General features: G+C 40.7%; 1 protein-coding gene and 1 long non-coding RNA gene across 2 annotated transcripts; one reads left to right on the forward strand and one right to left on the reverse strand.

The window, feature by feature from the left end:
* Positions 1 to 4,462: 4,462 nt before the first annotated feature.
* Positions 4,463 to 10,779, reverse strand: LOC112553451. Its single transcript, XR_003097053.1, has 3 exons — positions 9,787 to 10,779; positions 8,883 to 9,157; positions 4,463 to 5,396 (listed from the first exon to the last, which is right to left on the reverse strand). It is a non-coding gene; the product is annotated as an uncharacterized LOC112553451 (long non-coding RNA).
* A 14,669-nt stretch (positions 10,780 to 25,448) lies between these two features.
* LOC112576730 (retinoblastoma-like protein 2) lies at positions 25,449 to 52,528 on the forward strand. Its single transcript, XM_025259401.1, has 23 exons — positions 25,449 to 25,675; positions 25,834 to 25,967; positions 26,822 to 27,022; positions 27,457 to 27,521; positions 28,037 to 28,162; positions 28,522 to 28,682; positions 31,611 to 31,675; positions 32,277 to 32,451; positions 35,809 to 35,978; positions 36,275 to 36,356; positions 36,632 to 36,784; positions 36,974 to 37,056; positions 37,860 to 37,980; positions 40,761 to 40,856; positions 41,044 to 41,182; positions 41,509 to 41,774; positions 42,289 to 42,387; positions 42,822 to 43,073; positions 43,917 to 44,046; positions 44,511 to 44,668; positions 45,095 to 45,154; positions 45,352 to 45,513; positions 46,138 to 52,528. Exons 1-23 carry the CDS (start codon positions 25,538 to 25,540, stop codon positions 46,342 to 46,344), a joined length of 3,243 nt encoding a protein of 1,080 aa, XP_025115186.1. The 5' UTR covers positions 25,449 to 25,537; the 3' UTR covers positions 46,345 to 52,528.
* The last annotated feature ends 19,561 nt before the right edge of the window (positions 52,529 to 72,089 follow it).

Below are 72,089 nucleotides of genomic sequence, written 5' to 3' on the forward strand. Positions count from 1 at the left end.
TGGCCGAGTCAAATGGATTGATCACGCGGAACCCCGTGAAACACAATGAACCACAGGTGTCACGGGCCTGGGTAACAGAGAGCCAGTGTTTAGTACACAGTCGACTATGTAAATGAAGGTCTGTGGTGACATGTGGGCAACGGGGATGTGGTGGGGTGGTGGTGTAGCTGTTTGGGTGAGAAACATTTTTTTTTTCTAAGATGAATTGGGGACTGAATACCTCAGCACTTGTAATTTAAATGCACGTGTCCTGAGAAATATCTATTCATTTCTTTTCCTGCCTTCTCTGTTTTTTTCTGTCCTATTTGTTTGTTCTAGAAATCTTTTGCGGGGTGGTGCTTGTCTTTTTTCTGGAAGGTGTTAACATATAGGGTTACTGCATAGATTAGAATCTAGTATTAAGTTGGGCTAGGGTCTGTGTTCACGGAAACAAGACACACACACACACACAAAAACAAACAATTCTGTGGAATGAAAGTTTAGCACCTTTGTACATAAACAAAAACATTGTAGGGGACTGATTATTAGTCGTTAAAATTGAATGGCGATAGATAACAGAATTGTAAGCTTTTTTGTGGCTTTGGACTGCAGCTGGTAAAAAAAAAAGAAACTTTCTCCTTTACTTGGGAAGAATAATTTCCCCCGAGGATGTGCAGACATAGTGTTCGATGAACGTGAGGATATCGCCAACCGTCAGCTTCATCGACACGGAGAAATGATGGTCAGCGATAATTCCATTTGTGACACATGTCCAGGCCTGGGCTTTGTCAACTCTTCTTTATGTAATCCACCCTCGAACCCGTTCATTTCACGCTGTCTACCCTAGATGTTCTTGCGAACAAGGCCTTTACGACTCCCGAACATTCTCTTTTTTAGGTCATTAACTCTTCCCCGCTTCGTTACATGAGCTAAGAGTGAAAACTAGCGAACCGTGCAGACCAGATGAACACGAAGTTGGTTTTTTTATTTTTTGTTTTTGTAAACAGCTAGGCCCCTGGTTGTCGCCAAGAAGTCCAGCGATAATATCTAAAGTGTCTAGTTGAACATTCACGATTTTTCTGATCGCCGTGAACAAAAACATAAAGATGTCGGCGATTTCTTTTCCCTGGAGGAGTGAGGACCGTGGCAAGCTGTCGAGGCTTGGCGGGGTAAGTGGATCCTGCAGAGAAGAATGGAGCTTGTCAAGACAGCCTATGAATAAATCAAGATTAATACAACATGCTGTAAAGGTCTGGGATTAAAAGTGGATTGTATTTACACTGCGGCACTAGGCGATACACTTCCCTGACTGTATTCTTTTTTTCCAGAGTTATGTTACACCCAAGTGTTTGCAGACCTATGCAGATGAATGACTGTATGGAAGGACGGTGTGGGTGTGATTTGATACATTTGTTTGATGCACTTACAACACGCGCTTCTTTTAGAAAGCAGAAACCACGATCAACAGAAGGCTAGCTTCAAAAACACAGTTTTTGAAAGAAAAAAAAGAAACAGTTCTTTTCTCTTCAAAGAGGCAAGGACATCGCCGCAACATGTTCTTTCGTGTATTTCTATTTTAAAAATTTAATAGTAAGTCTGTAACTTTGTTCTAGCCTGGAAGCTTAGCTAGGGCAGCCCGGTGAAGGTTTGCTTGAACGAAAATATACTTAAAGGAAAAAGCAAGTCAAGGTGTTGGGGTTAAATGACGTCACGATAACGTTTTATTAACATGTCTCGAGCTCTCCCATTGGTTGAGGCCTTGATAACGTAGACGTACCCATGAACTATCCTGATGTCTATGTTGTTGACCGCTTTCTCTACATGGTGATGTCTGTAGACAAGTATCTCGGGAACAGAAGATAGTCATCCAGATTTAGGTAAGTAGTGTCTTGCACTCAGCTTTTTCCCAGCATGCCAAGTTGCACTGCACTACTTCTTGCAGTCAAGGTGAACGACTAACTACATCATTACTGTATATATTATCGAGCAAATGAAATTCTACTCTGCCAGCGGGATAACATAACTGATGAGAGACGACAAAGTGGAGGAAGTCATCATGATAATTGAGGGTGCTGTCGGTCTCTTCAAGAGAAAATGAACCCGACATTCTACATTACGATCATTTCCACTAGCGAATGTAGGCGCTAAGGGAAGCAGCCAGGTAAATCCGATGAGATCAGTTTAGAGCGGAGGTTGGCAAGCAGAGAAGAGAAATAGAAAGAAAAAGAGGTAAAAAAAATGCTGAAGATAGACAGAGGGGGAGGGAGGGAGAGGGGATAGAAAGACATCGTGGGGGAGGGATAGAGGGGGAAAAAAGAAAAGAAGTGTGGGGAGGGACAGAAAAATGCTTCGTTCCTGTTTGCAAATATCCTCCGTTGGCTGATGCTTGTTTCCTTGTTGTGTGGTTAGCTCGTTGGTAGTCTTTTGTGCACAGCACACCGGAAAATGCGCTCAATAAATTATCTTTTTTATTATTATTATTATTATGATACTGCGTCGAATGGAGAAAGGAGATGATAAAAATACCCCGTAGATGTGATTGGAAGTGGCAGGAGAGAGAGAAAGGAGAAAACATAGAAATAAATGCGTGAAGCGAGAGGTGGGGGAAGTGGAACTGAGAAAGGCACAAAGAACAAGCGAGAAAGCAAACCACGTGACACATTCATATCTCCTACTTTATACTGCCACCACCATTCTGAAGCTCATCCACTAAATCTTCAAAAGCCAGGCTGGCAGAATCATTGGAAGGGGGCAAGTGGGAGATGACAATTTTGTGGCGTCGCAAAATACTTTTCAGATGGACCCTTTTGTTGCCCAAAACATCCCAGTCCATCGACCACCTTCTGCTCCTTCAGTAACTTCTCCAGTCCACAGCATCTCAGCTGATCAGACCTACACTGCCAACAGATGTTGAAAGGAGTGCGGTCGGTCTTGGACAAAAAACATTACATGGTCTTTGGTCTCGGATTCATTTCATGCCAGGCATATTCGAGGGGTTAAACATTGACCTCAACTTCATGGGAAATATTCGTAGCGACTGTATCCTTTGCCTGCATCCGTGTATGATGGCGATTTAGACTTACAAAGGACTGAACTTCTCTCTCGTCTCGTTTGATGGGAGATTTAAAAATAATTTTTTTTTAAAATAAGACTGCGATTTGCTAATTTTTACTTCTGTTTCCTGTAGTCTAGGTGACATCTGTGACAGTCGCTATGAATTACCGAGAAACAATAATTTGAGGAAGCAAAAATAAAAGAAAAAACATCTTTGGTTAAAAAATCCAGTACCTTTCTAAGGGCAAACAAACATTATTCATTGGCTTTACAACAGAATCTGTGGATTGTTCTCGCAATGACGCGAGTTGACGACAGCTTTGAAGAAAATACAGACGCCAAGTGCTCGTTTATGAGGCTGTCATGATGTGTGCATTGCCCACAGCTTTGCCATACATTACTGCCGGCGAAATAAAAAGGTGAAAGGGTGGGTGGGTATATTTTGTGTTTGCCGAAACAATCAACCAATTTAGTCAGCTGCAGCAGGAGTGGAGCGCCATTGCCGGTGGACGAGAGATGACAGGAGGCTAGTTGTGTCGATGATTTATTATCGTTCGTCACCCTGCTCTTGCCTGGATTCAAGAGCCTCACGTGCGGTCTGACAACTGTGATTGTGGGACTGGCATCGTGGTGCAGCTGGCCACTCACTCCATGGTGGAAAACTTCGCAAAATCGGAAATAAGGGAAGAAAGAGAGTCTAAATGTTGGATGCTTGCTAAATGTACATCAGCTCTTTGTATGCATGCTCATGGTATCCACAGTCCACGCAGGCGTGTGTGTGTGTTTAAACTGTATTCTAGCATGTGAAGAGATTATGTACATGTGTGTGTCTGTGTGTGCGTGAGCGCTTGCGTGTGTGAGAGAGAGACTGTGTGTGCACCTGTGTGAGACACTGATACTGCGTTTGTCAACAGTTTTCCTCCTTATAAACAACAAAGCAAATCTTTTCCAAGCTTCCAGTGAAGTAACAGACAGCCGGTCGCCAGTGGAATCCATTTTGTCTGGAGTTATGGTCAGTGGAGGGAGAGATGCTGTCGCAGATAAACAGCAGTGTGGGTAGGAGAGCTACATGGGGTACTTTCATAAGGTCAGAGAAAAGGGGTTAATACAATTTTACTACACGGCCTTCCCCGACCCTCCCTCACCGTTCCTTCGCAGAGAGCTCAAATTTGATTACAGATCTTATCGCCGGGAAACATTTGCAAAAATGGTCTGGAGCTGGAATCTTCACCTCCCTGGTTATTGATTGTGACCTGGCACTAATAACAGTCTTATGATCTTCGTGATTGTCAGTGTGATTGTATTGTGTGTGTGTGTGTGTGCTTTTCCTGCATGTCTGTGAAAGAGAAAGGAGGGCAGAGAGAAGAAATCGCGAAAGAATATACTGGGAGAGAGAGAGAGAGGGAGGAAAGGAAAACATGCGGAAGGAATATCATTAGAACCCTCCTGTTCACATAGAACCAATAAGCAGTTTGGTGTCTAAAGGCTTGGAGTCAGAACTAAGTAAACATCCTACTCCCCTCCCCTAACAAAATTAATCATTCATTTATTGACTGTCCTTACTACTCTTTCTGAATCCTTATCTCTAACTCTATGACTTTGTTTCTATCTCTGTGTGTATCTGTTTGTCTCTGTGACTCTAGCTCTACTTCTATCTCCCTTTCTCTGTCTCTTTATCTTTGTGTCTAAAATCTCTTGTCACCTGTTGCTGTCAACACAAGCCCTTAACAGAGCTCAAAACATGATTGTACTCAAACCCTTGCCCACACCCTCCAGCAAAAACGAAAGGACTAACCCTCATCGGCATGAATTACAACATTAAAATCCTCATATTTATTACCTAGTTAAAGGTCATCCTCTAACTTTTTGTCAGGTCGTTTGGAGAGGTAGGTGATAGAGGCCCCACTTTTTGGAGGACTAGTACTTTTTTCTGGGGGGAGAGGTAGTGGCGAGGGCGGAATCTATCTCCTCCGGTATCTGTTCCTGAATTAACTCTCTTTTATCTCATACGGCGGCAAGTTACACGACCTGGCCCTATATCTTACTGTTTCTCTCCCCCTCCCACCACCCCAAACGTTTCATGCCAAAGAAAAACAAAATTCCGCCCCCCCACGAACTTTGTTATTGAAATCTGTTAGACTCGTCGCAGTCTGTCTGGCACAGACAGGAGCAACAGTGCAAGCTGTCAAACTTCTACTTTACCTCGCACAGTTGCATTTGTACAAGATGTAATTCAAGCTGTCCCTCCGCTTCCAGTCAACAAGAACCGTTTTATCTGGGTTGCATCAATATCAAATGTAGCCGCGAAACAAGTGTCAACAACACTTCGATCAACAGCTCAGGGAGGTCACCATGTAGCAGTTCTGGAACAAGAAAGGCATTAAGGAGATGATTGTAGCCGATGGATGGGTTGTGTGTGTGTCCGTGTGTGTGTTATGGGTGAGGTTGGTGAGTGGATGTCAGAAGTCAAGATTCAACCCACAAGAGAGATGTGCACCAGTTCCGCGTTTCACCATCTCCCACATAATTCAACAGCAAGTGAATCCTGTTCTTTTCTCTCTTATCCTATTTCCTTTATTTCTTTTTGTTATTATTACCTTTAATCGTTTTATTTCCTTTTTGCATTTTTTGTTTATTTTTTCAGGTTTTTTTCCGTTTTTATATCATTCTTTCCTCTTTTGTTTTTGTTTTCCTGTATACATTTTTTTACTTTCCATTTTGCATTTCTTCTTTGCTTCTCTCTATTTTTGTTTCGTTTTTGTCTTCTTTCCTTTTCCAACAATTGCAAGTTGAACGGTAACAGGGTACACACCCTCATTTAGTTGACACCCTGTTGAGGAGCGGTTACTATATACCTCCCAGTGTTTACAGCTGGAGTCGCGGTAAGTGCATTGATGCCGCTGCTTAGTCCAGGTACTGAAAACCTTGTGGCCAGACCCTCAATCAGCACCTTTGTGCCGGAGGATTAGGCCCCCGACACTAATTTGTGGCAGCTTTTTACTGTCTACCGGGGACACAATGGCGGGCGTTCACTGGCAGATCCCTGTTTACTATGGAGAAACAGGTCTTCACACGTGCTTTTTGCCCCCCACACAGTTTATTGTTGATGAATCAAGAGCGCACAAATTAGTTTTCTGAATCTTATTAGAGGGAGAATATAATATATATGTAGAGAGTGAGAGAGAGAGGCGAGGGGGTCGGGAGGCAGCAGTCTGAATGCTCGAAACAACAAACTTTGAAGTAAGTTCCTAAAGCTCCATACTCCATGTTTTTTCACAGCTGTCCTCTGCGATGTTGCTATCCACAAAAGTAAACCACGCACATATTTCCAGATCCTATAAACTTGGAGGTGTTTTTTTTTTTTACTTTTTATTTGACAACAAGGACACGTCTTAGGGACTCAACTCCTTTGACTGCCATGTTGCTTTGATTAGATTTTCACCTTTGTGTTTTGGTGGGTTTTTGTGTTGGAGGACTCAGTAACCGAATAAAACTACAGACAAACTAAGAACCCTTACAGTCAGAAGTTTTCATGTGTTACTGACTTCCTTCTAAAGGTTTTAATTGTTTATTATCACATTTCCGACGTCGATGACAAAAGATAACACTTTCGAGTTCCCAGAAATATTTTTCGAAGTTTTGTTACAGGTTAATGTAAATGCAAGTCTGGAAGCAAGAATATGTTTGAGATGTTATTAATGACCAGAAATGTTTTCGGTCAGGATTAATTAATTAATAATCATAAATGTTTATTATTATTTATGGAGCCCCTCACCCCACCAACAAGATGTCTCAAGTCGCACGAGATCGCTTATCAGTAGACATCAAATGTGTCTTACAAATTCATTCAACATCATTACAATAATAACTGTTCATTCAGTCTCTCTCTTTCTCTCACACTCACAGTGTAGGAAACCGGAGGCCCCGGAGAAAACCTCCGACGGTTGGCCTTGTAAATAATTATTACATTTAGAGATTCTTCATGCTACTGGATGACTAGCATCGGGGAGGTAGGTAGGTAGGATAGGCCCCACTGGCGCACCTTTGCTTCTCATCATGCCTTCCCTTACTGGTCTTAATTAAGGGTAGAAGAGAAAGTAGTTGGTGGAACCAAGATACGAACCGTTGACCCCGATTCTCACTGTCAAGCGTGTTAGCAAACGCGACAACAACCACACAGTGCAAATTCTTGATATAAATGACAGGAACTTGAAGGCGCGATACATATCAGAGTATTTCACTCGAGGCCAGGAAGCAGTTTGCACTGCCGTGACCTCAGTGAAGTTACAATGAACCCTACACATCGGCAGGTCAGGAAAGACGAAACGAACTTCTCGTCACGCATCATCAGCCCGTGAAGCTCGGCACGTTCTCTCACCGCGTGAACAGTCGATGTAACAATGCGACACAGAAGTCTCTCAACTTATTAACAACTGGTGTAGAATGTCAAGAGAAAAGTTCTCTAAATGCAATAACAATCAATAGTAAGCTTTAATAGAGAAATTCTCTAACATGTTGACAGTCAATGTAACAATACAACAGAGAAGTTTTCTGAACACATCAATAGAAAAATTCAATAAAAAAATTCTCTAAATATTTAAATATAAATGTAAAAATTAAAATATATCTCTAAACGCATCAACAATCAATGTAAAAGGCTTGACAGAACTTTTCTCAACGCATCAAGTGTCTGGAACGCAAAAAATGATACAGGCCAGTAAATAATCTCTAAGCTTGTGACAAAGTGAAAAAACCTGAGATGAAAGGCCACGTGTGGCAGACCAGGTTGCTTCCGATCGCTCCTCGCTGCAGGTGTTCTGGGTGTGCCACCCCAATCTCACGGACCTGTCGTGAGCCGATACCGCTAGTCGGGTAGCCAGCCGTCAAAACAGAAACCGCCAAGTCTACCCGACAAGAAAATGATGAATGGGAAAGTATTGGCAGGTGGGTTCCGGAGAGACAGATCTTGTCTTGGTCACGAACGGTCTTTGAAATGTAAACTTGTAAGTCTTTCAATCCTTCCAACCAGGATTATCAATTTTTTTGCCCGCAGTGTAAGTGCCGAGAAAAGGTTATAAAACATCCATCTTTTTCGAAAGCTGAAGGAAGAGTAGGAGTGGGGGAGGTGTTCGGGGTGTTGGGTGGAGGGTGGGAGTAGTGGCATGTTACTCTACGTGTGTGGGCATTACTCGCGTTCCTGGATGTAATTAGATAGTCACGATCAAAAGAGTCCAGACTGTAGCAGCTTCACCTAGCTCTGTCTCATGTTGTGAACACCTAGCTTTGTTTTAGAATAGGTAAACTGGGTGAACAAGTTTATGGGAGGAGAGGAGAAGAATTTTTCCGTGCACAGACGTAGCCAAGATTGGAACCGGCGATTTTCTGCTTCTGTAGTCGAGTGCGCTGACCACCAGGCTACGGCGCCTCCAACAGACGCTTTTGATGCACGTGACCATAAGAAACAGTCTGGCGCCCAAACTGCGTGACTCGGAGCGAAATCAGCTCGTGACAAAGTCCACTTGGCGGAAATTTGTGGGATTCAACCCCTTACCCCATGGGCAGCCCCGTGCCGCAACGGTTAGAGCCTTCAACCAATACAGCGAGGGTTGGCTGTCCTGGGTTCAACTCTCGTCTCGGGCACTCTGTTCTTTCTCTGCATGTGGCATCTGTTTACAGGGCTGGCTTGCCATGATATAGTCTTAGTTGCTGGCTCGGTGTAAAATACTTATTTCGTTCCCACCGCTTCCTTCTAACTTCCACCACGCTTCACACACAAAACATGTAATAATCTGATTCTCATATGACCGGTCACGAAATGACCACTTAGAATGGCCAGCTGGCCATGTTACCTGCCGACTTTTGTCTCGATCCCCATGTTCCCTCTCGCTCCCTTTTCTTGACACGTCTTCCCTCCAAGTCTCCATTCATCACCGGTAATTGTGTTTCGACCTCGCGAGTCCTCTCCACAGCAGCCAGCAACAATCTGGCAATCCTCAAAATGCCGTTACGTGCTGCTCGGGCTCGTCCTCAGACTCTCACATCCCTCGCTCGCCCTCCATTCTGATGTGTTTGCTGGCACGGGGACTGTTTGATGGCTGGGGAGTGTCTGCTCTCTCTGAAGATTCTGTTAGTTCGAAAAATAAGCAAGCATCGTCTTCATTCACAATGCAGATAAAACCATGAGTAAACACAAGTTGGCTGAGCTATAAACTCGATTAAAAAGGATGGTTGTTTAACATTGTGTCAGCAGCAAAGGCCATATCACGGCGAGTCAATGAAAGCAATATAAAGAAGGAGGAGGAGGAGGAGGACAAAGAATATCAATAAAATAAACAGCAATAACAAAGACAAACAAAAAGAAAGATATAACAAACAAGACAAAAAGTCCACACAAGACAAGATATAAACAAGAAAGATACAAGAAGAGAAATGAAAGAAAAAGATTAAGAAGGCATCCCACCAACAATAATAATAAAGAGAGAAAAAAAAATGAAATAACTAAAAGACAAGAATATGAACAAGAAAAAGACAGGTAAAAGAATATGGATACGAAAAAAACAAGAAAAAAATAAGAAGAGCAGAAACAAGTAAAAGACGGGGGAAAAATCAAGAATAACAAATATAATAAGAACAAGAAAAAACAAAAATATGAACAAAAACAAACAAACAAGAAAAAACCAAAATAAGAACAAGAAAAAGACAGGTAAAAGAATAAGAAGACAAGAAAAAAAAAATCCTGATCCTGGCACTGACCTACCAAACTGTTTGTCGGGGGAAGAAGATCCGCACTTGCAGCGGAAATAATTGATGCCTCTGGGCACGGAGTCGGCGAAGGTGCACGAAGTGGGTTTCACCTGAGACTTACCTACTGGCTCATGGTGTCTGGCTGGTGTGCTTGGCTGTTTGCGAATAAATCATGTTGCTGTCGACAGCGCTTGGGAAGCCTTGAGTTGGTTTTACACCTTCACCAGCATCCCTTCACTAACTTGGTCGCAACGCCGTCTGTGTGTGTGTGTGGATAGAGCTTTAACAACAAAATTCTTAGAGACAGATTAAATAATTATGGAAGGATAATAAAGAGGCAATATTTCCTAATGACCTGACCTGACTCACTCCAGAACCCGTTACTTTGCGTAGCGACAGAATCTTTTCGCAAGATTTTGCAATAACTAGGCTTGGGGATGGGAAGTGGGGAAAAGGGAGGGGAGGAAGATAACAGGTGGGAGGAGACCTGGGTTTTGAAATAGCACTAAAGGCTGGTAGGTGGTAGTAAAAATGTCAAAAACAAACTTATTTAACATTTTTTTTCCCTTTCGTCAGGCTTATATAAATCCTCCCTTTTTTCTTGACGATGTTTTACGGTGAAGGCCACGAAGATTTGACCTTTGACCCAACGAGGACGCGGCGCCAGTTGTTCTTACTCACCCTGTTGTCGAACGTACGCAGCAGACGTTAAAGGACAAGGCTTTGTGCTTAAATGAAAAAAAAATACCAAAGTTCTGAATCGTTTCTTTGAGGCTGTGAAATAATAGTTTACTATATAATCGCGTCTCAAAACAATTGGTCTGAAACTGAAACTTTTGGCTAGAAACGCAGGGTTCTGTCTGTCACCGGTTCAACTTACCATTTCACTTGCCTTACCTTTAAACTTTAAACTTAGAGACTCGTTTTCTCCACTTGTGACTGTCAGCGGAGGACCGTAACTCGGATGGCAGTGGAGCAAAGGGACATCACGTGACGGGATGAGAGAGGAGCGTGCATGTGATCACGAATATCCCTGGACTGCTGGCAGACGATTTTTTTTCCAGTTAACTGCTAAAACGAGGCATTAGACGACATAGCTTCCGGTTTATTTACATTTCAGATTAACTACTAAAACGAGGCGTGAGACAACATAGCTTCCGGTTTAGTCATATTTCTTTGTTTAGGCTCGCCGAGACTAGCAGCTGAGACCTTCGCAAGAGGCTAAGCGTTGGTCTTGGCAGACAGACAGCAGTCCTCCTATACACATCCATGGTGTGATGGCATTGTATTTCCTATCCTCAAACTCTTTCACATGGTCATTGTTCTGTTCTTCTATCTGTGTGTCAGCGCAAGTGTTAGTCCGGCTATAAACCTATAAAGATGGTTGCAACCGAGAGCTTAGTTCTCTTCACTAATTATGCATGTGTCTGCTCATCTATAGTTTTGTTTGTTGTTTTTTTTTTTTTTTCCTCCTCTAAATATCCGTACACTCAAGTGTTTGTTTGGCTGTTGGAACTTAATATGTATGCTGGTATTGTGTACAGCCCGAGACCTAAATGTACAGGTGTAGCTGACTGGATTTAGGCTACTTAGGTCTGTCGGAACCTTATTCCTTTAATGTAGAGTGACCAAAGGTGACATGTCGACTGTAGTCGCCACCCGGGACTGATGGCCAGCACGAACAGCTGTCTGCGCGTGGCAAGCGGTCAGTCACAAGACTATATTCAGCTCCGCGCGCACCAGACACACCCCCAAACAAGGGCTGGGGAGCCCGGAGATGCGTAGCAACGCCACAGATTTGCTGTCAAGGTCGACGATCTGGAAATTAAATACATTATTTACACAGCTGTGAGCCATAAACAAGATGGGCCGTTCTTCCTCGTAAAGCGTGTAGAACAGCTAATGAAGGGGGCGGAGTGACACTGAGGGGTCGGAGGGTGAGGGTGGAACAGAACAGGTGTGGGATGAGAGATGTAGAGAGAGGTCCCATCAGGTACGTACGGTAGGCAAAAATAATAAACCCAGCGAATGGGATGACATGGGGACATCCTCACTCTGGCCTCACCCAAAAGGTGAACATAACAACGGTGAACTGCTCTCGTCTTGTTGTCGGGAGTTCGGCACGCTTTCTGTTTGAGCTATCTGTAACTGTCCCTAGCTCTCTAGGGTTTTTTGTTGTTTGTTTGCAGGCCACCTGTAACCATCTGACAGTTTAGTTCACTTCACTGATTTCAAAAGACAAAGAAAACCTTTTTCTTTGGGAAAAAAACAAAATGTCTGAAATGTCAAGACACCGTGATGATCTCACCCCTCATCCCCTCTGTACCTATTGCATGGACTGTCTTTTGTTTGTTTACTACTCTAGCCACGATCATGCTAAATTCTTTACGAACTTTCAGTTTGTTCAGGCTAGGCAGTAAGTGATCAATAAAAGTGGTGGCTGTCGTCGCTGCGGGTGGAGGTGGGGTCTGAGTGACACGTCATTCGTAACAACTGCAGAGTGTGGCAGAGGAGGCAAACATGTAGACAACATACAGACATCGCGATGACACCCTGCAGCTGTAGACCTCTATATTCTATAGAATAGCCTGCAGCCACCTGCTGGTCATGCACCTGGTCTTATTTAGTTCTTGTTTACTTGTTTTTGTTTAGTTCTTACTCCCCCCCCCCTCCTGCACAGTCGTCAATCGCGTCCACTTCATTTCCTGACCAGTCTTACAGATAAACTAGAGCTGCGGTGCCTAGTTAAAACATTTAAATTAACAGGCATTATCAAGTTTCACAAGTCAATGGAAGGGTGACCCCAGCACATCAGTAGCAAACAAAGAAGCCGCTGACACATGAGGGACATTCTGTAAACCACACACGATCACTGGTGTGGCCTGGGGTTTGTAACTCGCCGCCACTACCTCTCCTCTGTCTCACACCACACTGTGTGCAAATAATACTTCAGCTAAACACTCCCACCCTGGAGTTACCTGACCGGCATTTAGTTACAGTAAGTGGGAAGGCTAATGAGGTGGAGAGTGTCTTTGCTGGACTTAAAACAGATAACCGTATTGTTCTTACATATAGCTGAGTAAGCTATTGCAATCACACAGGATAAATGTTCAGCCTGAAAACAATGCTTTGAAAAAATTAGGGCTTTAATTAAATAGTCTATGAATCGCATTTAATTTTATCGACTTTATAGTGTACTTGTAGATCATTTACACACACTAAGGTTTATTCCATTTTTTTCAGACGATTTCTCTGAACTAGTACAACATATAATTTTTGAAACTTTAAGCGGATAACCACATGCCGTTCTTTGGGTAGCAGAAAAAAAGATCATCAGACACAGAGGTGTCGAACCAATAATGTCCGGAAAGTGAAGGGCTAGGCCTAGTCAAAATATAATTCCAGTTCCCTCACTGGCTGTGGTCTAGTCATCGTCAGCTTGTCAATGGACATTCGGGATAAATAATAAAAAGAATTTAAGGCTAACATTTGTATTTGAGTGACTTTCTAGTTCAGAAATATACCTTGGAGAATATTTTCGTTTATCAACCATTTCTGCAACTAGGAACTGTCTATCTTCAGTTTTTCAAGCAATATTGCAACTAGGAGTCAAGAAAGTAACAATTTGAATATCTCATTGCAAGAAAAAAAATTATCGAATACCATCCTCGTTTGGGGAATAAAAGAATAAAACACCTGCCCAACGCAAAATAAATAAAGTTTAATTAGTAGATTTATTGTATCTTGGCTTTGCAGCATAGGACAGAAGAACGGCTTAAAGTGGTAATGTTTTTCTTTTTAATTTGGATGTGCTTTAGGCAAAGAATGAAAGAAAGAAACAGACAACGAAGCAGAAAAAAAATCTGGGTTGCCTCTTCAGCAATAACTGACTTGAACTTTTCAGCCGGGATTACAGGTAAGTAAGAAAGGTCCCAAGCAAGTTCGACTAGTCTTTGTGGATGCTCCAGTTACAGCGCCTTTCGTCTGCCTTGACTGCAGGCTACAGTTTCATGGCGGGCTATTTTAAGCAGCAACGGCTGACAGGGACCAGAACCTCATTAAAATGCACGGGAGCGTAACAAGGGTAAGTTGGTACAGCGGCTGCATGGCTGGACAAGAAGTAGCCTCGGGAGTCTCTCGGTTCATGCTAATGATTTATTCACAAATCAAGTGTTGTTTTCTTCTTCTGTTTCTTAATTAAGCACATTTCACATTCGCTAAAACGTTTATATATTATGCAACGATTTAATCTCATCATCCTTGATTTGGATCCATACTTTTTCCAGAAAGCACATCCGAGGTTCTTGTGTTTCACTGCCGACCATCCGTGTCTTTCTTAAAGAAAAAAAAAATGCCTACCCCGCAAACCTTTTCTCTTCCCCAATTTTCAGGTCAGAGGGTGGATTTAGCTCTGATTTCTAAATCCCAAGGTCTTATTTTCTACACACATGCTCCCATAATGTGCGAGATTTCCCGACACTATCCACTGAATAACTGTCCATGAGTTATGAATTATGAAACCATTTTTTCCGCTTTACTTCTTGTTCTTGTTCTCCTCTTCCTTCTGTCTGCTCGTTGTTGTATTCATGTTTGATTTGAAGCAGTCACATTTTATTAAGAAGTCTGCATCTAGCTTTAAACATACCCGGTTTCTAATATTAAGCTGGCGTAACTCGTCCATCTTCTCTTGTCTATACTGACTATACATACAGTCAAATCTCCCTACTATGCCACCTACCGGGACCGAGCAAAAGTGGCATAGTAGCGAGAGTGGCATAGTAGAGAGGGTTCGTAAAAACGGCTTTATTTGTTCAAGTTACCCGTCAGTCCAAAGCAGGGGTGGGCAAGTAATTTTCCCAAGGGGCCGCATGAGAAATTGGGATGGTTTTAGAGGGCCGGACTAATATAGTTAACTCAGTTTTACCTAATACTGTATATATAGTATATATACTGGCGGGCGGGCCGGTCAGAGACAGGAGGCCTTTGCCCAGGTCTGGTCCAAAGCTCTCAAGAATTGTCGGCTTCGCTCGCTGTCTCCTCTCATTCTCCCCCTCACCTCTTCATCCTCCACCCCTCCCAACCACATCCGCGCACCTGCATCCTGTCGCTAGTCGACCCCCTCACACATTCCCTCTGTCATGTGACTGTCACCCGGCCAGCGACCACCCCCCTCCCACATTGCCAGCCTCCACCCTCCCTGTGTGCGTGCTATGTTCCATCCACCTAACTGCGATGTCCCACACTACCGTACAGTATAATAATCAAGCACTGCGCGGAATTTCACAACTTGTGTCTTTTAACAGTCACACAAAAGTGGCATAGTAGCGAGAGTAGGGGTGGCATAGTAAATTTATTTTTTACATTGAATTTATAGTCGGGACCGAGCAAAAGTGGCATAATACCGAGAGTGGCATAGTAGCGGGGTGGCATAGTAGAGAGATTTGACTGTATATAAAAGAGTAAGACATGACTACTATCAGCCTTCTGCTCAGTAAGTGGATTCATTGATTTTGCATCTGGAACACTCTGGAACCCCGTTCAGACGGCGCACTCGACTTTTATCCTCAATAAAACTTTACAACCGTGCGATTACGTCCCTTCCCCTCGAATTTACCGTCCCTGCTTTTTTTTTTTTTTTTTTTTTTTTTTTTTTTTGTCTTGGTGCAGTTAGTTCCTCACATTTAGCGCTTTAGTTATGACAGTAGTTAACAGAGCTGCTTGATTCTCTTAATCGGTCATTTCATACATGAACAATTTTAGCTATATAGCAGTTTATTGGATCATCATGGAGATCTCCATGACACAAGGGTGCCATACTCTCAATTAACAAACATCACAGTAAAACTAAACAAATATTCCCTAAATAAAAATATAAACAAAGCGTATTACCTTTCGAATCTTCTCAGCGGATGCAAGCACAGAACTGTAAAAGAGGTATATACATGAAGGTGTGAACATAAAAATTGGTTACAGACCGAACTGGAAACAAGGGAAATAACCAGAACGATCGATAACTTTGCACTTAGAGTTATCGGACGTGTCTGCGACAATCACTTCATTCACTCGTTAGCAAATGACCGTCACATCTTACAGAGCACCGTGTAGATAGGGCCTAAACTGTAGGTCCAAGCTATGTGATGATTGAAGACAGCGGATTAAAGATGACCACCCCGATGAGCTGACAACAATTTGTCAATAAAATAACATTTCAGGTGAAGGAGCTCCGCCATGTGCTCTCCTGTCCAGTGCTTGGCAGACAGTAACACAAGCAGGGAAGCCCCAAAACCTTATGAGGAATACGCAGTGCGAAATAAAGACAGCTAGTACAAGGAAATGATGAAGATCATTATGATTAGTATTGCTGTTGTTGGTTTGGTGGTGCTACCGAAGCTTACATTTCGGCAGTTTTCTGCAAACTAACATCGTAATATGTCCTCTTCTCCTGAAGAATATATTTACGAAATAAAACGCACCACATGAGTAAACAACTCCGTTTCGTGCCCTCTCCTATATGTGCCTCTGTACAAAGACAGAGAACAGTTCGGAACATCTCCTGCAAGGACTGCAAAAGCCTCCAGTCTTTGCACAAGGAGATATCACCGAGACCAGTGTAAAGTGTGTGGGGTACTGTGAAATCTGTACGAGAGACTACTGAGTTCATATCAACAGCAGGTCTAAGTGTAATGAAAAAATATGCAGGAATAAGAATCGATTTCTATGAAGTGCATTATTATCTGTGTGCCGTATTAGGTCAACCATGCAGATTAACGGACAGTGACGGATACGGAGGGCGAGTCGTGAGTTTGTTGGACACGTCGTCATCCTACACTCTTTCCGGATGAGCGATATCCTAAAACCAACGACAAAACCTCGCTTCTCATTTCTTTTGTTACCGTTTTCCATGTCTACAACTCTTGCATTTAAGAGGATGGTGCATCACTGACTCCTGTGTCAGTGTAGTCTACAGACTGCGATCCTTTACCAGGACATGTGTCACAAAATCCTCCCTGCATCTACCTCCCTTCGCCACGACTCACCCTGCCCCTATCCAACACCCCCTCTCTCCCTTGAGAGCAATAAAAATTGGCCAGCATTTCTCATAGGTTAATTCACTGTTCCAGGCATATTTGTAACCCCTATTGTGGACTGTGATCAATCAGGTTTGCATTTACTGTCGGTCCGTGGAGCATTAAACAAGCAAACGACTTCAAAAACGCCATGCCCAGTGAGGCGTATGAACAAAATGGTGTGGCTAAGCCCGCGCTTTTTGCCAGCAGGTCGATAGATCGATTCTGGGAGTCGAGGTCCCCAAACAGCAGATTCCTCCCGACTGCATGCAAGTTAGAAATTCGTCAATTTTTTTTTTCGGTTGGGTTTCAGGGATTCCCCGCCCCCCCCCCCCACCACCACCCATCGTCCCCCGGAGTAGTTTTCAGAGTTAATGTGTTCCATTTTTTTCTTTAATGTGCTTAATGGTACTATCATGGTTACATGGCAGCTTTCCAGAGAAGATTCGTGTGGAACGAGGACACCATTTAGAGGCGAAAAATAAATATTTCTAGTTTTTGTCGCGAACAGGTTTTAAAATCGCTTACCTCAGCCATACAAATAACTATTACACTCTGACTTAGTTCTAAGCTACAATTTTCTGGAGGATGACTACTGTTATTTTTCCTTTCTGGCAAACGTTGCTACCTAAAGAGTGGAAAACAAGAACCAAAGACCTATTTGTTGTCATTAAAGGAAAAATAACTCACTAACGGTAGAGCGAAGACAAACACGTGGACTGTTAATAGCAGCTTGGCTCCGTGGTTTTCTTTCTGGGAAAAGAACAAATAATCTGAAGAGATATGAATGGCAAGCTTTTACTAATTTCCGTTGCGATGTTATTTCACAAGAAAGGATAACATCTCACAGGCTTGCCACGCGAAAGTGGTTCATTGGGATGCTTTGATGAATGCTGCCAGCAAGCTGCAACACAAAGCCAGGCAGCATAAAACTCACCTTCTTCAAGTTGTGTTTGTTTTCTGGGACGAAGAATTCTACCAAAGCCAAATGTCGGTCGAAGGTCTCATAATCTTTTTTTGCATTTCTCGCAGGATTTTTCGTGCCGCAGTTCGACCAGTTTTCATGTTTTACTCTATAATGAGATCCGCTTCGGGCCACAGTTATGTTTTCTGGGTTAAAGCAGTTGCCAGAACAGAACAGGATGACATTTCCTTCAGTTACAACGCTCTCGTCTTCATCCCGAAAGTTGCGCTGATGTTGCAGTTTTTTGGTTTGTGTTTTGAGTTTGATGTTTTTCTTTGTAATTTTTTGGCTTTGTACTCAGAAAACCCATAAAAGGTGAGCACCATAAGAATAAAACTTGTAAAAGCATCCCAATTTCAGCATGCAGAATATAAATCTGTCTTCCAGGAAGTTTTAGATATTGCTTCAGGTATGTTTACAACAGCTGCCTCTCTGTCCCCATCCTTCCATCTACCTCTACACCCCTAACTTCCCATACCCAGGGCTATATTCATGTGTTGAAGGTACAAGGGCCTACCTGGTAAACTCCATTGATTAGACATACACACCTGCACCAATAAGACATTTTCCACTATCATACCTTCTCCTCCCCACACCAAGCAAACAAAAACAAACAAACCACGCAGACCAGAGTGAAAGCAAGATAGAGACAGAGATATACACTTTAGTATGTGCGGGGGAAGTTTGTGAGTGGGATGTACACGTGTTAAAGAACCAACAGAGTACAAAATTTGCTTCTAATGATCTTGCAAATCTCGGTGCAAGATATTGTTTCCTCAAATCTGGGTAAATACCCATCTTTCGTTCTCAATATATAAGTGTACATTGTCATGCATAGAAAGAGGACCTCACTATATTCCTGATTAACCCACGCCCCTAGCTCTCTCAGCGATTGATATCTTACAAAATACACCATCTTGACCTCTGTTTTCGTTGACCTGTGTTTGTTGACCTGTGTTTGTTGACCTCTTTCTGACCATGGTGATGCTTGAAAGCATGTATCTTGATAACAAAAGAGTTTTTATCCAAACATAGGGAAATAGTAGCTTGAACAGAGTTTTACTTAATCATAAGAAACTTTTTTTTTTAAGCCTACTAGTGCTTTAAAGTCCCGCATCTCTTGAAAAGAAAAATATCCACCCACGTCTCAGTTTTCGCAATATCTAAACAGCCCGAGCAATATCTCAAAACGGCTCTGTTTACAACTGTTTCGCCTCATAAAGTTCTTCTTGCTACTCAGCTGCCAAAGACTTATTTGAAAGAGTTGAGCAGTTGCCGCCAATTTCTAACTGGAACACCTTATCTTAATAGCCTGGCGAGCATCGATTGGGTGTGAAAACTGACTCCAGCCATCGACCTCACAGCCGCTGCGCCCCGCAGGTGGAAATCGAACGCTGGAAAAGGAAGCCAACTATACAGTGCAAGTTAGGTAAATTAAAAGGTGAGTTGATGCCTTCAAAGCCACTACTATAGTAGGTCATGTGCACGTGCGTAAGTTAAAAAGGTAAGAGATTATTTGTCAAACCCGCCGTTTGCGCAGGTATTGTAGATTTGTATTTATAAATTAAAGGGTATGGTTACCTTCAAACCCACTGCTGTTTAAAGGTATTTGCGCACGCATCCAACATTTTTCTTCCAGTTCTCACCAACAACGTTCGGTATTAATATGATATTATTAAATTTTTCTTATATATATATTAATATGATGTGCTTGCATGCCTATATGTAAAGCACGTTGGGTCTGGCTGATGCTGGAAAAAGGAGCTATACAAATGTGCTATTTATTTATTAGGAAACAAACACACACACAAACACAGAAAAGAAGGAAAAAGTTATAAAGAGTTGAGTTTGCTGTATACAATTATAATCTCTTGTTACTTCGGCAACTAGAACTGTTTTGTAATATCGCGAAGTAGAATGGGCGCCTGTTCATCGAACTCATCAGACATCACCCAGGGTTGCAGCATGGATGTGTATAGGTGGATTGCTGTCTGTCCATGGATGTGTATAGGTGGACTGCTGTCTGTCTGCCAAGACCAATAGCCTCTTGCGAAGTTCTCCGCTGTTAGTCTCGGCGAGCCTAAACAAAGAATGTGACTAAACCGGAAGCTTTGTAGTCTCATTGCCTCGTTTTAGTAGTTAACTGGAAAAATCGTCTGCCAGCAGTCCAGTAACACAAGTTCGTGCTTGCAGTGAGGAATGGCTGGTGCAGAAGGTCGCCCGGGTCTGTGACCGAAAACTTCATCTGCCTACCCAGCAGAACACTGTTTGATTAGGAAATGTCAAGGGTAGAGTCACTCAGTTGTCCCTTGACCGGCATCTGTCATTGGGAGGAGCACATGGATAGACAGGGCAGCTGACAGGCCCGCCACTCTTGCTTATTCTGGGTGATAGTCAGCAGGTGCTGTACAGGACGACCCACCCAGTCTTTGACATTCGTAATCCAGTTCTTCCTCTGGCCACAGCGGAGTCGATTGCCCTCCAGGGATAGTCTTCAACAAGGGATCGTGCCCTAAAAACGGTGAACCACTTAAGTTCACTGTATTTACAGTGGCGTCCAAGACTTTATAAAAAAATTGTTCTGGGCAGCAAAAGCCGGCTTTTGATGACAATGGAAATGTGAGGAAAAGAGTTTAGTAACTCATTTGGTTCCAGCAAAGACCGCAACAACCCTGAATATATGGCAACATATGGCTTGCTTCAGCAGCTTCTTACCATATTGACTATATACAATGCCAGTGGTCTGTCCTTGGCGCATGGCACGCACACACCGCCCAGCTGATCGCTGACTTCTTGTCCGGATACGTGTCTGAGGGATACGATTCGAGCCAACAGACCATGATAAAAGAAGAAAAGAAATGAACAGCCGAAACAGGCGTTTATTCACGATGCACTGTCAGCGTGATGCATGAAAACCGTTTAGGTTCCCTCATATAAAGTCCGCTTTAAATAGCCGGTGAGCGTATGCCAGCGATGGATCCGTTCAGCTTCGACAGATTGGTCTGTCAACATCATAGACAGTCTGCCGCCATGGCGGAAATGCATTTCCGGTTTTCTCGAGTCGCGTTTCCGGTCTCTTTTTCTTTCCTTCTGCGTCCGGTCGCGTTTATTGGGGGGAAGGGAGAGGGGGGCCCGAGAGGGTAATGGCCTTGCAGGCCTGTCTCGGCAAACCGTTCGTGGTTGGCCGGATTCGAACAATGGACTTGAAAGCTGAAACACAAGACTTTCATTTTCCGACAAGCGTTGGTGGCTCGCTCTACTTTGTCTTTTCATTTGCTGCCCGAACGCGTTTCCTTGTTGCTGTGCCTGTCCAGCACAATGAACAGCAACCCTTTATTTTCTAGGAGTGGTTGAGAGGGGGCTGATGGTGAAACCACATCAAGACTTGACTGCTGCGTTCGCGAAAACGACTGATTGTCAGAGCCGATCCTTGTGCCCCGTTTCCCTCGTCATCTTATAGTTCTTTATTTTTTTTTCTCCTTCCTTCGTTTGGATTTGACTGTTGTTGCTGTTGTTGCTGTTTTTGTGTGTTTCTTTCTTTCTAGCTCGAATTATGTTTCTGTCAACTAAAACATAGTAGTTGCACTTATTCAATCATTCCTTCTCTCTCTCTCACGACCTCATTTATCAGACAATGTATCTTGTATCTAAAAACTTTGGCTCTTTAACAACTAGGTTATCATTTTCACCTGCTTTCGGAGACCAGACAAGAAAAATCAAACTATGAGTGGTTAATGTCAAAGCTCCTAGGAAAATGGCGTAATGTACACCAAACCTTCTGTATTTGTTGAGGTTTTCTTTTTTTCTAGTCGGATAAAACCATTAATTTTACGAGCTTTTACGTGGGGGATTACAAATAATCTCCCAGTGGAACAAGTGCACCTTTTTACTGAAAGAGCTTTTTAAATGCCAGCTACAAGCATGGTTTACGACGACAAAGGTAGATTTTCCTATTGTGGGATACCAAAGCTTCGTGCATACGACAAGATGTGATTCCAACACACTTCCATGTAAAGCGTATAATTCGGCAGTTAAGTGTCAGAACAGAGGGATGAGGGGAAGGGCAATGCGCAAGATGTCTGAAGCGCACGCACCATATATGAAGCGTTGGAAGAACCCGGGGAAAACCAAGACTTGCAAAATGAAGGTGAATTTTTCCTTGCAGATAGCATCATGGATGTGTAGAGGTGGACTGCTGTCTGTCTGCCGAGACCAACGCTTAGTTCTCCGCTGTTAGTCTCGGCGAGCCGTAACAAAGAATGTGAATAAACCGGAAGCTTTGTAGTCTCATCCCTCGTTTTAGTAGTTAACTGGAAAAAAAAATCGTCTGCCAGCAGTCCAGTAATACAAGTTTGTGATCGCACTGGAAGGAAGGTTCATCGTCGCACGCAACAGCCAGCGGTCTCCGTGCCCTTTAAGACCCAGCAAATGGGAGACCGCACGCGCATGCTTGCGCCCGCCTGCACACAAATACACGCATTTAGTTTTTTTCCCTCGCATCGTCAGCTGCTGCTCCTCTCATGTTTTGCAGACAACAATAAAAACGGTTACTTGGCTGACAATTGGGAGTATGTTCGCAGTCTCATGTGATGGCCGCATAGTCACCTTCATTAATGAGCTTGCCAGGCGGCTAGAGACAGGCTGTCCGGCAAGTTGGGGACCGACACTAGTGAAAGGTTTCTGGACCGGCCATCAGTTGTTCATTGTAAACCTTTCACAGGACGGGGAATAATCCTACGAGTAGACTTTGTCCACATTATTACATACTCATTCCTGCACCTGCCCTAGGTTCATCTGATAAAACAGATACATTCTCTTAACTCACTATACTGTAAGACATGATTTCTTCTTACGCATTTTTTTAGGTTAAATTTTTTTCATGCTTCTTTTTGTCATTCTTCGTAACATTTTGTATTTGTGTGTCACTTATATCGCAGAAAGACTACACGACTGCTGACTATACATATCAGAACAAAAAGAAAGAAAAACAGGAAACAGAGGAAAAGGGTGGGGTTTTCTCGCGTGTCAAGAGAAATTACTTCTGTTGTTTATGCGGCACACGTGCGCTAATTAAGCCTCTTCTAGCTCTCTAAGTTCTATGCCCGTGAAACTTCTTAAAATAAAAAACACATTTGTTTTCTTCTTAAAGACCAGCTGCCGACAGCAACTATCACTATGAAGCTTCTACGATCCGCATTCTGGAGAAGCTTAATGGCGAAACAGATATCGCTCTTCTACTACGAAGATGGAGGGGTTGGGTGGGGAATGTTCAACAAAGATCTATACGAATAACACCAGTGTGCTATCCCTGAAATGGGGAAAAAAGTCTCAAAATCTGTGGAAAGCATTATGCCTCAAAACGAACTGCAACACACGCTTTATTTTTTTATTTTTATTTTTATTTTTTTGCTGCATCATGATGATTTCCTTTATTTCCGTAACTTTCTATAAGTCATGGACCTCTGTATTACCATGAATGTGTATGGATCCGTGATATAATTTTTATTCGAAAATGGCGCATTGTGAAATGACATTATCGGACTGCCATAACCTTCTCACTGCCTAATGCTTCTTGTTTAATAAACAGTTTTTCGTCAAAATACTCATTTGCACTGAACTACAAACTCATAAACTGTTTCATTTGGCCACCCAGCAATTGACAGAATATGACAGGGCTAACGGACTCCAGACACGCACAGCATGACAGCCTGCGAACCCAATGACCTGATCAAAACACAAGAGATCGATTCTGTTAAAGGGTCCTGTGTGAATGGAGAAGCAAATGAAGTGGAAATACGGTCCGTGCATCTGCGTAGATACCTTCATGCTTTATGCAGTACTGCCACGACCACATTGCATCCAATGAAGACAACTCTCATTCATTAGAACTCTTTCTTCCTTTGAGTTAAAAAGACTACAAAGTCGCTAGGTACAGTAAACTTTCTCCAAATCGACCGCAGGACGACTCATCGACCCCAGGGCTAAGGTTCATTATCCTCGCGTACTTTCATTGCCTTTTTATATATCAGTGCTTTCAATGCAGTGTATATTCTAAATATAACCATAGAAACATTTTAAAGACAATATTTACACCTCGAGGCTGCAAAGCATCCGGGACGAAAGCCAATAAAATTTCAGATAGAGTCTACCTTCAATGGGTTTATTTAACCTGTTGATGAACCTTTCTTCGCAAAGTCGGTACTGCGACCTTCACCGGAGTGCACTGAAGTGAGTGTTGATCACTAAGGTCAAGTACAGGTGATTGACTGGAAACCACGATGTCTTGATCTGTGTGAAGAAAACCGATAACGGTACTTGTCTTACAGGTGAACCTGTCTTATGTAAGACAGGATATAAAGACTGTATTTCATCTGTTTGAAATGAAAGTTGCCTAGCTCATCAAGTAAATGTTCAAAGTGCTTTTCCTATGTGTGTGGGTGTGTGAGAGAGCGTGTGCGTGCTTGTGTATGCTTGTGGGTGTATGGTACCTAGCAAAGGGAGTTATACAGATTTACCAAGTGAATTACACTGCAAGTCAAATCCGGCAGTTTGGCAGACCGGTTGCTGTTGCGGACATTGGCTGGCAGTCAGACAAAGAAGATCAATAAGTTGTGCTACTGAGACCTACTGTCCCACAGTCCAGCCCCACGCAGTTACGGATCTTGCGCAAAATTTGTGTAGTTTTGATGGAAAATTATGCCCAACTCCGGATAAAAAAAAAAAATAATAATAAAATGCACGCGTTTGAATTCAGTTACTATACTGATTCACGAGCCTGTGCCCTGAACAGCTTTACTTTTCTTACTTTACACATTTATTCATCACAGTTCATATATCCCTCATTTCTTGAAGGGGGCGGGGATGGGGGATCAACGCCAGCTTCGTGGCTAAACGACCTTTTCATGCTGGTCCTACAGTTCTAAGTGGGACAGTGGCCAAAACCTGTGACTATGCAGAAAGTGCCGTGTAAATGACGGGAAAATGAAGCAGGTGTCATCTTGCTTCACAGACTTCTTTGTACTTATTGGCTTGCTCTCAGTACACAGTATATAATTTTTTTTTCACATCTGACTCAACGGTCCGCTTCAGACCTTACCTGTTCGAACTCTCTCCTGACATGTTCGTCTCTTTGTTTGCTTCTTTATTTTTTCCTTCTCTTCTTGTACGAACAGCTGAAAATAGTCAAAGGAAATGGAAGATTTATACTGGTTTAATTGCCATGATTAATTTATGCGAGTTTGACCGGTCTAGCCAGCACACAAAAATAACGTTTCTGCGGTGAATGTAAACAAATGTGCAACGTTGACAGTTATACACCACGGACATGTATACAAGTCTGAGCTTAACACTCCACCATAAATAAATAACCCATCCAATTTTTTTCTTTCTTTCATCAAGCTGAACAAATTAACATCACGTCCTTGACTCACTAGAAACTAAGAAAATCTGTTCATTAGACTTCCATTGTTAAGTACAGTGGGCGTGAGCAGGTTGAAAGGAGGGAAGATCGTGGCGTGTTGTCATTAACAGCCGATGCTTTTCTGTTTGGGAGCGAAAAGGTCGTCTCGATCAGTCATGTCCCTAGTTTTCCCGCCATTCGCACGACCGCGTTCAGCGAGCGCCAGCGGGTGGCGGGCACGCGCTCCCCTGCACGAGGCCCGCGTAGTAAATGTGGCGGCCATTGGGCGCAGCGCTGGACTGACTCTCTGCTGTTTTCATTCGCTTCAAAATGGGGTTGTCGGAGGAGGGAGAGGAGAGTGTCCTGCAGCGATTTGAAGAATTATGCATGGACTTGAATATGGATAAAAATGCTAAGGAAGAAGCCCTGCAGAATTACCACAGGATTCAGACGAACTTCACGCTGGAGGTTTGTTCGTGCTTCCTCATTCGCCATGGACGCGGCCATATTTGAGTTAAATAGCCCCGCTGTTTGTGTCCGATTTGGGTGTCAAGCTTTTTGTACAGAATATGCCTGTGCATGGCACTTGTGAGGGATGATATGAGAATGCCTTGCTTTGATTACAGGGGGATCAGCTTCACTGGTTAGCCTGCGCTCTGTACGAAGCCTGTCGACGGAGTGTGGTGCCGACTGTAGGCAGGGGAACATCGGAGGGCAACTGTGTTTCTCTCACACGTTTGCTTCGCTCGGCCAAGTTCAGGTAGATTTACCTGTCACTTTTCCACCCCTTCCCCTAACTTCGGTTCCTCCTGGCTTTGTAGGTGATTTGATAGTTTTGAGGAAAAAAGTTGGCTTAGAGATAAAAGTAAATTCGTAGAAAACCTCGATTAAAGTGATGTGCCATGTTGAAATTCGATCTCGTGTAAACAAACAGTGGATCTCCTATTTCTGGTATTATTTTGGTTCGTAATGTGGTATCGTGAAAAGACATTACACATGAGAAGGCAGGAAGAATATGTGAGTAACATCTCTTATTCTGGTAGTTCTTGCAAGCAACCGGTAATGCCAAAAAAAAAAAAAAAAAAGGTTTAATCAAGCCTAGAAGTAAGAGACGCCATAAACATTTGTTTTGATTTGCTCGGAAATGAAGTCCAGTTGTCCTCTCTCATCCAGAACTAGTTTCATATGACTAGATGTCTGCAAGTTAGTTTCTTAGTGACTAATATTGACAATGCTCCCCTCTCCCACCTAATAACTTGTTAGTTTGGATATGCAGCTGTTCAAAGCATCCAGAATACTACTGACACTGTCAGTGACATGAATGAGCTCTGCTTGCCCTACTAATTGTCAAGAACACTTGACTGCATCACAATAAATGAGCTTTAACATTTTGTCTTTAAAATCTGAGTTACCTGCCTTTTCTCTTTCATACTGTAAAGTGTAAACATTTGATTAGTTTAGCAGTTTTAGATGTATATCATTCGAATTACTTTTTTATAAATTAAAAATTATTGGAACTGTTACATAAGATGGTTGAGATAATCTTGTGCTGGTGCACTTGCATACATTTTTCAAATTTTTCAACTACTTAGCCATATTTTTCTCTTCTTTCAGCCTCATTCAGTTTTTCAGCAAAATGCGCAAATGGTCAGACATGGCAAACCTTAGTCAAGACTTCCGTGATAAAGTCGATAGACTTGAGAGGAATTTTGCAGTGTCCACAGTCATATTTAAAAAATATGAGCCAATCTTCTTGGACATATTTCAAGACACAGTTGCAGATACCCCAAGGCAGCAACGAAGTAGAAAACAGAGGTAGGCCTATTAATGATAGAGAGAACATTGTTTTGCAAATAACAGTAATTTTTCCCGATAATGGAAGTAGTCATAAAGACTAAATGTATAATAGGCTAAAATTATTTGAAATGGTTCAAGTAAACAAGAAATTTTTACTTAACAATTTCCAAAATAGTAAAATCAGGGTAAATGATTAAAATAAATTTTAATGTCAAGACTGGTCGCTTCTTTTTTTAGTCAACAACAACAAGGAACCGCTAATTTTTTTCTTCTTTGGTGGTGGTGGTGGGAGTTTTAAAGGCTCAGGCACATGTACCGTTTAGGAGTCAGCTGTTAGTAAGCCTTGGCAGGGATGTGATAGACTTCCACATATTGTAAAAATAGAAACTGCATCAAGGAAGTGAGAGTACAAAATACTAATGCCAAGATTTTAGAAGTATCTTTTGTTGCAGGCGCCTACCTTGCTCTGTTAATGATGTCTTCAGCTTTGCCTGGACCATGTTTGTGCAAGTGAAAGGTACAGAAAAGGCATTTTAATACTCCCCTTAACCCAATAAGACAGCAGCTTCTGGGAAAGGAGTAGACTTTCAAGAGTTTTTATCAATAGTCTGGGCATTTTATTGAAACTGTTTTTGAATAACTTTGATAATGGAGGCTAAATATTCTCTGGTCTTGTGGTATGCAAATATCACTTTCAGTCCTGACACTATGTTCTGTTTGTGAAAGCGTTGTTTCTTTAGATGATGCAAAGCAGGTGATAATGATCTGTACATGTCACAAGAATACTGGTAATTTCCAATTGGTCTTACAATATTTGTATACAACAATAGTCTTTAGAAATTTAGGCAGCATTTGCTGACAAAAAATACTGGTGAAAGAAAAACCCAAATAAAAACTTTAAATAAGCAAGCACAGCTTTGAAACTCTGCTTACATAATAGAGCGAGAGAGAGAGATTGTATGTGACAAAAAGTTGCTGCTAAATACCTACTGCTCCTCCAGTTATTTGTGTAGTTCTGGTATTTGTTTACAGGAAACTTTCCTGCTATAAGTGATGACTTGGTCAATTCATATCACCTACTTCTTTGCTGTGTGGACTGGTTTTTTGCAAATGCTCTCCTTGGAGGCCGCAAGGATCTTCTCAAGCCAGATTTTGCTGGTTAGTTTAAATTTGGCTTTTTTAAAATCATAGTTAACTTTTTTTTTATGGTGAATGTCAGTGAAGTATTATGCATTGCATTACTTTCACAGTTCTGATACTGTGATGGCCTTGTGTGATTTTGTTCTTCAAAGTGCTGATGGGTGTCTTCAGAAACACTGTATTTTCTTTCATGTTTACTTAGATACTCCCACATATTTTCCCTTGCAATTACTGGTACTGGAGGCTTATCAATCAGTATTTCTTAGCCAGTGCAGCATAACAGTATTATACTATTATTAGCTTCATCTACTGACAATACTGGCAGAACTGACAATATAGTTGACTGACATAATCTTTTTTTAACATTTACTGGACAGGTTTACCAGAGAACTTCCACAGTCGGGACTGGAAGCCACCAACTGAAGCCCCATGTCTTGTGGAATTACTTTGCCAAAAGCATGAGGGACTGGTTGTGGAGGCCAAAACTATCAAAGAACACTGGTGGAAACCTCACATTAAGCGCTTGTTTGAGAAGAAGGTGAGAAATTTTATTACTTGTGAACACTTTGATGTTTCTGATTTCTGATAGGGCTTAGCTGCAAAGTTGTACTGTGCACTGGTGGTAACATGCATGTGTTGGTGTTTCAACAAGTAGGTACTTTTCTCTGTGTGTGTGTGTGTGATGGGGAAGAGGAGAAAGGGAGTGGGGAACCATGCATGTTGGCTTGTGTCTTTATGGGATGCATACTTGTGAGATATTTATAAGTACTAATGTATATTTTTACTGTTTTATTGGTCAGATTGTAAATGCAAAGATATGATATTATAAAATATACACCCCGCTTCCTTTTAATATAGATATTATCTAATAACTTGGTAAAAAATGTTGTATCCTGATTTGTATGTATTCTCTAAAATTCTTAATAGCTCAGAGGCTTCACAGTGTGTTTGGTAGAGTACTGAATTCTTAAACTCAGTACACATTACACTCCTCTATCAATTTATATATCCAGATCCCCAGAAAACTAGATTTGGTAGTTTACCATTCCCCAGTCTTTATATTGTAGTGCAGGGGTGGGCAAAGTTTTCATTTTGCAGGCTGGTCTCAAAATTCTAAACTATGTAGTGGGCCAGTAAAATACCCAAAACCCACACCAGGTGACTTAACAACAAACCTGGTGATAATGGAATGGACAACAAATGAGTGCAACAAATGCCATTCACTTACTGAACTTATTATGCAAAGTGAAATTTGAATTCGCTCAACATTAAAACTAAAAAACCAGCCTTTCCTTTGAAGTCACCTACCCCTGATGCTAACAACTACATTGGGCATATCATCCGTGTTGTTTGTTGATAGTTGGCAGGTCATGGACAGTTTCAGTCATTGTTGTCAATATGTTTTCTTCACAAGGTACCTGTGATAACAAACATCACACTGATATATCTAGATGCTTTTTTGTTTTGCCTGTGAGATTTATTTCAAATGCTCCAGATAACTGCATACATGCACACTACACTCAATCTGTCTTGATTTCTCTTGCATGTGTGCACACACACATACACGTACAGACAATAGCTATGTAGACATATTCTTTTACATTGTCAGACAATTTTTCTTGTTTTTAAATCAACTTTTAAGAAGGTATTAGTAAAGAAGAAGGGTGAAAGAAGTTCCAGAATCAGAAATTCTACCTAGTGATTCACTAACAGTGAAAAGCACTTTGTACTAGAATATGAATGACTACTATCATGTTGGCCAGATTATGTTTTCTAGTGCTTGAAACAAAGACTGAGGTCGTTCACATTCCATTATCTAATGTCTGTTTCATGTTCAGGGAATCAGAAAAGCTTCAGAGGGTGTCTGAAGTTGGGAAGGGGGGCTTAACATTTTTTTAAAAACAGTAAACCTTTTCCGCTCTCTTAATTATAGATCTGTTTGCTCATGCATAAAACATGCAGATGATTTCAGGGAGCCGACAAAGCATTAACCATCAGAAATGCTTCTCATGTTGGCATACAAATTATACAGCCCTCACCATGTTCAAAGAGGATAGCTACTTCTTTATGTTATGCAGCATTAATTTATTAAAAAGTACATGGTAAACAGCTTGGGTGCACAAAATAACAAAAGAGAACTCATTAGGTCCACTTTAGTGGTGTGAAATGAAAACCAGTGTACCAGTAGGCTTAGGCGATGAATTTTTAATTTATTTCCTATGGGTAAAAAATATAAAATTGTTGATTTGATTTAAATTTTGTGTATGCATGCAACCATGATCTTTCTTGGTCCTTTGGAATGAAAGTGCTGACATATTGCTGGTGTTAATAGCAAGAATCATGGACTATTTATATTTTATTCATAGTTTTGAGTGCACTGTGTGCTGTGTACAGCTCAGCAACATTAATGTGTGGTTAGCACTTTTGCACCAGAAATATATAGCTATACTTTGTTCCCTCCTACTTATGAACAATCTGAATGGCGTTTTTATAAAAGATAAAGATATTTAGTTTGATAACAACAAAGAACAGCTCGATGGTCATACTTGTCATGGTTTCTTTTAAAAGGCCATTTGGATTGGATTGTTTATAAAATGCACTAAGGCTTAATGTGTAAATGGGAAAGGTTGTATTACACGGAGGTTTGTATCTCCACTCTGTAGGTGAACATGTCTTTACATTTCCAAGAACTGGCAAGTCTTTTGAACTTGTATTTACTTGCATGGACAGGGAGATGGAAGCACAGATGCAACCTAGCCCTGTGATATTACCCACAATGTCATTTCATGTAAAATAATGGCATTAGTAGTTAACAATTAAGATCAAGAGTGGCCATGCAGCTGTCCTTAGATTCGTAGATTGGAAACATTGATGTGAAAGTGCAAACTTAAGTTGGTGATTAGTCAGAAACTGTTTCTTAGGATTTATGAACATTATTTGTATCTCTTCTTCTAATACATCCTTTGAAAATCTAGGTCGATCTTGATTGCTGTAAAAAACTATTGGTGGATTATCTTTATATATCTTTTGTTGTAATCCCCACAGCTTTTTTCCTCCTTTAAAGTTCTGTTGTAAAAGTGAGTATGCTGTCTAAATGCCTCAAATAAATTAGCTTGGTGGCATGTATAGCAAGACACTGATGTTTTCAATGCAGCAGCAAGGAAAACAAGAAAAATAAAGCTTTTGTTGCTTTAGGTAAGAAGAGCAGAGCACCAAGAAAAACTAAGACTGTTGGGAACGTCAGTATGTGATAGTCTGAAAGATTGTTTTATCTAAAAATAAAAATAACTTATACTCTCTTTATTAAGATTTTCATTTCATTCTCATTCTTATGACATTTTTATTCATTTTGTTTTTATGATTCCTTGGGTGAACATGTTTTCATTTGTGATGGAAAAAAGTTTGTATTGCTCTTTAAATGATTTTTGATTTTCAGTCTTTTTTTTTTTTTCTTTTGCAAAATTAGGTACTGAAAGGCAAGATAGACACTCTTTCTTCGATCTTGGAAATAGGAAATTTTGAATACAATGTGTAAGTATGTAGCATGGTCAGATTTCACAAAATGTTCCCTTTTCCCCTTAAGAGTGCAACTAATGGTACTCACTTGAATAACACATGCGTAATACCATCAGTTATATCATATGCATATGCAGACCTAAGCATATTTTAATGCATGGACACTAGAGAATGGGGATTAGCTTTTGTTTGCTTTTATATTACACTTCCTGACTTTTTTTAAGTCCACGCAGTCAAGTTTATAAAGTGGAAATTAAAGGCATATTTTTATAGTTTTCTGACAAAAGTGAGTTTCCTAGGAAATGCCACTCTCAGTAATTTTTGTTTCATTTAAATAAAGGATATTGGGAGCATCTCATCATTTATTTTTTTTTTTGACATCTGGGATGCTCTCTAACTGTTGTAAAGAAAAAAAGCAAGCAAGAAAGAAGGGAATACTTTTAGCTTTACAAATTATTTTCTGATTTATTTCTTGCACATGCCAGGCTTTTATTTTCTCCTCAGTCATTTTAGTATACTTTTTTTGGTCATTCTCTTCTGCTCCATCAAGGAGCAGTTAGGTACAGCTGAGGGTGAAATAGCATTTTTTTCTCTCATAACTTTTCTTTCTGCACAGGAAATTCATCAACACTGCCTACGAAGAATATGTTCTAAATAAAGGGGATTTTGATGAACGTATTTTTCTGGGAGAAGATGCAGAGGAAGAGATAGGCACGCCAGGTGCAAAAACGGGGGCAGAGCTGTCACAGCAGATGCAGCTAAAGCGGTCATTGAAGCAACATGTTGAGGAGGTAAGCTGTTGGTACATTAGACAGCAGCAGAAAAATGCTGAAAAATGGTAGCATAATAAATAAAAGGTGGGGGAACAAAGATGGGTGTGTGGAGCTTGAAGCATTGGCTAGCAGAAGTGAACCAGGTCAGGCGTTACATGAATGGTAACTGTAGAAGGACATGCTCGCTAGCATGGGACTGAGGAGACTAGAAGAAAAGCCATGTCACCCACATAGAATGTAGAAATTTAGCCTGATGGGAGTTTTTAGTTACCACTAGGTTGCAATCTATTTCCTTGCTGAAGGGCAGTTTCTAACAATGCTGCCCCCGACCAACCAGCAGTCATGCGTGCACACACACACATTCACCCTGTTTAATTTGGATTTTAGCTTAACAGAACGAAAGAACTGGTTTCAGCAGACATTCAGAATCTTGTGTGCAAGTAAGAAATACTAGAAAGTGAAATCAAAATAATACATTTCCTCTACCGACTGAATAGCCCCTCAGAACACAGGAGCTGCCTACACATCTCTTACGTGTCCTTTGTATTGCATGGACCCACTCTCAACCTGGCCTACGTTCTCATGCTTTCTCACACATACGCATGCGTACTCACGCACAAGGAACTAAGGGGGTGTATTGGGGTGGGGGAGATTGTGTCTAGTGGTTGTCATCACTAAGATATTGTCTACGATAGCACCTTGGTTTGCCATACGCTGCAGAGAAGATTGGCTAGGCTAATTTGTTACTTAACAGTGTAGTCCTCACTTGCAGAAAGAGTTTATTAGCTCTTCCCTCATAGATATGGTGGTATTTTAAAGCGTTTGTTGTGTGCACTGGTGTTTTGAGTGTCAGAAGGTATAAGGAAAAGTTAAGGGAAAGAACGGATTTTCAGAGTCGGTGTTTTTTTTAAAAAATATTTGCAGGAAAAAAATATGAGCTTAGAAAATTCTTCAGCCTCGTTTCTTTCTTTCCCGAGCACAATGGCTGAGAGAGCTTTGTTAATTCACGCCGTCCTACCCGCAGTTCGTTGTCTTCCTCTGATGCCTTGCCTTTGATTGGCGCACAAACCACACGAGTTAAGCGTTGGCGCTAAAACTTGAAATTGTTAACAGCTAGGTTTGCAGCCGGGTGCGACCCCTTTCCCTCTCCTCTCCCCCGACTACCACTGGAGAAGTGAAAAAGTGCCGAGGGGGGAGGGTATCGTTGTAATCGGAGCACTTGATGGTGACCGGCAAGATGCGGATGTCATCGTACGGGTTTTGTCGCAACGGTGATTCCTTTGCGACTGAAACTTTTGGCTTTGTTTTGTAAACTGAAAGTGTTTGGCGAGGCGGGGAAGCGGGGTTATATGAGTGACATGTGGAGGACATCCATGCATGACGCTTTGTTACAACGACATCGTGTCGCGGGCCTTGTTGCTGTTTACCATACTAGTTGGCGCGCGCACGCACACACACTAGCGCCCTCAAACGCTCTCATAACACGCATACGCGCACACATTTATAATGCAAGCGTACACATTTATAACAGTAATTCGTTCTCTTTCTACACAAAGCGGAGAATAAACGCCGAGCCACGTACTTGCCAGGGGAGAACAATCGGGACGCGAGCGCGGAGATGGGTGCATGGAGGGGGGAGGAATGAGGGAGGGACAACAAACAGTAACCTCATTGGTTTGTCGGCTACTGGAGGAGGCGGGATACGGAAGGTTGGGGGAGGGGGGAGCGTGGCTGGACGGCGGGAGTCAGTCTCTCTCTCTTACTGTTGTGGTTGACAAGACCAGCGACTGCGAGCAGGGGGAGGACCCGCTAGCCTTGCTCCCTTGCCGCTTGCGGTGTCTGGGTCAGGTGTGACGTTGGCGTGGCTGTTCACCCACTTTGCGGGCGCGCCGCTCCAGCGGGAGAGTCGGGTAGGGAAACCCGTAGAAGTCGGTCAGGCTTGGATTGGTCGTGAAGAGATGCGTTAGAAAAAAGAAAACAAAACTCAAGTGGCCGATACCTTCCCTGGAACTACTTTAGGTTACAGATTTCTGGTACGATTGTGACTGCCTTTGAAGTGACCGAGACTTTTCAGCGGTAGTTTGGATTTCATGGTCATTGTAATAATAAGCGGTCTGTTGTGCTGGAGGTCTGTAAGGACAGACTAGTTCTTTGGATGCCTAAACATGTAGGTTGTCTCGAGGGTGCTTCAGTGCGTAGTTTGGCCAGCGATACGTCACCTCGTGACAATTGCAGACCCTTCAATAATGACACCGAACCTTGAAAGAAAGAGCGAAAGAGTCGAGTTCTCTTGACGCAGGCTAGGAGTCAGCGCCAGAGACCCTTGTATATTGGACGTTTCCCTTGCTCCCTCCTCTCCATAACCTACTCCTAACGCTGGTCATGATCGAGTGCATGGCACATCAGTCAAACGTGCAGCACGTCGTTGGGCAGGCGAACCTGTCGCACGTGCGAGGGCGCAGACAAGCGGCGGTTGTCTACCCACCGACACAGCCCCTCACGTCCGTGTGCGCCCGCGTGAACTTGGCCAGTCCCGGCTACAGTCATGCTCCGTCCGAAGGTTCTTGGACAGGCTCAAAAGGTTCCTTCTATGTGCTGGCTTTTACGATCCCCTCCGGTGGCAGCCCCTCCAAGACCCCTGGGTTCAAAAGCGGCGACGGCAGCGTGCCTTCCTCCGAGCGCGCGTCACAGATGCCTGACGTCTGCACTTCCAGTCCAACTTCGCACGTGACATCGACCTTGGCAAGTGCTCTCTCTCTCCCCCTACCTCCCTCCACCTCTTTGATCTTTTGATCTTGGGCAAAGTGGGTTTCTAAGTGCGACCACAGGGAAAGTAGTTGTTATAAGACGACCTCAGTGTATTGGCTGCAGACGGAAAAGTCTTTTCTTGGCCGTGTCCCGTTCTCACGCCTTCCATTTCTAGTGCCATGCCTTGATGTTGTCCTAGCTAGCCCCGCTGCCAATCGTAGGCAGCATCACTTTCTTGAGTTCTCAAGTGTAGTTTTGCTTTTTTTTTAAAAATTATAAATGAAGTCAATTATTAGTCTTGTCCAAAAAAAGATATTAGGTTTTAAACTCCAACAAATGTGCCGAGATTCTATTTTTTAAAGGAAGAGGGTGTGGGGAAGGGGAGACAAATCTTATATTTATAAGAAGTTGATGGATCTTGGGAGAGATGGCTCGTTTGTTGGTTGAGCAATAGTTGATGTCAGTGCTGGGATGGAAGCATGGTTCTGTGTGACATGAACAGCGTAAGACCGTGCAGAAGGGGAGGACATGAACTGCTGATGCTAGGCTAGCATATACCTTCATATATTTAAGCATGCACTTTGTGGATTTTCTTATTGGTTCAAAAAAAAATTTCTTATTTATCAGACCCGTACTCTGGCACCAGCCACCCCACTCACTGGCCGTCGGTACCTGAAAGACAAAGACCCTTGCCATGTGACTCCAGTTTCTACAGCAACACAGAGTGTTAGCCGCCTCCAGGCACTTCTTTCAGGAAGGAAAACTTCCCCATCTGACTATCTGTTAGAAGAGTTCAAGTAAGCCTTTGTGAATAGCTACTACTGTTATGTCTGAAACTTGATAAGTTTTAATGTTTAAAGCCTGAACATTCTTACCATTTGTGATTGATCAGAGTACATCCTTATACTTAAATTGTGAGCAACATGAAATGCCAAGATTGATAATCTTAGGTGGAACTTTATGCTGCTTGATTTTGCATTATGTGCCCTGTAATATTCTTTGAGCATGCTTAACTTATCACCAGAGAGATATTATATACAGCAAACTCTGGAAGAGAAACAGAACTGAAATATGTTTTTGTGGAATGTTTCAGAGAATGTAGCAAAACTCCACTGCAGGAGATAACTTCACGTGTCAAAGAAATGGGAGAAATATTTTGTAAATATTATGTGCAGGTTTGTCATTTTATGTTTTTCACAGCTTAGAATACTAACAATGTAGGATGAATATTTTAGACAGTCGAATAAGATGATGTGCTGCAGCTTAAAATACTAACATTGTAGGAGGACTATGTAGACTGTTGAGTAAGATGATATGTTGCAGCTTAGAATACTAACAGTGTAGGATGAGCATATAGACATTCGAATAGGATGGTGTGTTGCAGCTTAAAATACCAACAGTGTAAGATAAACATACAGACAGTCAAGTAGGGTGTTGTGTTGTGTTGCAGCCATCAGACAATTGTCCTGCAGGTCACATTGACTTCGCTCGAAAGAGGCTGCAGCTTGGAGAAAGTCTCTACTACAAGATGCTGGAGAGCATTGTCACTGGGGAGAAAAAACGTCTTGTGTCCTCACTAAAGGAACAAAAGGTTGATCTTACCGTAAGTGAAAGTTAAATCTTACAATCTCTTGTAACTAATGTTGCTAACAGTGTGTACAGCATATATGTGCATAAGGAGCGGGGTATTTTTTATGAGCAGAAATAGGATCTCTCTGTGATAGTTTGGCATTATGCTAATGATATAGGTTGTTCAGTATGCTCATCATCTTCACACTTCATTCAACTGCAGGGTCTTCTGGGCCATGATCTTTTTCACCGGTCCCTCTTTGCTTGCTGCCTGGAGATAGTCATTTTCTCCTACAATTCACAGAGGTGAGACATGGATTGCATGTAGTTAACACTTCTTTCTCCCCTCAGGATGATAAGATTGGCTAGTGCTAGGGAGAGGATTATTATTAGTATTATATGTTGTAGACAGCTGAACTTCTATAAGTTGAAGCTTCAGGGGACTGATGAAAAAAATAAGAGTACAGAAGGTTTGAGTTAAAAAATTCATTGAGAAAAGAACATTTTTTTTCACTGTGGATGTTTAATTTGAACCTTTTTTTTTTTTGGTCATTCTTTTAAAGACACTCCAGCACGGGGGGGGGGGGGGGGGGGAGGGGGGGGGGGGGGGGGGGGGGGTACATAATTATAGTTTCAACATGCTGACCAGCTTAAAATTATTCGAGTTGTGGAAGTTTTTGGCTAGGCTAATTCGAGCTACAAAAGTTGAATATGTATTGCTTTAATGGGAAAACAACCAATTGATGTTTAAAATTCGAGTTAGGGGGAATTTGACTTACGGAAGGTCAACATACAGAAGTTCGATTGTACATGCTTTATACATTGCATACATATCTGTATTATAGTGACATCAGTAATAAGATAATTAAGCACAATGCTTTTTAGTACATTTGTGCAGCAGATCAGGTAAAGTTTGGTTTCCAGTGACTTCTTGTTCAGTGTTTTAACAATACCAGCATTTTCAAAACTCTTGACCAGAGTTGATCCTCAAAAAAAAGTGATTGAGGGTGGAGGGGTCTTCCATCAGTACTTCACGTAAGGAACAAAATTGTTCTTGGGCAGCGGCATGTGTTGTTTAATAGCTGAAGAAAATAACATGTCTGTTGCAGAATGTTTCCCTGGATTGTGGACATTTTTGACCTCAGTCCCTACTATTTCTATAAAGTGATTGAGATCATCATTAGAGCAGAGGAGGGTCTGTCGCGAGATGTCGTGAAATACTTAAATCATGTACGGCTTGATTTGTTTCTGTTTAATTATCAAATTGATCTCTTAGGTTGTGAAATAACAAACTGTAAAGTAAAGAATTGTGGAGTGGCATGGTGAATGGGGACAGATGTAGATGCACGCATGTGGGGGGGGGGGAGAAATCTATCTATCTATCTATTCCTCTTCGTGCATCAGGTTGCACATAAGGCCTCAACCAGAGTCCGCCACCGATGTCGATCGGCTGAAACCCGCTCTAGGTGACCCCATGTCCAGCCCTTTCCTTTCATCTCCCTTTCCACTGTTCTTCTCCAAGTTTCCTTTGGGCGGCCTCGTTTTCTTCGGCCGTCTGGAGTCCATCGTAGGGCGACTCTGGAAAGGTCTGCTGTCTGCTGGCGGAGCACATGTCCAATCCATCGCCAACGCCTTCGTTGAACTTGCGTGGTGATGGACTCGGTTTCAGTTCTTTCGGTGGAGTTCTTCGTTGCTGATGGTATTTGGCCAAAAGATGTTAAGTATGCGCCTGAGGCATCTGTTTTGGAAGACGTCAAGCTTGTTACTGATGGTTTTGGTCATCTTCCAAGATTCTGATCCGTAAAGGAGGGTGCTGATCACATTTGACTTGAAGATTCTCAGTTTGATCTTCTGGCTGATGTTTTTTGCCTTCCATGTGCTCCTGAGTGAGGCGAAGGCCTGGCTGGCTTTCGCCAGTCGGGCTCGAATCTCCACCTCCGCATCCCCTGTGTTTGACATTTTGGACCCAAGATAGGTGAAACTGTCAACTTCCTCAATCTCTTCTCCATTTAGTTTGATGCCGTCTTGGACTCTGGCGTTCACTCTCATACTTTTCGTTTTCTTTGTGCTGACCTTCAAGCCAAGGTTTCCAGCTGTTTCTGAGAAGGCCTTTGTTTTTTCATGCATGTCTTGGTGGCGGTGTGACAGCAGGGCAATGTCATCAGCAAAGTCCAAGTCTTCCAGCGTTGTTGTTGCTGTCATAGTCATGGTCCATCTGATCCCTCTCCTCTCACTGTCGGTGGAAGTCTTCATGATCCAGTCCATGGCCAGGATGAAGAGGAACGGCGACAGAATGCAGCCCTGCTTCACCCCGGTACTGACGTTGAAGGGGTCTGTGAGCTCCGTGTCACAGACAACCTGGGATTTGAAATCGCTGTACAGCATTGCAATGACCTGAACAAGTTTTGCAGGGACTCCGTAATGCCTCAGGATCTTCCATAAGGACTCGCGGTGGATGCTGTCAAAAGCCTTCTCCAGGTCGATGAAATTGATGTACAGCGGTGTGTTCCATTCGTTGCTCTGCTCCAGAATCTGTCGCAGAATGAAGATGTGTTCGGAGCAGGATCGCCCAGGGCGAAATCCTGCTTGCTGTGGTCGGAGGTCTTTCTCAAGAGTTGCCGTCAGTCTTGACAAAACAATCTTGCTGAAGACCTTGCTGGTGAGGGAAAGAAGTGTTATGCCCCTCCAATTATTGCAGTCTCCAAGATCTCCTTTCTTGGGTAACTTGAAGATGAGCCCTGTCTTCCAAGCAACAGGGAGCTGCCCTGATTCCCAAACTTGCTTGAAGATTTCAGTCAGCTTGGGAGCTGTCACATTTATATCTGCTTTCAACATCTCTGCTGTTATTCCATCTGCCCCTGGTGCTTTGCCGCTCTTCATTGTCTTGACTGCTGCTGTCACTTCTTCCAGGCTTGGTGGGTCTGTGCAGATGTCAAGGTCTATAGCTGCTGGCTGATGTCTGCAAGCTGAGGGGGATCTGGTCTGTTCAGAACCGACTCAAAATGTTCCTTCCAGCGCTGTAGTTTTCCTGCCTCTCCTCGATGACATTACGTTCACGTCTTTCACTGGCACATCACTGTTCTTAAACCCGTTGTTGAGCTGTTTTGTTTATCTTGTACAGTGTCTTCAGGTCATTTTTACTTGCTGCATTTTCTGCTTCATCTGCCAGTTTCTCTATGTGGTCTCTTTTGTCGGTTCTTGCCATCCTCTTTACCTCTTTGTTTAGTTTTGCATATCTTTGTCTGAGTTGTTCTTTCAGGCGTTCAGATCTGGTGCTGTTGATTCTTTGTTTGGCTGACTTTCTCTCTTCTATCTTCTTCCATGTCTCTTCTCTGATCCACTGTTCTTTCTTTTTCCGTTGGAAGCCCAGTATTTTCTCTCCTGATTCCTGTAAGACTCGATTGAAGTCGTCTAAGGTCATCTCTTGTTGGTCTCCTAGTGCTTGGAACCTGTTCTTTACTTCCATAGCAAAGGCCCTTTCTATGACTGGATTTTTCAGTTTGCCAGAGTCCACTCTCTGCTGACGTGCCTGTTTTCCTCGTGATCGACGTAGCTTCAGGGAAACTGTGGCTATCACAAGAGTGTGGTCACTGGCAACGTCTGCTCCTCTGTAGGCTCTAACATCTTGAAGTGAGCTCCTCCATTTTCGGTTGATGATGACATGGTCTATCTGGTTCTTTGTGCTCCCATCTGGTGATGTGGGGGGGGGAGAAAGAATAGGGAAAATTAGGTTTTGTGTGTGCACGTAAGGGCCCATGTATCGGTGTACTTTTGTGTGAAGTTATATAAATGTTAGGCACACAAATGCATTATACATGAAGAGCATTACTTAAAAGTAGCATCATGTTTAGGATGAGAAATAAAATTATCTGTGACTTTTAAGTTTACAGGCACAGACATCACATGTAAATTTTAAGTTGCTGAGAATTCTAGAAAGAAATTATGTGAGCATTTGTCATCAGGTAATGTGTGCACAGATTTGCTTGACACCTAGATGTGGTTACTTACAGATTGAAGAAAGCATTCTTGAATGTTATGCCTGGAAAAATGAGTCCCCGTTATGGGAGGCTATTAGAGAAAGTTCATCTGTCCCAACGTGTGAAGATGTAAGTACTTCAGAACTGATCACTGTCTTTATTTAAAGGTAACATTGGTATTGGAATGCATATTTGTGTTCTTCAGAATTTCTATTGTCAAACAGTGTGTATGCTGAGCGTTCTTTTAACTAGTGTCCATGGGAACATGACAACAGGTTCACACAAATTATTGTGATGTGAATATTATCGTTATCAGGTAACGCCATCAACCATTCCACCAGAAGCAAAGGTAACAGCAGTGACCACCTCCCCAGCTCAACATCCTCGAGTTCGAAGTCTGGTGACTGAAGTCAAACCAGGAAGGCCACTTTCTGGACGTTCCATTCTTCCAAGACGTGAGTAGTTTGCTTGAAGTCAGTAGAAAAAATGCTTTCAAATTCTTTAAAATTTTGTTTGGATAATGGTTCATTAATCATCAGAAATAACTTAACTCCGCTCTACAGTTCAGCTATTTCTTGTAAAAAATGTCATGTTAACTCTCTAAATGATTAGATATTCAAACTATAAAAAGCTTGCTGCATAAAGAAGATATCAAGAAAAATAGGATTAGATATTGCAGGTAATTTAGGCCTTAGGGGAATGCTTTGCCCTGGTTTTTTTCTTGTGGTTATTTTTTTAAATTGTAAACATATTTTTTTTTTTGCCTTTTTGTTATCTTTAGCAACCGACCCACTTAGCTCACCAACTGGCCCATCAGCTGCTGATATATTTAGCTCTCCTCAGCCTGGGAGTGCAAAGCGACGCCTTTTTGCACCAGTTACTGTTAGTGCCTCAGGAATAAGTGGAGGTGAGCCTGTTCTTCTCCAGCAGTTGAACAGTGGTGTGGCAGATACTGTTGCTGCAAGCACTCGCAGTGCATCTGCTCAGCAGCAGGCAAGTGGGAATACACCTCAGACTCTCATGGCTTACACCAATGATGGCAGACAGGTGAGTGAAAATTTATATATATTTTTAAACTCAAAACAAATGCCATTTATTGTTATCAACTCGTTCTAAACAGATTTAGAGGAAGCACTTCTTATCCAAATCATCCAACCATTGATTAAAGGGAAATAAAAAATGCTGCAAACAAAATAGTTTTTCTACTGAAATTTACAAAGTTGCTTTCCTTTAGGCCACCTTGTTATTATTAAGAATTTTGTGTGATGTTCATCAGTCATTTGCTGAAACATCATTTGCATGAAAAAACATCTTCATTTACTGATGACTGCTTTGAACAAGTTAAGATACTGATTTGAGTATTCATCTCATTTTCTGTTAAGAAGTTTTGCATGTCACTTATTTTACTGGTGTTAATATAGCATTTTTTTTTTATATAACTTGATCAGAGTGCAATTAAGCTGTTACATGCTTAATTAAGTTACTGTGAGAGAAGGAAACATCATCTTGTTAAGAAGTGCATGAAGCTAGTTGGGTTCTCATTTCATCTGGTTCATTTCAGATTCTGATTGTGCATGGCAATGCCATTACAGTAACACATTCTCCTAAAAAGTCTGTCAAACCAAAGAAGACTGGCTCACTTGCCCTTTTTTTCAGAAAAGTAAGCTATTGTTTACATACACTTTTATAAGAATGGTCACATGGCAGCTGACAAAAATATATTACAGCAAAGAAGGTCATTCATTCATTACTTTCTTGCTCAAGTTTTATTTAGAAATGTTAAAAGCTAGAATGAAAATTATGTAGTTATAAACCAAAATGTTATTTTAAAAAATTTTTTAACAGGGCTTGTAGTTTTGTCTGTTTGATTTTTATTTAAAGTAGATTTCTGCATTTGGAACAAATATTCCCACCCAAATTGTTTCCCCACCTAAGAAAACATCATCTTTCTATGTGTAATGTCACTCTCTGTAATTGTTTTGAATTTGTGGATGGCCAGTCCTTTCTAGATGAATTTTTTGTCTTAGAATTTTTTCAAATTTTTTTCTCATTTGTTTTTGAAAAAATGTGGACCACCTTTTTTGTTTCTATTAGGTCTATCACTTGGCAAGTGTGAGGTTGCGGGAATTGTGTGATCACCTTCAAGTGCATGATGAAGACTTGCGGAGCAAGATGTGGACGTGCTTTGAATATGCCCTGACAAAATGCACTGACCTCGCATGTGATCGTCATCTGGATCAGATTTTGATGTGTTCTGTCTACATAATGGCGAAGGTTACAGAGCGGCCACTGAACTTCCAGGACATCATGAAATGCTACAGATTCCAGCCTCAGGCACAGAGTCATGTATGTTTTCTTTAGATGATAATTCATGACATGCATTTATTTACATTAATGAGTGATTATATGGTTTGATTCCTGAAATTGGCTGCGACTTTTAGATTTTTGCATTTAATTATTTTAAATTAGTCTTATTTGACTGCCAGTGATGTCACTGAAGCAGCTGTAAAATCTGTCAATAGAAATATGATTCCACAGGATGTGTGAATATGTGCGCACAGGTGTTTGTACTGAAATGCTGATTAGTAGCAGTAATGTGATTTTCAGAAACTTTCTGATAGGCATTGATTTTAACTCTTTGTAATTTCATAAACAGATTTCTGTTTAGAACAGATACATTTACTCTGTCTCTGCAGGAATGTCAAGATCTCATTTAATTGCTATGTAATAAAGTTGGTAAAGTAGGAAGTCTATTTAAATTGATAAAAAATTGGGTATATTAAAAAAATGAGTGTTATATTTTAACAGAAATCACTTATTACCTCTTTTTTTTTCTTTTTTTTTTGTCAGATGTCAGTAGCTCACATCAAATAAATTCAATTACCTATGATTTTTTTTTAGATAAAGAGGTATTTAATAATTGTAATTCATTTGAAACAGACCTATACCAAGATAATGAGAGCTTTAAACACAAAACCTTGGCCCTATGCTCCTCAAGGAATAAACATAAACAACAAAATACAAAAAGAATTCAAAAGGTATAAAGTGATGGTTTAGCTGAACATTCAAACAGCATATTAAAAAAATGCAGATGCAAAGAAATAGTTTTAAGATGTTTGTAGGGCTTATAGATGTTTCCACTTCTGTTGAAAGCTGCAGCTGTGTTATTGTGCCTGACCTAATGCATAGGTATACAGAAGTGTGCTGCTAAATGGACGCAGGCGCCATACATCTGGCAGCAGCAATGGCAGTGGGAGTGCCACCAGTCGCTCCTCCTCTCCTGTGGAGAGAGATGACAGTAGGGGTGATCGGGAACGCAGTGAGTGTTATTTGTTCGTGGTAACCATTGTCTGTGACGTGTATTGCAGTTTGTTGCTATTTCATGATAATCGTTGTGACATGTTTGTGGCAGCTCTTTGCTATTGTTGTTGTGACATGTTCGTGGCAGCTCTTTGCTGTTGTTTCACGGCAACCTTTGTGACTTGTTCATGGCAGCTGCTCACAACATGTTCATAGCAGTTGTGGTATTCTGCATGCTTACGGTCTTTTTTTTTGATCAGCACCTTAAGATGTTGAGGGTGGTTTAAGGGATGGGGGAGAAATTTCTAATGGGTAACGTGTGAAAGCATTTTTTTTTTCATTTTGCTGTCTTCTTTCTTGACCATGGTTCATGCTGTAGGATAATAATGAGTTTGGATTATTGCAAATTATACTAGTTCATACACAAGGACATTTCAGTAAACTCTGCTTGAGGCTTAGTGTCAGAAATGGTTGTTAAAACAGGAAGAACAGAGACACTGACATACATGCGATCCTCGTCAACACTTCCTGTTCCTCAGCCTAACAGTCAGCCACCCACTCCTACAAGACTTGGTGGATCAGGTGGTGCCTTTGACTTTAATACGGAGGAGAGAGGCGACCTTATACAGTTTTATAATACAGTCAGTTTTATATTGCCATTGTTCAAGTAGTGCTATTTTATTTTATCGAGGTATGATTGTCTTTGGTCAGTGTGCTGAAATGATTTTGGGAACATGACACAGTGATATACAAACCAAAACTTGGATATTCTTAGGACTAATAAAGTAGATGAAGTTACAAAGTCAGGATTAGGATAAGGTTTAGAGTTAGATATATCTAGTAACCTTTAACCCAAATCGTATTTCTACAGAGGTTTTTATAGACCCTTTTTCTGGATTTATAAGATATCAGTGAAGGAATCTTAAGACAAAGAAGGCATAGTAATTTTTTTAAAAATGCTAGATTTTATAGATTAGATTTGCATAATCATGTTTGTTGAAAAAAATAGTGGTAGCCAGATATACTTCAGTTTAGTTCCATTTTACAAGAGGAATTTTCTTTTTCAGGTTTTTACAGATAGAATGAGGAAGTTTGCATTGAAATTCTCAGCACAGAACCAATCAGGGGTAAGGTCCCTTACACTGCATATGGCTCTTTTCGTTTTTTTGTATGGTATTGTGAATGATTTTATGTGTTTAAATAATAATATTACGTTCTAGAAGCTGCAAAAATTAAAATATCACATTTAGAAAATGTTTTTACTTTGTGTACAGGACTTTGGCACATTTATCAGGCACATCATTGTTATGCATATTTTTCACAGGATCAGCCCAAACTATCTCCGTTGCCTCAAATGCGTTCACATTCTGGTTCAGCAAGGCGGGTGTCCAATAACCATGAGGTGTATATCTCTCCTCACAGAACTACCATCCCAAAAACAACTCCAAAAGGCATGTCTTTCTGCATCAATAAATCACCTGCTAAGGTGAGTGGATCTTCTTATTTTTCATAAATCCCATGTAGCCTTTCTTGTTGATTTTTATCCATCTTAACTGTCGTGTTGAAGGAAAAAGTGAGGAGACTCTGTATATGTGTTCTTTAAAGTTAAGAGTTTGTTTTTTTTTAATAGGTGCACATATTACAGAAAATGTAGTGTTTGAGAATAAATTGCATTTTAAAAGTCTTGCTATAAAATATTTCAGTATTATCTATTTCTGGTTGTTGACACTGTCTAAAGCATGTTTAAAGGTAGATACTTGTTTGACTTTTTTTTTTGTGTGCATAATTGCTTGCTGGATTAAATATTGTGTGATCAATCTTTGGTAAAGTAATTTGGACTGTATTTTAATTTATGTCAAATAAATATTTATGAGAAGCAGTGAAAATGTTTGTTTTGATAGGCCATTGTTCTTGAAATCCTAGAATAACCTTTGTTACTAGATCTAGGTTGTGAACATTTAGAGGTTTAGAGCATGAAGAGCAACTTGAGCTGTATTGTTCTCATACTTTGTGAGGGTGGTGCCCATCTTTCCTTCAGTTAGGGCTTAGAAGAGCCTAGTCATCTGTGCTTGTCCATGAAGAGGTCTCCTTACATTGACTTCCTTTGCAGGACTTACGTGCAATCAACACAATGATACGCATGGGTGATTCCAAGATGGTCACCTCTCACAAGAGGTCTCTAGAGGTAGATCACGATGAAGAATCCCTTGAAAGTCCTGCCAAGCAGGCATGTGTTCCTGGACACCCCTTTATTAGACGACTTCAGGATGTCAGTCTAGATAGGCAGGAGCTGGAAGCCAAGAGCATTGCATCCTAAGAGATGCATGTGTCACCCTGGACATCAGATGGCTCTGCACTTCCAGCAAATTACTAGAAAAAAATTCCAGCATGTTTTTTTTTTTTAATAGAAAAGGGTACTAAAATCCTAAATGTTATTTTAAGTTTAAATAATTTATCTTTCACCTGTTTTGCATGCAGTGTTAAGCTGGAGTAGCAAACAATTTTAAATCATGTAATTCTCCTCACCTAAAGAGTATTTGAGAATGTGATATAGGGAAAAAATAAAGAGAGAAACGTGTTTTAACTGCATTTGGATCAGCTGTCTGTAAAGCAGATGATTTCTTTAAAGCCTTTGTGCAGTTTTAGCATTGATGTGTTTCCATTTGAAAGCAGTGAAGCAGTCTTCTCTTGCATTTCATCTTATGATCTCATTTCTGTGCAACCAGCTGGCCAGTAGCCTGTGGTGCAAATGTGTGCAGTAATGTTAATGGTTGCACAGGACCATTGTGATAGGGTAAAGCAGTCTGTGTAGGAAAGATTCTGGGAAAGACAGATTTCTGTAAAAGTGTTTAAAAATTAAACTGTATGCCCCAGAGCATGATGATGTGAGGTAATCAATCATTGGTATGACCATTGCAGAGAGTTTTTATGTGTTGTTTAGGTTGCATCATCTCAAGGCGATGGCTTTGCACAGAGAACCTTTCCGAGTTTTATTTTAACCTAAGTATATGTAATATTTTTGTTTAGCTTAGATTAGAAACTTTATTGTTTGTTTTATCAGAATGTGGAATAGCTCAGACAGTTCCGGTCTGCCCTTTCCTTTTAAAAGAAGACTGGTCTTTCAGGCACTGTTACATCTGCTTAGTAACTTGCATGAAGTATTGAATATTGTTCTAGCTTAAATGTTAGAAACCTAAGTCATGTTTCCTGATGCAATAAAAATTGTACAGTCTCTGCCCCCACCCCCCCCCCCCCTTTTGTTTTCCTACCCAATTTTCAAGTCACTTTTTTCACAGCTAAAAAAAAAATAAAACAGTTACTTTAGCACATTTTTATTTATTTGTTGTTTTTTGTTTTTTTTGTTGTTAATTGTTGGACTACACTTTTTTCTTTATAGGTTGTTTTGACATTTTAGCTTCAACAGTGTATGTTAGCTGCTATCAGTCTTATATATTTTAAATTTGGTAGGAAGCTGCTTTTTTTTTGTTTCTGAGTAATAGCTACTATCCATTCATTTTTATAGCAGATAGGAAAGAACTGCTTTTATAATGTGCAGCTTGAGTAAGTTCAACATGTGAAAAAGCTTCATTTTGTCACGGGACAAATATTTTATGTGGTATGTATGTTTTTCATTTGGCACTGTGCATGATTCGCCTGTGTTGGGTGCAGGTATTGTGAAGCATCGCAAAGGTTGGATTCTTTTCTGACAAGCCTGTTTTTCTGTTTATGCTGTATTTTTACACTTTGGTTATAAGGTTAAGTTTAAAGTAGCTTCCTAATGTCTTTTTTTGAGGGAGGAGGTGAGTGAGGCCACTCTTTTCTTGGAGCCAGCATTTTTGTACCAGGTGATCCACAATGTTTTGCCTGGTTGTCTTTCCTTACCCAGTCTTGTGAAAGAAAGATAACCATTCAACAGATGTCAAGGTGGGTCATACCCATTAAACAGGTGGGTCAGCTGGGGAAAGTACTCTGTACCACACATGAAACTGGTTTGTATGTGCACCTCAGACACTGGTACTTTCACCACATCCATTCTGCTGGGCAGAATGCCTCAGAACAGTGGTGGTACTAATTAATATTTTTCATTCTTCTACATATTTGGAGGAGTGTTTTACCACTTAATTGCTTTTTATGGAAAATCAGTTTATTAGACTGCCACACTTTGAAACAAGTGCTGAGCATGTTGATAGCTTTAGTAAACCTTGAGCTAGAGGTAAAATAGGTTGAGTTTTTTTGGTAATATTTTTGAAATAGTAAAAAGGACTAGTTTTCTTTTCATTTGACAAGCAGTTTTCAGATCTTCACAGCTTTAAGAACAAAAACATAAAGTTGCAGACAGGAGAGGTATGCTTCTGTTCAGGAAAAGTAAACGTCTCAGTTAAACATGTAGACATGCTAGTTAATAATAACAGTTCTCTTGTATAGCACCTTATCCTTCCCGTTGGACAAGCACAAGGCGCTTCACAAATGATAAAAGTTGGTGTGACGTCAAAATAAGGTGGTGACAAAACAAAATCACATAAGTGTTTAGCAGCTTGTGTATTGTATCCTTGCCAAAGGGCAGCATCCACATACAACATGAACCACAAACTGCAACCCAAATATCAAACAAACCATGCATAGCAAATGTAGTTCCTAATAGCACATCCAACGGATGGCATCGATCGCCCTGGAACGACTAATGAGCCCCAGCACATGCAAAAGTGAACTAATCAACAAAGGTCAAGCAGACATAAAGCCCACAGAACTACGCTCATTGTGAAATATGCTTGTTGAAAAGGAACCAAAGGCAATTAAACAGAAGAGGCAACACATTCCAAACACGCGACGGCAGGCCCATCAGAAACAATCACAAGGAAGGCATCCTATAAGACAAAAATACCACAGAGCTCTACCCCCTCTAGCCAGTTAGGCAAAGAGACATCACATTTGTGCAGTTTTCGACACCATTTCCTCCATTAATGGGGATTTGAAATGGATATTTTTTCAATGTTGTTTTTCTTTTTAAACTTTTTACAAGAAATATGCATTTTGCTTATGTGTCTTAATATTCTTGTGATAAGATTTAGACAAAAAGGAGCTCCAAGATTCTTTAGGTAATTAAATGTAAGGTAAGGTCAAGGTCCCCATACCTTTTCAGGTTGCTTGGGGAGATGAGGTGTTAAAGACCTCACTATTATTGGGGCCAGCTTTACTTTAGGGCAGTGCCCATCACCTCTCCCTCTTCCCCAACCCTCTGTGGAGTCAGGTACCTATTTCTGGTTGATGGGGGAGGGTGAGGGGGTTTGCTGCGCTACTTCGGTATCAAACCAGCGCACCTTTCAGTTCGGATGCTACCACCCAGCTATCCAATATGGCAACATTTGACATGCAGCTACAGGAAACAGACATTGGGAAGGAAATGAGAAGTGTAATAGTAATTTAAATATTTCCATATTTGTCGTAGATTATCACTTACTGATAACTCTTGAAAATAAGGGAACAAGAACAGCAAAAATGGGCATTTTTTTCCCTGTGAATGAGTTATAAATGTTAATACAAAACTTTTCATTCATATGGTGAAATTTGTCGTTACATCTGTTCTTATGGGTTTTTAAAAACAAGTCATGGTTTTTATACTGCATGTCAGTTTTGTTTCACAGACACTTCATTTTGTGGCTTCTGCGAGAAATTTAATCTTTTTCATGTCCTTTTATTAACTAGTTTCATCTGCATGTCTCTACCAATAATAAAAAAAAGTCTAAATGACTTGGTCACAATCGCCCAGGACTTGCACCACATAAAATGTCATTGAGTTAGAGCATTTGCTGAGAAACAGGACTGATTTAATGATTTTGTCTAAATTTTGTTTGTTTCTGTCCCTGGTTTTTTTCTCTCTCTTCTTTAACACATTTAAGTTATGTAAAAGTCATTAAAATAAAAATTTATTGTCTTAAATAGAATGAGAATGTATTTTGGCATGCCTCTGCTTGCACAATATTTTTTACTTCAATTAAATGGTCAATTTGCATGTACAATTGCTATTCTTGAATGGTCTAGAATTTTGAAGGTTACAGATGTGCGATCTTTTATAACATCTTGATTTGTTTCCCCTGTATGGTCTTTATAGTATGCACCAGGAGTGCTGGAGTAAAGATTTTTTTTTGAGGGAAAGGGGCTCATATTTCAAAATGCTTATGCTGAGGCTGTAGCTGGGGGTGATATGTGATCTAATCATTGCCAGATTGCAGTTAGGCATAGAATTTGTCCATTTCAATGAATGGTGAAGGATCCAAGTGCCAGATGATTAAGAGAACAAAATTTAATAGCTTGAGCAAACAGTAACTTGAGCATGTGTTCTCTGTTTGCAAACTCACTAGGTGCATTACTAAAGATAATATTTTTAATATGTCACGGGTGATGTGAATATCTGGAATGATCAGGAAACTTAAATTTTTTGACATTTACAAAGTTTTTTCATGATCTTTGGCCTTTTTAAAAATAGCTGTAGGGCTACACTAGGTGAGGTTCCCAGCTGTGTGACATGGCAGCTAATTAGGAAGAGTCACTAGTGAAGGGAAGGCAGCTTTGTTACTACTGTGATACATACAACAACATGTGAGAGATGCTTTGTTACTACATACATGTGAGAGAGAAATGCTTTGTCACTGCATACAACGTGTGAGAGAGAAATGCTGGCAATTCAACAGCAAAGGGCCACAGGTGCCTGCTCTTCATCCTATATGGCTTACCATCTGTGCCACAGATTGCTATCAGAATACAGAAGAGGAAATCGAGAAAAATTGGGAGTCTGGGGTATGAGAACATTGTTCTCATGCTCAAGCTATTTTTTTTTCCTTTCAAACTTCCTCCCTCTACCCACCTCCCAAAACCCACTGACATTGTCAAAAAAAAAAAAAAAAAATTGTATATATGCATGCAAGTATGCATGAGAAAATAAGAGGGAAGAGACGTGAATTAAGGTAATCTTATTTTCACTCATTATATTGACTGCCTAAAATTTGAGCAGTATTTTTCTAGGCTGAAAGTGTGTGCATGGGATAGTTGCTTCCATATTTTTTGTGATTATATTTGAACATGAGTTTTTCATACATCACTAAATGTTGAAATATTTGGCAAACAGTAGCACTCGAGATGGAGATCTGTCAGAGCTATTAGAAATTTTAAATCAAATGAAAACTTCACCATGGCAAATTGTGCAAAAACAGCTGTCTACAGAGATAGTCTATTGTGCTATTGCAATCTGGCTTTTTTGATTTTGTAGTTGTTTTTAAGAAAAGCTACTAAGATATTTTGCATTCTGCATTTCAGTACTTTAAACAGGTATGTAGTAATACTATTCAACTCCTCATGTTCATTCGGGTTTGTCATCACAATTGCCTACTTATTCAATTTAGACATTTTTCTTGCTCATTTTGGCATTATCTTTGTCAGTAACTGCCAAACAAGTTGTATATTGCCTTATCCGAAGCTTTGACTCCATTGTTTAGAATACTAAAGAAGTTGGATTATCTTTTAGCCCTTATGTCATCCTCATTGAAGTTCAGTGTACTCAAATGTTCTTTTCCCAGAATTATGCTTTAGTCTTTTGTGTAAATTGGTTGTGCTGCTGCAGTTATTGAGCAATTTTGTCCACAAAGGGACCAAACAGGAATAAAATCAGCTATCTTCACAGATTCTGAATTTGTACAATTTTTATTGCCTTGACTTGTTTTTCGTTTTTTGTTGTTTTTTTTTTTTTGGTCTTCTGGCAAGGTGACAAAAGTTTCTTAATTGAAAAAGTTATTTAATTTAAGAGATACTGTCAATGAATGTTTATATTAATCTTTTCTTTTAGCTAATGAAAAAAGATGTCAAATGATTTTTAAACGCTTTTTATTTTTTTAAAGTGGCTGTGTCTGTTAGTTGATATGCATTAGCAGGAAGAACATATTTACTTCAGATTTGTTTAGAATAGTTAAAGTGTTTTTCACAGTGTATGGTTGAATACATCTTTCTTCAGTGGAATTAATCTAAAGCATTATGGCTTTACTTCATCACCTTGAGAGATGGGTGGCTGATGATAAAGATTACAAAGTTTTTAAGCACATTTGAGTGTTATCAGCTCAGTGCTTTGATCTTCTGGTATGAATTTTAGTTCAGATGTCAGTATTTTTTCTTTTTGATATAAGGCTAGATTTTTTTTCCAAATAGCAGCAAATTGTATTTCTTACTTGGAGCAAAGCTGCAGTCTGCAAATGTGTCATTTTTGTGAGAGTGCAAAGTATGACTGAAAAGTTGCCAAAACTGGGAAAGAAGATCCATTTTGAAATATACATATTTGTTGATGTACATATAGATATGTATATATACTTGCATTGAAAATATCACCCATGTCATCCATCTAATAATCATGAATGTACATATATAGATACTATGAGGGGATGTATTTGAGTAGAACAGTTGCATCCTTTTGCATTTGAAAAGTACAATGTATACAGAATTAAATAATGCAAACTTGAGTATGGTCTTCATAATTTTCTTTGATCATCTGAAAGACGTAAAACTGGCATTTCACAAGGGCCTTGGATATTGTGGCGCAACTATGACAAGTCACTTTAATTTGTGATTATAAATTTACTGTGTAGCATAATTGTCTTCTGAATGGCTTACAATTAACTGAGGAACAACAAAGTTGCCACCTGCTTGTTGATAGCAACAAACCTGTAAGACGAGCTATTACAGATCACTGGAGATACATTTGAAATGATAATACTACAGGTACTTACAATATGAAAACACATTTCTATAAATCTGTAAAATATATGACAAAAATATGAAATAAAAGTTATGTGTATGACCAAAACTTGACAGGTTTAGACTGTTCTAAATAAGAAAGGAACAACTGTACTGCCAAAGGGAGGTACAAAAGGTTTTTAAGAAAGCTTTGAGTGACCAGTCTATTTATTTAGCACAGGAACATGAAAATCTCTGGACTGGAGAGCATTCAACGTTTGAGCATTGTGATGTTGAGACGTGTATCCTTTCAGCCTCTGAATAATGCTTATTGCAACTTCATCTGACCAAGTTAGAGCTATTTTATATTATTATCTAGAGATAGATGAATGAAGATTGCCGTAAAAAATAATAATTGTGATTATGTGTGGTTTATGTGATGAGAATTTGTGGTAATTCTAACACCATAAATGCTCATTTGGGCCTTGTGAAAAGTTTATTTCATAAGGGAAAGTATGTGGCCACTAACTTTAATTTGAATGTCTCGTGAGGAGCGAGTATGGACTTTATCTTGAAACCAGAATGAAGCCTAGTGGGCTGGTGTAGTGGCTACCCAACCATACTGGTACTGTATATCAAAAGGTACGTAATACTGGCTTTTGAATTCACACATTTATGATTAACGACATAACTAAAAATTTTTATCAAGAAACACCAAGCTCTCACTTCCTAATTAACATTTTTCAGTGACTATCTTGGACATGGAAAAGTTGACAGATGGCTACTTTAGGTAATGCGTCTTTCAAGTCGACAACTTCATCAACAAAAATATAGAAAGAAATTCACGGGAAATTTGGCCTCATTTTCCAGGAGAAAACGAGGGATGGGGTGAGGAAGGCAATAGGAACAAAGATCATCTTGCATCACAGCATGGACACGTGACATAAAGTGAACTACTTTTAGAGATGATTGGATTTGAGCGAATGGGAGGCGCACAAGAAAAGAACATCGAGGCTGAGTTGATGGCCTTCACAGCAGGCTTAGCCGCTTGCCGAATGGAGTCGCCATCACGGGACGATTCAGGAGACAGCATCGATGGTGCAGCGCCATCTGAGGATACGGTGGTGATGGTGTTTGATCAGAAAAAAAAGTGGCGATGATGTGCTATTTACAGCACAGTGATGAGGATTGATGGGTGGATGCTTCTGAGAACACAGTGATGATTAGACCCTCTCTTTCGGATACGATGATGGCGTCTATTCAGGTCACGTGACGAGTTATGATTCAGGACAGATTTCTTCAGGCATTGTTTCTCGTCTCTCCTTCTTGCTGTTTGTAATGTCACCTCACGTTTCAGGAAAATCCACACTTCTATTTCATTTGCGTCCATTGCTGATGTAAAGATGTCGAATGTAAATTGTCGGGATCACCAGAAGATTAGTGGGATTATCTGTAACTGCCCTTTTTTTTCTGAAGAGCTCTTAGGTGCGTGACATGAACATCATTTAGCATTTGCAGCCTTGCACATTAAGAGGGAGTGGAAGCAAACTGGAGAAAGGAAGAAGTATTTTTTTTTAAAAAAAAAAGGTTTTTCAAGAAAAGGGCCTAGACTAGCGCTGATATGAACAAAGATAAAGAACCCACTTCTTCAGCTGTCATCATTACTCCCATTAAACATTTTCGATGCAGATTGTCTCAAATAAAAGGATAATGGCAAGAAGAACAGTCAAAGAAGAACAACGTGTATTTGAAGAGCGAGTTCAGTTTCTTTGACGGCATGTAGAAAGGAGACGGCGGATGAATAGCCGTAGGACAGACAAGGCCAGGGCACCTGGAGATTAGCAGCAGCCTGGAAAGTCTGTGTAAAGTAATACTGATGACAGATGCTCGTTTTGGTGAAAATGCAAAAAAAAAAAAAAAAAAAAAAAGACAACGACGACGGCGAAAATGATATTCATTTGAAAACTTTTAGTGCTAAAGCAGTTTTTTTTCATCCGGTTGTCTTTACGAGATTTCCGAAAAAATAACGATTGCATGCCCACCCCACCCCCATCTCTCCACGCCCTACTCTGCCTTATTTCGCAAAGGAACTACCCTGCTGGCACGGCGGTTTTTCAAATATTAACCCCTAATTAAATCTTAAATCAAGTTAATGCTTTGATCGCTTGGGGTTGGGGAGAGGGAGAGGCTGCGAAAGAGTCATCCCGTAATTTCAACCGATGGACATCATTCATGTTAAAGGTCTTCATTTTAGCGAGAAATCTTTTAGCATTCCGTTTGCTCCCAGCGCTCAAGGCTATTTTAAAAAAAAAAAAAATATACGTTAATCGTTTTAATTAGGAGGTATGCTTTATGATGCAACTGCATTTTTGAAAAAAAAGATATTCGGTGCAAATTGCTTATTTGTTTTCGCTAAGGCAAGAAACAGGTGCGAGTGTCCTCCTTTTTGTGTGTTTGTTTAGGGCGCCCGGTAATGTAGTGGTTAAAACACTCGCTTGTTATCACTGTAGTGAGAAACTGTGAGAAAGCTGTTTAATATTACGATCAAGTCAATTGTTAACAGTAAACAATGAATAAGGATCTGGGCGTTGCAACGAACAAGAATTTAGTGCTAATGACACCACCATTACAACTCCCGTTACTACAGTTTCTGGCCGTTAAACCTTACGCTATATTAACCGTGGTACCCAAAGTCACCTGGGTTCGTGTGTTCAGCGGACAGTGCATTCACGTGGAACAGATCAAATAAGCGAGGAAAAGAATTAGGTCTTTGAAGGTGCAAATGGAATCGTGCCAGCCACATTGATCCCTCGCTCATCTATCACTATAACTCTCTCTGTCTTTGCTTTTCTCTCCTGCGTACCCTTTCGAATAGCAATATCCAGTTTTGCTCTGTGTAGCAGAAGCATACGCCACAAATGTTTTTGGGTGCGGTAATTTTTTGAAGCCCCTGGTAACATCTTAGGACGGGGAAAATCAGTATGAAAAATAAACATGCTCTGGAGCCATTTACACTAAACAAACATACACTACATCAATCATGCAGACAAAAGGGGTATTCCTGTCAGATGTTATAAGAATTGGACAAACAGTATGGATTTGCGCAGATTTCCATCGCTCTCTCTCTCACACACACACATACAAACACGCGCGTCGCCATGCTGCTCTTTTTCATGAGACCTTTAAAGACTTGACTTCCGGCACCTCTAGGTGAGGAATGCTACAGCCTGTCGAGGCGTGCATATTTAAGGCCTCTGTAACCTGGGGTCAAGTGTGAACTCCCGCGCTTTGCACCAAATGGAGCCTTAAAACACAGACGACAAGTTGCGATCTGTCAGATGAAATTTCACCATCAGGCTGAAGAGCGTCAAGGCGGGTAACTCACAAAGACAAGTGAGCAAGGGGCGCGCCAAGCAAGGGTTACGGGACGTGACGGTTCAGAAGGCCGGCGCCCGACTCCACGGGACGGGACTCGTTAAATGTCAGGAAAGGTGTTCAACCGAAAGTGTTTGGAACAGGGATGGGAATGGGTATGATTCAAAGAAAGGGGACAGTGGCTAAACGGAATCCTGACTGGCTCGGAATAAACAAAGCTAGAAGTTTGTCTCCACAGCACATAAAGATTGTCTTCTAAGTTGATTAAACAGGTAGTGGGTTAGTGGCATAAACTTATTACAGTCATCTTATCGTTACTACCCCACCCACCCACTCCTCTTACTTTTTCTAACCTTTCAAAGACATGTGGAAGTATTTATCCTGTACAGATCGACTCTCTTGTGGGCGATGAGCGAGTATAGTTTCAAGCTACAGAACCTTGCGCAATAACACTAATCTCTTCATAATCTAACCAGTACTTGTATCTGTTTTGTCAAAAAAATAGAAACCCTATGGTATACCTTTTCTGTCGAATTTAGGACGGGCACCTCAATTTAATATTATCAAACCTAGTTTTTGTTGGTCTGTATGAACTTTTATAGACGTTCTGCGCATGTCTGGTGCGCCACGCCGCAAAAGGGGGACATGATGGTAATCAGGAGATCGAATTCAGGAGCAAAGAAAAGGCCCTGGATGTTGTGACGATACAGACTAGACGTTTAAATCTCTCGAGGCGACGTGAAACTGCCGTGAACAAAATGGCGTCTGTACCTCGCAGGACCCAAAACTGCTTGGGCCAATGGGCCAAGGACCTTCAAATGTAGGTCCCTGGATGTGGGCTGCTTGCGTACCGTCAGCAGCGTCTTTTTGGGTACAAATGCATTGTTCGGGTGGCTCGACGCCTTTGTTGACAGCGGAAGCACAAAGGGTGAAGGAATGGAAATACTTAAACAGAGGATAAGGTACAATCTTATCTAGCAGGGGCGGGGGAGTGGAATTTTAATGAAGCAGGTGATGGAGGTATTTTAGTTATTTCGCGTCAATTAAAATTAGGTCCTGGCTTGTAAAATCTTTTGTCAAAATTTTTATTGGATAATGGTGATGACGTGGCTTTGTGAGCTCCAGTTTATTTCTAATATATGAGGCCTACCCAGATAGCATGAAAACATTTTAAAAACGTTTTAAAAACGTTTACATGGTTGTAATAAGGTTTACGTTTTAGATAAAACGTTTTAAAAACATTTTAAAAACATTTACCAAAAAAACATTTTTAAGTAAAACATTTTAAAAACATTTTTAAAATGTTTGAAAATAAAACATTTAAAACAAAAATGTTAAATAAATGTTTTATAAACATTTACAATGTTAACCTTTATGGCTGCGCGTCATGACGTAATTTTTTAAAAGACGTCACTATTTGATTCGCGGGCATTCGCTTCTCCTATGGAATTTTAGAGCCAGTCCACGGTGTAGATACTGAAAATCCTCACCAAAAAGCTTTTTTAAAGACTGTTATATTTGTCTTGTGACTAGGTTTGATAGTTTAAAATCATTGCAGTTTTTAAAACATCAATGCTACGTAACTAAATATTTGCTATTCTTCTTGTGGATGCACGTACTCCCATGATTCCACGCGGCGCGACATTTTCTCTGCTGATGTACTGTATGTTTGGAAACCAAGGTTGTAATCTTTTCTCTTTGTTTACCATACACGTACTTCAGGTTCTTAATTATAAAACGCTATATACCGTGTTCTAGTACAACACACATTTAATGTATGCTTATTGGGTGTGATGTGTCAAAGTTTACTTTCTGAATTGAGCGCTCGTACATAATCTAATACGTTAAGGCAGCTGATAGTTCACATCATGTCGTCCTACTGGACGAAGCGGAGAAAAGTTAATAAAACTTGTAGAAGCAGAGTTGGCAGAACTGAAAGAAGAAAGATGTATTCAATACACACTGATACAAACATTCACGATCCAGTGTCGTAGAGAAGGTGCTCACAGTTTTAGATCTACAGAGTCAAATTAATAACAGGTCGAACCAGCAGACACCAGAACTCTCATCGATAACATCACGCCAGCAATATTTACCGACTAAATACAATTTGGATGAAAATAATGATGATGATGTTGTGAAATCTAATTTTAGTGAATTTGAAGATTATATTAATGATCAGTTTGATTCAGCGATATCTTCAGACAGCGACAGTGAAACAGATACAGATTTGGCCACACAGTTGGCATATTGGGTCGCAACATTTAACATTTCCAACAGTTCACTTTCAGTACTTCTTGCCTTGTTGCGACAAAAGCATCCTGTAATAACTGCTTGCTTGAATTCATTGCTAAACCGTTATCTATGGCTGAAATGGTACCCCTGGTATTGTGTAATCATTTCTCATTATGGTGTAAATTTGTGTTACATGTTCTTAAAATTTACTTAAGGATGATAGAGTTTTTAATAACATTAAATAACGTGACATTATAACATTGCATGCCACAGAAGCAAACTGCAGTCAATACAATCATATCTCAGCTGAACAAGATTCATGCTATCCTCCCTGTATTTACCATAGTTCCTTGAGTATAACAGTGTATAAAAATTTATGCAGTCATAATCTCTGACGGAAATATGACAGATGAAGTCAAACGTCCAACACTCCCATAAAGACACACAGTTAGCCTCCCTGGTAAGAGTTCATAGAGGATTGTTTATTTTTCAGCACGCGAAACGGTTAGCATACTGGCCACCAAGTGAGCTGACAAAACACCTTAAGGAGGAGCTCTGCCAGATAGACATACCTGGACTCTTCAAGCTGTTTGCATTTTGGGTTCAAAGGGTACTTTTACTTTTTTACTCATTGTCATATATATGTATATTATAGAGATTAGATGTTTGATGACTTCGTCAGCCTGGTTAATATTTTTGTGGTCAGTCTCTTGATAAAGTTTACAAGTATTGTTCATATTTATTTTGTAAAAGGTTTTAAGGTAGTGTTAGTGTCTTTAGTCCACGCAGACCTTGCTTAGGGTTTATTTGGTTACAGACTGGAACATACAGCCGCATGACCATTAACATCTCAGCGAACAGACAGTTAACTGATTTTGTCATGTGAAATTCATATTGTGTGGTAAAGCATTGCATGCCATTATTCTCGATGTTTATTATAACTTCACAAATTAATAACCCTTTCAGATCAGTATTTGGTTGCCAGACGAAAAGTGGATAACAGCCAGTATACATCAAACTTGGATACAACAGATGCTGACAGCACTAAAGGTTGAAAAGATCGGAAGAGGAAGAGAAACAAGTAGTCACATTGTGTCTTGTTTGAGTTATAGAATGACAGGGATTAGGGAATCCCTAGGTTTGGAGAACAACTTACAAGATCAGTACAGATTTCAGTATTGCAGTTCATTTCAGTTTTTCATGAGGGTAATATTGATATTATGATAGGTATAGCCTAGGAATTATTTATTAATTTATTTCTTAAATCTTTTACTCCAGAAATTCTTAAATTTTCATAATTGTCATTTCACTGCACACTTATTAATAGGTATGCTTGTTAATTAGGTTAGGGCTAGAGAGCCCAGACGAGGAGGAAGAAGACGACTTTAGATGGAAATCAGTGCATCCAGCAGTGCCAGCAGGACCATTGCCAGACTCATTGCAACCACAAGTGGAAAACAAGCGTTTATGCCCACAGGTAAATGCACTAACCACCAGAATATTGGCACCACGACGTGAGCAACCCAGTGACCAACGTAGTGACTCTCAGCAAGGAGTACAAGAGGGGACAGACCTCACAACTGCAGCAGTAAAAGGCGGTACCCAGAGAGTGTCTAATGAAGGTAATTCAGACAATTTTATACTATGGGTTACTTTTCTTGCTTTTTGTTTTGCCTATTTAATTTTGTTGTGAATTCCCTTTCACAATCTCATGTTGAACATAGTGTTGGTTATACAAGTTTCTTACTGCCTCCCAAATCACCGTTGATTGGCTTCATTCACCTATAAAAGTTAATTGTCCACTTTTGCTCACAGTGCTATGTTCATACTGTTGCAGCATTTGCCTGGCTCATTCTGAAACAAGACAGAGAATTGAAATTGATGCTACAGGAAGTAAAAGATATGGTGATTCATTCACTGATAAGCAAAGACCAGCCTGCTCCAGCAAAGGATGCCTGAATGTTGCCAGAAGATTTGATCCTTCTGATTAGAACACAGCAAGAGCTGTTGGAACTGGATGGACGCCTTGATGATGATTCCTTTCATGAATTACTCGTACGTAAAGCAGATGTCATTGTTAAAGCCATGATTGAAATGATAATCTGTAATAATTTAGGGGAATTTTACAGCATAGCTTGACATTTTTGAAAAACTTATGTTTTTATAGGGAATTCATTTGAGAATGATCAGTTCTTGTCAATCTATCATACATATATAGTGTGGAACACAATAAGTCAAATTTTAAATCCAGTTTCAAAGGGTTTCAGCCTCATAAACTTTATGGTTATTGGGGAAGGAAACATTAAATGTCAGCTTTTTGTGAACGTTTTCAGTTTATAATTTTTGTATGGCCCTTGAATTGTAAATAATTAAAGCCATGTATATTTTCACTACACCCTTTCTTGTTTATGATGTGTGGCCTACTTTTGACAGATATGTTTCTTGTCTTCTAATGATTTGCAAGTCAAAAGCCTCTCCTGTGTGGGTAGAACGAATGCAAAGGATTGTGCGAAAAGAATCATGCGGCGACTCCTGACCGACAAGGTTGCTCGGAACTATAACTGGAAAGGACAAAAGGAAGAGATGTGTGCTTTCAAGGGACTGAAATGATCTACATGATCTACAGTAAGTGATGATGTATAAATGTTAGTGTATATTATTATTAAAGGTATAGATATATGATATATTGTCTACACATACTTTGACAAAAAAGAGAAGTGCAGATCTAAGTGCTTATTTTTGTATAACATGAATTGACATTTTTCATTGCTAGCTCTACAGTTGAAAATTATCTGTAGCTCTTGTCAGTATTAATTGTGCTTCTATGGGTGAAACTAGCGTAAAAACTGAAAGACATGGGGAACAAGCATAAGCACCATAAAACTGAAACAATATGTATAGTGTGAGACTTCTTTAGTCCATCTTTCATCTATAAACCTGTAGCGCTTCTTTAATCTACAAATCCCATTTTTGCTATCTGCAGAAGCTGTACGGAAGAACCGTGGGTGTATGGAGGCTTCCGATAAAGTTAGTGCAGGAGCCATCACAGAGTGGAGACCAATGCTTCAGCAGACAGTGCTGTTCCACCTGTCCGTCGTCCTTCCCGCCCGAGCTGCCATCCGTATCAGAGAGCGACGACTCCTCTCCCAGCGACAGAGAAGTCTAGAGATATACACGTAATGTCTACGATGACTGCACCTACAGCCGCCGAATGCCAGTACTGGTCACATAGCCATTCGCTTCCAACGGCAACAGCAGGCAGTCCTGACAGTCCTTTGTCCCTGGCTCTCCTCCACGCTCAAGAGCTGTCTCCCACATATCACACTTCTGTGCTTTTGCCTCCTTTTACTCCTCTACACTGGCATGTATGCCTAACTTTGCTGCATAAGGAACATCAGGCTTATCACCAAGACACTCTTGACCCTAATTGGGACGCTTGCTGATATTTAGCAACAATGTCTCATATTTGAGATATCTAATAATTACATATAAGAAGGTTTTAGTATGTTAAAATGAAGGCATGTGGATCTGATAGTGTTCTAAGTGCATTTTTCGTAAAGCCACTTTACCAGACATACATGAACTTTTAATTGTTCAGCCTTATTTTACGGTATGGAAATTCTCATATTATTAATTAATTGGAATGATATGTCCCTTGTAGAAGGGTAGAGATGATAATGTGCATGTTGTTATCTACAACAGGGTAACTGTATTTTTTGGTGTATTTTGTACATCATCCAATTGTATTTACAATTCACTGTTTTTTGTAAATCTAAAGGTCTATAAGTTTAGTTTTAGTTTAATTATTCCTTGGCACTCTGCACAGAGCACAGTGCAGCACCATCTCACCTTTAAGTATTTGAAATTGAAATATTTAAAAGTATTAATTTAAGAAAAAATCCTATGCATTGATTTGTCGGTGTTTAATTAATTTATATTCTTTTTTCTCTTTTTTGAGTATCATTTATTCATTTTTATCACAAATGGTCACCATTTTGTACTTGCTATTGTATAATGTAAATGTCTCCTGGGTTTATTCCCGACACGAAATATGTTTTAATTACAACAAATGAAAATCTTCTCTGTACGTCATTTATGCCATGTTTGAAGTGAAACTGTGAAAAGTATGTGTGAACTGTGAAACATTTACATTAGGTTTCAAAAACATTTTTAAAACGTTTAAAAAACGTGTCTTTCGAAACATTTAAATTAGGTTTAAAAAACATTTTAAAAACGTTTTTAAAACATTTACATACGAATATTTATTAAATGTTTTTATAATGTTTTACAGAAAAATGTTTATAAAACGTTTTAAAAATATTTTTAAAATGTTTTACAAATGTTTGCAGAAAACGTTTTTAAAACATTACTTTGATGGGCATGATAAACATTTTTAAAACGTTTTCTGCAAACCTTTTTAAAATGTTTTATGTAAACATTTTAAAACGTTTTTAAAACGTTTTTAAAACGTTTGCATGCTATCTGGGTATGGCGTCGCAAGTAATCCATTTGTTCTGTTATTTTCAGAAAAAGATGTCGCGGATTTCACAATTCAATGGCGACCATTTAACTGTTCAGTTAAATGAACGGTTTCATATTTAGTCGAATTGACATTATGCCTTTGGCAGCCATACTGACAAACTTAAAAGACAGTCTCGAATTTTAGAATAAATAGTAAAACCTAAAACGCTAGCCAGACAAGTTTGCCAAACCGTTTGGTAACATTTGGTCAGGCGGCAAACAAGATCAGCTTCTTTTATTTTTCTTTCATTTATTTATTTCATATTCTCCTATCCGTGGTAAAGGTAGGCACATTTTTCTATTAACGGGCGATAGGTTTACAAAATGGCCGACTGGCTACTTAGTCCATTTTGCGTGGTGAACGTAACGAGATGCGCTATAGCTGATTTCCGGTATCACGTTATCACGCAATGCCTGACTTACCTGAATGCTGCTTTTGTTAGCCTGCCTTCAGACTTGCCACCTGCACAGAGCATAAGAGCAACGTCCTTGGGAGACACCTGTTTGGAAATCGCCATTCATCGTACTCATTCTTTTTTTAGCTCTACTTTTCTCTTTCTCTTCCCTCACCCCCACTGCCACACTCTCTTCCTCTTTTTCTTTTCTCACCGTTCGTGCTTTCTCATTCCTTTCTTCTCCATAATTCAGTCACTGTCTCTAACTGCTGTATTCTCAGTTATTTACTACTATTCAGGATTCATAATTCTTGCACACAGCGTTCTTCTAAACCTTTGATCAACCTTTTCATGCTAAAAACTACTTCTTTCACAAATTTTATTTAATATTGGTTTCTCAAATTTTTCTTTATTAATCAACTTTTTTCATTTTTTTTTCTGTCTACTTTATCTATTTTTCCCCCGTTGAAGATTTTTTCTTACTTTTTCTTTTTGCCCACATCTGTCCCCACCTACCTTCAAACATTTTTCTAATCTTTTAGGACATGTCTCGAAGATATTAAACGTCGCGTTCGTCGTATGTTTTCACAATACCATCTGTAACCGACACATGGTTCACTAGCAAATGATAAATAATATTAGTACACAATCCTTGTACTAATATACAGACTGTGAACTTTAACTTTGATCCTTCCTTCGTCCATGAAGGGGACAACTGTACGCCCACGGGTGAGCGCAGTCTGCGCGATGTAACAAGCAAAACAACCAGACAGCCTTTAAGAACCTTTATCTCTCCAGCGGCAATGACTGGAGGTAATTAGGAGCACTCCATTTTTCAGTGGATAAGTAAACGGGTACCAGGAGGGTAACACGTGAGCTATCAGGGAACTGGAGGTCTCCACTGATCCTTATCCCCGCTCTACTCCACCACCCGTTATAAAAATTTTGGTTTAGCCTATTTCCTCTTTGAAATTCTCCTCCCTTTTCTCCCTTTCTTTTTCTGTCTCTTACTATTCCTCTCTTATTAGACGTAATAAGTTTTATTAAATGGAGGGTTATTTTTGTAGGCCGTTTTTGAACATGCGTCCTGCATTTCGTGATGTCTTGTAAAAGAACATTTTTTCCTTTTTATTCTTTTGTTTCTTTAAATTATTTTTGTTACTTTTTTAAATTGTATTTTTGACGAATCGGAATCATGATTGTGTGCCGCCGCCAAGCCCGCACGGGCGTGACAGGACCGCAGTTGATAGTCATCACGCAGACGACACCGCGAAGACACGTTATGGCTTCCGCCATACTATCACCGCCAGCAGTAGTTAATTAATCAAAGCTGACACCCGAGATGGAAACAAGGGGATCCTTCGTTCATTCGAGAAAATAAATATTTTTACTGCCCGTGACTGCGGCACAGAGACGCCTTCCCCGCAAGACCTGAACTGGTGGTTCACGGAAATCATCCCATTGAACCGCTTATAGTTACAGACTGGTATGAAACACCATGTTTGTCTTTACGATTTATTTTATTTCTGTTTGTAACGATTGCTTCGAGACTTTGGAAAATGACGATTATTATAAATGTTAACTGAGTTTAAGCGCTTTGATTCTGTAGCCGCGAACATAATAACCTTTGTTGGTCTTTGAACCGTCAATGGCATTAAGAAATGAATAAAAGAAAACGCATTCACCGTATTTAATTAAATGCTCAGCTGAGAGATATATATATATATGACGCTTTGACAGTGGTGAGGAGAACTATTTTAGCAAAAATATTGTTTCAAAGTTTTGAATCAACATGTTGAACATTTGTTGGAGTTTTAATTTTTCTTTACCCACTCCAGGCGCTTTCCTCATACCTGTCGTCTGTACAGATCTGTCTTGTGGCCAAACTTAGCACAGTACTCTCTAGTGGTGAAGTCAAGGAAAAACGCGCAGGTGCTGTCGCTTTCTGGGTCTTCGTTGATTTATTTTATTTTGGTTGCAGCGCTGATATCGGAAACTTTCACTAGAAACCTTTTCAGGACAGAAATCAGATTCGAAGATAAGAATTCGTCCTTCGCGACTGACGTGAAATGGTGTTTGTAGAAGTTAAATAAATACACTCACTGACATGAGAGAGCCAGCCTCGATTTCACGTTAAAAGTTAGGTTAGGGCAGAGAGGTTAAATAAATTATTTAACGTCTCTGGTTAGGGAAATATCCTTCTCCGATGACCGACTAGTATATACAGAACACGCAGTATATAGATCTATTTGTCACACCTTTTTATTTACTTTTTTTTTAACCGCACAGTCCAGTTTCCATATTGTCCTTGGAAGTTTTTGATATTTCGATATCGTTAAATGAAAAAAAAAAAAATCATGGAGGATGCTTCTTTTCAAGTTTGCTCCTGCCTTTTCAAATTTCTTTTAGGCACGTATATTCTTTAAACAACAACATGTGGTCATCCCCTGGGTTTCGCTTTCTATGCATGTGGCATCTGTTTTATAGAGCTGGCTGCCTTGCCGTGATTTAGTCTTAGTTGCAGTACACAAAAGTCGGTACAAGACGCAGCCCAGTGAAAATAATGTTTTCCTCGCTCATACGTTACAAAGCCAACAGCGTGTTCAGGATTAGTTGTTTACAAGGTCTTCACCACGTGACCAAGTCGCCAAGAACGTCGCAAAAATTGGATACCAAAGCTGTCAATGATTGGGGACACGGGAAGACGTTCAAGGCCAGCCACTGGGGGTGGGGGGAGATTGGATTGACTCTACAAAGTGGTGTCGGTGAGATTTATCAAGAGTAGCCACCGTATGTGTGTCGCGAAGATCTGTGCGACTGTCGGAGGCTGCTTCCGAGGGTGCGTTGAGGCAGGGGCTTCATCAGACCTCTAACGTCAAAGATGACGTATGACCGCAGTAGTCGCAGCCAGTGTCTTCACCGATGAAGTTGAGGTTGCTGCAAGAGAAAACTGAAACAAATGCGTTTGTGTGTGTGTGTGAGAGAGAGAGAGAGTTGATGCATGTGGGCATAGCTGATAACCTCTATACACACTTTGGGTAACGGGTGAGCAATAGACAACAGAAGAGTGATACTGGTGCACCTGTATTCCCATGATGGTGAGCACTGGTCAACACTTTCGTCTCAACAAGGTTATCTCATCTTTAGTCTAGTTCGAAGTTTAAAATTACTTTAAACAGTAGAAATTAACAACCAAGTATACAAACAAACATACTGATATGAAACTTGTGTCGAAACGAATATCCCTGTGTAAACAATTACTTAGACACAATTTGTTGATGTAATTTGCAAATAGACGCGGAGCACATTTTCTTCTAACCTTCTTGGTGGTGAATACAGTTCAACCCGAAGACTGAGAAACAGAGACCCAGAGAGAAGCTGAGAGTTGCACACAGACGTACAACTATACATGCACGCAATAGCTCTCACGCACGCACGCAATTTCGGAAGGGCGAGATCCTTTCTTCGTTTTAGAAAATGGTTTCAGTTATTTGCTCCTGTTTATTTAGTTCCATTGGCTTGCGGCAGGTCATTCAAAACCTGCAAAAAAACATTTCCACCAAACCTCACTAACGCTCAATTAATCCCTTGTATGCTGTGTGCTTTACCTTTCCGCCAGGGGAACTCCTCGCTTTTTCACGGATCGTGCCCCTGTTTATTTTTTCAGTTCAACCCCACGTCCCTTCACCCTCCCAACCATAATTTTCCCGAAAGTTCAAAGCCCGACAATACGTACGAGACCCAACCTTCCCCACTACCCCTGAAATTTCTCTTATACTTGGGGTTAAAGGCTGGTGCTGTGATTGCTTCCCATGTGAAGCGAGCAGCTGCCTGTGTCTCGGGGTGCGGATGCGGGCTGCGTGCGCCGAGGACGTGAGTGGGGGTGGGAGCAGGGGTTGGAGAGAGCTACGATGAAGGGCAATGATATCGTTGTTGCTGGACCTTTAGTTCTTGCTTAACGAATGAGCAGGGAAATATCTTACCACCCCCACCATCACCCCCGGCACGTGTCTTAGGTCCCCCTAAGCAGCAGTGTTAGATGGTAAAAAATATTCGACAACGAAAATTAAAACAATAAAACAACGACTAGAGCCCTTGAAAACCATGTCGGCAGGTTTGCGATTGTGAAGCTGAAGATGTTGAAAAAAGCAAGACGACCTTCTGTTTCCCCACACAGGGAACCTCACTAAAAGGTGTATAATCTAAAAACAAAAACAAAAACACTCTCTCATGTGGTGAAAAGACATTCTCACAACACATCCCTCAAAGGGAAATCGTCTGCAGAACGAACAACCAAGCAAAACTTCACCAAGCAAATCCCCCACCCCTAAAAAAATTCAAAGCAAAAACAAAACAGCAAAAAAGAATAAGAAACAAAACAAAATACGTAACAAAAGTAAGGAAATAAAAACCAAAGGCATTAAAAACCACCTATATAACACAACCCCAAAACCAAGAAAAGAAAAAAAAAGTCTAAACAACATCCCCACCCTCCCACAGAATGTAAGCAGAAAAAAGACTGAAGAACTAAGATAAGCCAGATGAACACGTTCATTTCAGTTCACATCATCGCACTCGGAGGTCATGGATGGGGGACTGAGGAGAGAAACGCTACATGCTTTAAAAATAGAGAAAATAACAGTTCTTTCCGTGCCAGCAAACACGCATCTGGAGGTCAGTAATCGCCAGCGACTCTCGCCTCCTTTCAGGCTGCTGCAGATCAAAGGGTCATGCACTCGCCGACGAGTGGCGGGTCTTTTGGTCCGCAGATGTTACACAAAGTCCTCGCCCTCGAAGTCAGCGGAACAGCATGAGTGTTGCATGAAAGGCGTCTGACTCCGGTTTTTGTCTTGGGCTCCGTGGCCGAGCGACCAAGGCGGGGAGAGAGCCCGTGACGTGATGGGTGTGGCGACCCCTGAGGTACCCAGGGTAATCCCTCCTGCACGCTACGGAGTCGGATTGGAAGCGGAACCTGGTGGATGGGGAGAAAGGAATCGTGTCTTCGCCGCTCCCTTTTGAAGCTGCTCACCTTTAATGGGGAAGGTGAGGTGGGGGCTGAAAGTAAGGCTTGTGCGCCATGGATGTAGTGTTTATGACAGCGGTGCCTAGATTTTGTCATTCATCTGCGACACTTAGGGATTTCTCTCCCTTGTACGCCAGTTCCACGCGTTCTTTTGTGGCCTCCCTTGCCTATAGTCAGATGCTCTTCAGACCTGTCTTCAGTCGCACGCGAACTCCACGTGGAGACAGATAAGGCTGCGGGCTGCTCGCGAATTGGTTATTTTTATACACAACATGGCTTTATCGGACAGAAACAATATCGTTGAGAAAAGAAAACAACGGATTTGTAATCAGCACAAACATAAAAAAATTGCTATAAAGGGTGGCTTCCTCTAGTGTTTGCCATTTTAACAATGTTCTATTTTCGTCCTTGCCTGCGATTTCGATATTATTTCTCTCCAGCTTAGTTTCAGTTGTCCAGGAACAAAATCTCAGTTCAGTGCGTCTTCCAATCACAGAGCTGCTACGTGATGACGCGAGCGAACGAGAGACAGAAAGAAAAAAGGGGAGAACCAAAACAGGGATGAAACTGGGAGAGAAAGAGGTATGCACAACAATGCCTACTTCATACACGGGAAATGAAATTACTTGAATAACTTTGCAAATTTGCTTTGTGAAATATCTTTTCTAAAGTTGCGAAGATACATTGAGCTATTGAAAAATCCACAAATTTTGCTCTTCCTCCTCCTATATCTGCTTCTTCTTTCTCATGGGCGGTCCGGGGGAGCAGTATGTAATAATAGCATCCTCCCTCAACTCTGCTCTGCATTAAGAGCATTTTGTAAAATAATAATCGCTGATACTGAACAGTAGATCAATGGGAGAAATGGCGCCGGTCAAAAAATGCATCTTAATTAAGTTTCTTTATTTCGGTCTCACAAATCGCTTTAGATGACCCTTACCTCGAAGACGTGAGCGACACAAATCGTGTTAGCCCTGTGGAGATCCGTTGGAATGGTAACCTTGACAACGACAGTGTCCTTACTATCTCTACAGAGAAAAATGGCGGCGTGGTGCCCTGCATATAGGCCGTAATATAATATTATTTTCAACAGTTCAGAATAGAAGACACTAATTGATTTCTATTAACACTTAAAAAAAAAAAGAAACAAAAAAAAAAAAAAAAACCGAAGAAAATTTCCGCTCTATTTCGCGATGCGCCTTAGGCAACCGTTTTCACCGACGAGGTCGAAAATAAGCAGCCAATGGGGAATCCGCGTTCTTGAGATCTCGTGCTCATGTTTTTTTTTTTTTTTACGACACACTGAGCTTTGACCACATATTTTTCTAGAAACAGAAAAAAAAGCCAAAACACGACTCGGAGGGGAGTAAGCTGGGACAAAACGGCCAAATAAGAGATTTGTCGAGGAAAAAAGTTCATGGAAGGGGCTGGGGAAAGAGGTCGTCCTTTCAAAACAGAAGCGAACCAACTGTCGCGTGCTGCGCGGAGAGCCAAGCGACGAGGACAATAGTTATTGAAAAAATAATTGCTTTTACAGCACCTCGGGATAGGCGCTCACCCCCCCCCCCCCTCCTTCCTCGGTTGCGTCCCTTTTTTCTATTAACACATTTAAAAAAAACAGGAAGTGTGATCAATGAAAAATTCATAATCAGTTGGTAAAGATGTCCTCGTGCTCTGCATAAAGAATGATTTTACGATGATTTTTTTTTTCTCTTGAAAGAAAACAAATACAACCAATGAACACGATTTTTCGTCTCCTTTTATCTGGCTAATTAAGCAGCTTTGCTCCATCCTTTACAATTTTTTCTATGGCACCTGTTCGTTTACTGAAATAGTTTTTTTTTTAATTAATGATATTGTACAAGTATTTTATTTCATTCATTCTTTCACTTCTTTCGTTAGTTCGTTTGTTCGTTTCTTTGTTCAAAATTTTATCGCGAGGTTACCTTGTGCATGTCAAACATTAGTTGCACATGATTTATTTTTTCTGACTTCGTCTTGTTGTGCGGACTCTACATCAGCTTTGTCCACCACATGAAACCAGTAATGGCGTTACGACGTGTTTCTTTTACGATGAAGCGTACAGGAAAGCTTATCGTAAACCTCTCCAACTGATTTGCAAATTTCCTTGCAAGGTCCATCTCTCTTGACGACAGTGTTGAGCACAAATAACATAAAAAAGCATCAGCTACAGCCTCCACAATGCCGCGCAACCATGCCATCATATGTCATTTGACCATTTTCGGAAGTGAATGGCACCGGAAGTTTGGCCTCCATTAATGGGAAAGGGTCCAGATCATAAACAGCCATTAGAGAAACACGACCAAGAACTCGCTAAGACCATCTAAGAGTGAAACATGGGCTCTGGAGCCCAAACAAATGGTGTAAAAAAGTGCTAATCGTAATGGCCGCTCGAACGGATTGTATTGCAGCGGTTTGTGGCGAGTTTAAGTTGTGGATGTCGCCAAACTGTGCAACTGGAGCCAGCGGATTCCTGACATTATGCACGCGAACCCTACTCTACCCTAACCCCTCAACCCCACCCCATCATAAAAGGACCTCAAGTCACACAGTGACTCAGCTGAAAGTTTTGCGAACATTACCATCCCCCTCTCTTTTCTTTTAAAAACGCCAGGAAGCCAGGTCTTGGGCGTCCTCATTGATGATCTTCAGAACAGAACGAACAATTTTATGGCTTAGGCCACCGGCCCAAATTACAAGGTGAAAGTTTGATACATTATGTACAAATAAACAAGTTCGTATTCCAGCATGATATGATATTGTCAATCCTGCAATCATTAAAAAAAATTAGGGTAAACATAAAGTAGTCACTTAATTTTAAAATCTTGTATTTATCTACAGAGCATTGTTGCGTATCATTAATTCCTTCAAAATATTGAAGATTAAGAACTTTGTTACATATTATCATCCAACTACTGCTGTTGAGTGGTACCATCAACCTGCACATAGATTTCTATAAAATTTCAAAGGTATTTTTTTCTCTCGAAGTAAAGTACACATGGACACATGGGACATATGAATTGGATCTTCGTTTCATCTATAATGAGTAAAATGGACAATAAAAATCAGATAGTAACATGTTGTATTCCTGCCTAAGGGTATGCACTTTTATTAGAGACACCTAATTTAAATATAAATCTGATTAAAGCCAAGAGTATGAAGGCAGCCAGGGAAACCTGGATCGAGGACAGATGCCGTGAGATCGACAAGAGCATGGCCTGGAGAGACAACTGAAAGGCCTTCCACCTCAAGATCCTCACCAGCGAGGGCCATCGGAGATAGCGAGGGTCGTCTGCTCTCTGATTATAAGGCTGTTTTTGATCACTGGACAGAGTACTGAAGCGACCTTTACAATTTTCTGCTGACGACAGACCAAAACATCCGAAGACTCAGGGGAAAAATGATCTGCAAGTCCTACAAAAAAGAAGTAAAATTAGCCATTCAAGCCTGAAGGGAAGAAAGTTCCCGAAGGTGGACGATGTGCTGGTGGAGTTGATCAATGATGATGGAGAAGAGATAGCGAATGCTCTTACCGCATTGTGTCGGAAAATTTGGGCAGCCAAACAGCAAACACTAGAGTGGACGCAGGGACTGGTCATACCTAGACCTAGGAAGGGAAACGTGAGGCTTATCAGAATAAACGAACAAAGTCTGATTAGTTATCAAGGTTATGTTGAAAGTGCTCTAGCAGTTGTGGCGACTGACCAGCAGGACCTTGAGATATAGAGTATACAATGTACAAGAAGACAGGGTTTACGAGAATATGTCATCAGACAT

The sequence above is a fragment of the Pomacea canaliculata genome, linkage group LG12 (genome assembly GCF_003073045.1).
Source record: "Pomacea canaliculata isolate SZHN2017 linkage group LG12, ASM307304v1, whole genome shotgun sequence".
In the NCBI taxonomy this organism is placed as follows: domain Eukaryota; kingdom Metazoa; phylum Mollusca; class Gastropoda; order Architaenioglossa; family Ampullariidae; genus Pomacea; species Pomacea canaliculata.

Coding starts and splice junctions, on each gene's coding strand:
- LOC112576730 (XM_025259401.1), top strand. CDS start 25,538: ATGGGGTTGTCGGAGGAGGGAGAGGAGAGTGTCCTGCAGCGATTTGAA. Junction 32,452..35,808: donor TGAAGCAACATGTTGAGGAG/GTAAGCTGTTGG, acceptor CTTATTTATCAG/ACCCGTACTCTGGCACCAGC. Junction 44,047..44,510: donor TAGGGGTGATCGGGAACGCA/GTGAGTGTTATT, acceptor TTGTTAAAACAG/GAAGAACAGAGACACTGACA.